Source organism: Abramis brama (assembly GCF_963993115.1).
Source record: "Abramis brama genome assembly, chromosome: 6".
In the NCBI taxonomy this organism is placed as follows: Eukaryota; Metazoa; Chordata; class Actinopteri; order Cypriniformes; family Leuciscidae; genus Abramis; species Abramis brama.
Window position 1 is genome coordinate 15,723,919 of NC_139968.1, and position 72,089 is coordinate 15,796,007.

The 72,089-nt window shown below is 36.7% G+C and overlaps 3 protein-coding genes and 1 long non-coding RNA gene across 4 annotated transcripts; 3 read left to right on the forward strand and 1 right to left on the reverse strand.

Annotated features, from left to right (window-relative positions):
- The first annotated feature begins 18,401 nt into the window (after positions 1 to 18,401).
- Positions 18,402 to 27,795, forward strand: cusr (Copper-only SOD repeat protein). The gene is made up of 10 exons (XM_084117565.1): positions 18,402 to 18,627; positions 19,940 to 22,007; positions 22,588 to 22,687; positions 23,750 to 23,827; positions 23,925 to 24,023; positions 24,118 to 24,250; positions 24,367 to 24,481; positions 25,013 to 25,137; positions 26,608 to 26,682; positions 26,768 to 27,795. Exons 1-10 carry the CDS (start codon positions 18,588 to 18,590, stop codon positions 26,857 to 26,859), a joined length of 2,925 nt encoding a protein of 974 aa, XP_083973691.1. The 5' UTR covers positions 18,402 to 18,587; the 3' UTR covers positions 26,860 to 27,795.
- A 709-nt stretch (positions 27,796 to 28,504) lies between these two features.
- On the forward strand, positions 28,505 to 39,580 carry xpnpep1 (X-prolyl aminopeptidase (aminopeptidase P) 1, soluble). The gene is made up of 20 exons (XM_084118114.1): positions 28,505 to 28,610; positions 30,153 to 30,274; positions 31,974 to 32,037; positions 33,232 to 33,336; positions 33,605 to 33,697; positions 34,831 to 34,974; positions 35,095 to 35,190; positions 35,455 to 35,536; positions 35,641 to 35,851; positions 36,213 to 36,302; positions 36,382 to 36,432; positions 36,543 to 36,601; positions 36,881 to 36,958; positions 37,063 to 37,134; positions 37,255 to 37,315; positions 37,411 to 37,480; positions 37,606 to 37,779; positions 37,975 to 38,051; positions 38,642 to 38,740; positions 39,290 to 39,580. The coding sequence occupies exons 2-20, from the start codon at positions 30,158 to 30,160 to the stop codon at positions 39,407 to 39,409; spliced, it is 1,863 nt and encodes a 620-aa protein (XP_083974240.1). The 5' UTR covers positions 28,505 to 28,610; positions 30,153 to 30,157; the 3' UTR covers positions 39,410 to 39,580.
- LOC311085585 (uncharacterized protein) lies at positions 38,929 to 43,692 on the reverse strand. Its single transcript, XM_084118115.1, has 4 exons — positions 43,625 to 43,692; positions 42,112 to 42,231; positions 41,870 to 41,966; positions 38,929 to 40,266 (listed from the first exon to the last, which is right to left on the reverse strand). Exons 2-4 carry the CDS (start codon positions 42,185 to 42,187, stop codon positions 39,969 to 39,971), a joined length of 471 nt encoding a protein of 156 aa, XP_083974241.1. The 5' UTR covers positions 42,188 to 42,231; positions 43,625 to 43,692; the 3' UTR covers positions 38,929 to 39,968.
- A 2,276-nt stretch (positions 43,693 to 45,968) lies between these two features.
- Positions 45,969 to 49,859, forward strand: LOC311085586. The gene is made up of 3 exons (XR_014606875.1): positions 45,969 to 46,201; positions 47,921 to 47,992; positions 49,412 to 49,859. It is a non-coding gene; the product is annotated as an uncharacterized lncRNA (long non-coding RNA).
- The last annotated feature ends 22,230 nt before the right edge of the window (positions 49,860 to 72,089 follow it).

The following is a 72,089-nucleotide window of genomic DNA, read 5'->3' on the forward strand; positions in this document are numbered from 1 at the left end:
GTTTTAAAACGCAGTGTAGCTGCACAGCACACACAGATGAGTGGCGAGCACGGTCATTGGCTGTGCTGCAGCAATTGCACAAACCTATGACGGGGCGGCTCAGACGCGTAGTCCAATCAGGGCAATTCGCGCCCTGACACGTCAGAGCCAGCCAAGATAGACTGTCAACTTCGCTGAACCTCTGGATCATTAAGCCTTCGCCGCCGTTGATGAGCATCCAGCGGAACCAGCCCCTGCTTCGCAGGCCCGAGGACGCCGGCTTCCTTCGCCGCCTTCAACCGCTGTTTCTGCTGAGCCAATCCGCTCTCTCACTTCCGCTCTCTCTCTACCTTTGCTTGAGCCGTTCACAAAGGATGCCTGAGCGGACAGATACCAGTGAAATAACGCCGGCCCAGTCCCCGCGGGCCTCACGCTCTCTGGATGATTCCCCCTCGCCAGTTCAGTTCACGCAAGCGGACCAGCGCCCCTCTATGCGAGCGGCAGGTCTCATCTCCTTTGGAGCGTCAGATGAGGACAAGGATGACAGCTTTTCTCTCGCTGCATCAGACGTTTGGACGGGCTCCACTTCCGGCCCGATACCATCTACCCAGGCCAGCACAAGGGCAAACTTGGACACTGAGATCGTACGTGTTCTCTCCAGGGCCGTCGAAGACCTCGGGATCGATTGGTCTTCCCTGGAAGAGCCTGCACGCAGCAGGTTAGACAAGTGGTTCCTGCAGGGGCGCCGGCAGGCCCCTCAGCAGAGACTGACCCGTTCTTCCCGGAAGTTCATGATGAGCTCACTAAGGCCCTGTTTACACGAGAACGCTCGCGGATGAAAACGTAAAAATATTTTATCAGATGTGCCTTTCGTTTAGACGGCGACAGCGTTTTTGGGGCTTAAAAACGCGAAAAAGTGAAACCACCCTCCAGAGTGGAAATCTTAAAAACGCTCCGTCGCGTTCCCGTCTAAAGGGTAAAAATGCAAAAGTCAGCTAGACAGTGAAGGTGTGCGGACTTGGTGGTGTTGTGTGGCAGTGCTTCACATTGCCACCTAGCCGCCTGGAGTGCATACTACATCGAATTTCACACACTTTTGCGTCACCATAAGCACGCAGATCCCCCCCCCCCATAACGCCCGTCTAAACGCAGAATAAAAAGTGATAACGCAACGCCACTTTTGCGTTTTCTCTTCAGATCGTTTCCGTGTAAACATAGTCGTGGAAGGAAGGCGCCACACTCAGCTCACCTGAAACATTCTTTTTCCTTGACGCTCTCCTCCGTGGACAGCGCGAAGGATAAAGGCTATGAGGCGATTCCTCCCCTCGAAGAGGCCGTGGCTGCTCACCTCTGCCCCCCACTGCTGCTGGATGGAAGGCCAAAGCCTCTCATCCGTCGAAGCCGTGCCGCACTACTTCAGCTCTCTGCATCGGCAATTCATACAATGGCTGTCCTCCAAGTGTTTCAGGCCAAGCTTCTCCATTCTATGGACGAGTCTGGACCTGACCCAGAGGCTTTTAAGGATCTACACAGCGCCACTGACCTGGCCCTGCGAGCCACGAAGTCGACAGCCCAGTCCATCGGCCGCAGGATGGCAAACCTGACTGTTCTCGAGCGGCACCTGTGGCTCACGCTGACAGACATAAAGGGCGCAGATAAGGCGGTGTTTCTTGACTCGCCTGTCTCCACGAGTGGGCTGTTTCGTCCAGCCGTCAAAGGGTTTGCCGAGCACTTCACCGAAGCTCAGAAGGTGTCGTAGACTATGCGCCAATTTCTACCGAAGCGCTCTAGCTCCGCGTTGAGCCGCCAGAAGAAGGCGCCACCGCCTCCACATGTGAAGGCAGCACCGATTGTCAATCAGCCCCGGCCAGCGACTGAAGTCCGTTCCCTGAGAGGCGGGGACCCCGACCCAAGATTGTATTGGACCCCGAGCCTCGCAAGACTTCCTAGCCACAGGAAGAAAAAGGAGCGCTGTACACATGGCAAGACAGCCTGATGGCCGGGTCCTTATCTCAGAGCGACCCGTCCCCAGCCTCTATTCAACCCCTAGCGGTACAGGCCAAAGTCTGGGAAGCTATCCCCGACATATCAAAATGGGTGTTGAACACAATAAAACATGGCTACTCGCTACAGTTTGCTCGCAGAGTCGCCGCGCTTTTCAGCCATGGTCGAGACGAAAGTGAGAAAAGACGTTTCACATGTTCTCCGCACCGAGGTGCTCAAACTGCTGGAGAAGGGTGCGGTCGAAACAGTTCCCCCCTCACAAAGCGAGTCGGGTTTCTACAGCCGCTATTTCCTTGTCCCGAAAAAGGATGGCGGTCTCCGACCCATCCTAGATCTCAGACACTTGAACAAAGCACTGACGAAGCGCTCGTTCAGAATGCTGACGACCAAACATATCCTTGCGCAAATTCGCCCGGGAGAAAGGCGCTTATTTTCATATCCCAATATCGCCTCATCACAGGCCATTTCTGAGATTCGCTTTCGAGGGACAGGCTTACCAGTACACAGTACTACCATTCGGCCTATCGTTGGCCCTAGGGGTGTCAAAATTTATTGTTTTTACAATGCATCGCGATGCAGACGAGGACGATTCGGTATCGGTTCAGTAATAGACCATAACCGATTATTATGTGTACTGTCACTTTTCTGACGTCAGCACTGTGTGCTTAGTCGCGGCATACAATGGCAGAGGGAGGCGAAACTCAAGTGCGAGCAATAATAAATGTGCCAACCACTTTAAAAGCCGACATCTGGGCACATTTTGGCTTTTATCAACAACATGGTAAGCCCGACCTGGAAAAGACACACGCTGTGTGCAAATCATGTCACATACAAATCAGATATGTTGGGGGTAATGCAACCAACTTGAGAAATCACGTCAGCCGTTTTCACCCCGAGCTGTTAACGCCTGACAGTGCCATTGTTGATCCAGCTCAGCCAAAAATAGATCAAATTATGTCAACTTTGCCGCCCAACTCTGTGAGAGGGCAGAGAATTCGTCCGACTGTTTGTACTGTACTGTACTGTATTTTATTTTTTTATTTTTTCTTAACTGTTTTAATTATTCTTATTTCTTTTTATTATTTTAATTTCTTTTATGTAAAGCACTTTGAATTGCCATTGTGTATGAAATGTGCTATATAAATAAACTTGCCTTGCCTTGCCTTGCCTTACCAGAGCAGTGGCATCTTTTATTGCAAAGGATATACGGCCCCTTTCTGTAGTGGAAAACCCCGGGTTTCGTCACCTGATAAAAACACTGGAGCCGCGATATAAGCTCCCCTCTCGCAGACACTTTTCAGAAAAGATTATCCCGGAACTCTTCCTCAAAACCAAAGCCCAGGTAATGGCGTCAATGAGCCAAGCTCATCGAGTTGCAATAACATGTGATTCCTGGACTTCGGTCGCGACAGAGTCGTATGTGACAATAACGGCACATTACATTAGCGATGACTGGAAGATTTTGTCTCATGTGCTGCAAACGAGAGCCGTTTATGAGTCTCACACGGGTGCTCATCTGGCAGAGCTACTCATGTCGTGGATGAATGGCAGCTATCACATAAGGATGTAGTGCTTGTAACAGATAATGCGACAAACATGATCGCTGCAGCTCAATTAGGAAAATTCCCTCAGGTAAAATGCTTCGCGCATACTCTGAATCTGGCGTCCCAGCGCACGCTTAAAGTGGCCGCGCTCTCCAGGCTTTTGGGCAGAATCCGACGAATATCAACATTCTTTCATCGCAGCACCACAGCGAGCCACTGTCTGAAAGTGAAACAGCAATGTCTTGGCCTGAAAAATCATAAGCTGATAACTGATGTTGCAACAAGGTGGAACAGCGCATACGACATGGTCGAGAGGTTCTTGGAACAACAACCTGCAATTTGTGCCACCTTGCTGTCACCAGAAGTCAGAAAAGGAGAGACAGATCTGTGCACTCTTACTGAAACATGTGACAAATGCAGAGGATGCTGTGAGGGCATTAAAGCCAATGAAGGATGCAACAACACTGATGTCAGAAGAGCGCAATCCAACAGTTTCTCTCATTGCTCCACTAAATGCGCAACTCCTCCAGAATATGACAGACACCAACGGAGACTCACACATGATCCATGAGATCAAGAATGCAATCAGAACAGGTCTCCTGAAGAGGTACAACAGTGATCCTTCATACAGCCTCTGCCCTGGATCCCAGATTTAAGGGAATGCCTTTTCTCACAGAAGAGGAGAGATTGGAGGTATACAGAGCACTGACAGAGGAGGCTGCATCCTTGGAGGTAATTCTGTTTCTTGTACAATAGGCTATATAAAATTAAAACAAACTTAAACAATCATAATATTAATAATAGGTAAAATTTGTTAAAATGTTATTAAGTAATTAAAATGTATTTATTATTATTATTATATTTTTTTTATTAAAACTGAAAAACAGTTATAATCCTAATTTATTATGTGAGCTGTTGTATTGACTGAGTGCACTGCCACTGTCCTAGTTTAATTGTATTTTCAATTATTTTGTTCAAACACAGAATGAGGGTACATCTAGAAGGACAGATGAAGCACCTGAGGGAACAGGAACTTTAGGAGAAGAAACATCCATGGAGGACAGGACCTCTGCTCCCAAACGAAAGGCCTCATCGCTGCTTGTGAGTTTGCTGGGACAGTCTTTCACTGACACTGAAGATACAGAAGAACCCAAGACCCCCTATGTCATTGCTAAGGAGGAAATGGAGGCATACTGTAAAGCTCCATCTCTGCCTCTCACTGAGGACCCTTTGAACTGGTGGCGTGTCCATGAGGTCACGTTTCCTCTGCTCTCTCGGCTGTCAAAGCGATACTTGTGTATCCCAGGCACAAGCGTGTCTGCAGAGCGAGTTTTCTCCACAGCAGGGGATGTGATCACAGCTAAAAGAAGCACTCTTAAACCAGAGCATGTGGACCAGTTAGTGTTCTTAAAGAAAAACTTACAAATTCCCACATGCTGAGCAGTTTGTGATGATTCAGGAAGTTCCTGTGCCCAGTGCTGTTATTTTATGTTTGCTTTTATTTTGTGCATTAAAAAACACAGCTGAAGTTTTTTGAATATTGAATATATTCAAGTAGGTTTGGCCTCTTTCCGTTTGTAATTTAATTTCATTTTACAAGAAAGTACAATGCACTATATAAGTATTTAAGTACAATCCCTGCATTATGCACTTTTAGTATTTACTTCTGCGTGTTCTAATCTAAATGCTGCTGTTGTCTTTTGTGCCCAGACTTGAGTTTGTTTGATGTTTGAAACATTCAAGAACTGTGTTTTCAGGTAAAATTAAAGGTTCAGTTCATATATCTGACTGCTTGTATTTATTGACAAAATTGTATACATGTGTAGTAAAATTGAAAATTAAGGATGCAGTGCATCGTCAATGCATCGTGATGCATCGAGATATCGAATTGAACTGAACTGATGACTTGATAATCGTAATCGAACCGAACCGTGAGACCAGTGTAGGTTCACACCCCTAGTTGGCCCCCCGTACATTCACGAAGTGTATGGATGCAGCACTTTCCGCCCTGAGACAGCGGGGAGTGCGAATACTGAACTACCTTGACGATTGGCTGGTTATAGCACAATCAGAGGCACAGATAATAACTCACAGATCTTGGATTATCAGCCATCTAGAATGCCTGTGTCTAAAGATCAACTTTTCCAAGAGCACACTATCTCCTTTCTAGGTATAGTAATAGACTCTATGTGAATGAAAGCGTGCCTCTCTTCAGAGCGCGCGCTCTCTATTTGGCGCCTAGCGGCATCTTTCAGATTCCAGAGGATCCTGGGTCTTTTGGCCTCAGCATCAGCGGTGCTCCAGCTCGGATTACTGCACATGCGCCCTCTCCAACGCTGGCTAAAGAGCCGTGTCCCAGCTCACGCGTGGCGCTCCGGCTACTTACTGATCAGAGTGAATCGCGGCTGCATCAAAGCTCTGACTCCCTGGAAAGCTATCGACTGGTACCAGTCTGGCTTGAGTTTGGGTGTGATTTCGAGGAGAAAGGTTATCACGACAGACGCCTCCAACCTAGGCTGGGGACCCCTCTATGAGGGCAGGCCCGTCTCTGGCCTTTGGTCAAGCCCAGAGAAGCGCCTACACATAAAGTGTCTGGAGATGAGAGTGGACGCTTTAGCGCTCAGAGCCCTGCTCCCATATCTAAAAGACGAACACGCCCTGGTCCGAACGGACAACATGGCGGTGGTGTCTTACATAAATCGCTAGGCCGGCCTCAGGTCGAACACCTTGCACGCCATGGCCAAGAGTCTCATTCTATGGGCTCAGCACAACCTGCGCTCGCTGAGGGTGATGCACATGCCAGGCATACTGAACCAGGGTGCGGATATGTTATACGGAAACAATGTTCCCCAAGGGGAATGGTCTCTCCACCCTCTGACGGATCAACTAATATGGAGCATCTTCGGCATGGCAGAGGTCGACCTCTTCGCCTCCGAAGACGACGCTCATTGCCGATTATTTTTCTCGAAGAACACGGACGCACTCGCCCAAGAATTGGCGAACCATCCGCTGTATGCTTTTCCCCCGATCACAATGCTACCTCAGGTCATCAAACGGATCAGGGAGAGAAAATGTGCAGTGCTTCTTATAGCCCCTCTCTGGAGGACCCAGCTCTGGTTCTCTGAGCTGACACAAATGCTGAAATCAGCCCCATGGCCAATTCTCCTCAGATATCTCCTCAGGCAGGCGAACGGGAGGATCTGGCATCCCCGTCCCGACTTATAGGCCCTTTACGTATGGCCCCTCAATGGGTACCCGGGTGCCTCCCGGATAGGGTGCTGAAAACCATCACTGAAGCAAGAGCGCCCTCGACCAGGTGCCTCTACGCTCAGAAATGGAGGGTGTTCTCTGGCTGGTGTGCCACTAAGAGCCTGAACCCCCTCTCTTGCGAGATACCGAGTGTATTCGCCTTTTTACAAGAGCTTTTGGACGCGGGTCACACCCCCTCCACGCTCAAAGTATATGTAGTGGCCATAACGGCATCGCACGCTCCTGTGGCGCTTCCTTAAAGGGGCTAGGAGGCTAAACCCTCCGAGACCCCCCTCTGTGCCTATCTGGGACCTCTCCACGGTCCTGGAAGCACTAAAGGGTGCCCCGTTTGAGCCACTTCAGTCTGCCGACCTGAAGCATCTCTCGCTAAAAACCGTTCTTTTACTGGCTGTGAGTGCGCATCACAGGATTTTCAGTCAACTCGCTCCGTGTCCAATAATAACAATCCACATACACCATTTTCTTCATGTAAAATCTTCCTTTAATCCACACTCATTAGAAATCAAACAAATAAAAGAAAATAAACAAAATATAATCTTAAATCCTAAATATCATTGATGCAGTAAAGAAAACTGTGCGTCTCCACTCTATTTCCTATAAAGGACGCACAACTGCTTCACTTACAGTCGCAATTATTAAAGAGCCAGTGCACAATTTTAACATAACATATTTCAATGCAAATATAGAGAGTATTTATCTAATTGGTACACACAAATAAAGAAAATTTACAATCAAACACAAATATTCAAATACTGAAATGCAACATATAATATGCAATAATTGTCACTGAACATAAGCAAAATTAGGCTCCTACACTGGCGCTCGCCTCCGTTAAGAGAGTGGGTGATTTACACGCACTGTCTTCGAGCACGTCCTGTCTTGAATTTGGACCTAACGACTGCAGAGCCGTCCTTAAGCCAAGACACGGGTATATTCCTAAAGTGCTCTCCACTCCCTTCAGAGCACAGGTTATTTCCCTAGCAGCTCTTTCCTCACCAGAGGACGAAAGAGACGCAAATTTACTCTGTCCCGTCAGGGCTCTCAGAGTGTATCTAGAGCATTCTGCCTCGTTCAGACAGTCAGAATAGCTTTTCATGTGCTTTGGCGGCCGCACCAAAGGTCTCGCTGTCTCAAAGCAGAGATTATCGCGCTGGATAGTTGATGCTATAGCGCTGGCTTATGAGTCTAAGGGCCTTCACTGCCCCTTAGGCATCAGAGCTCATTCCACAAGAGGCATGACCTTGTCTTGGGCTTGGTCAAGTGGAATACCCATCGAGGATATCTGTGCGGTGGCCGGCTGGGCCTCGCCGTCCACATTTATCAGGTTTTATAACCTACAAGTCCCTGCTCTGCATTCCAGGGTACTGTCAGTATGAAATGTGTAAGCACAAAACCCCCATAAAACATGGGCCCGATATTATCCGGTCCTGTTTTACACAAACTATAGTTCATATATATTATTATTTATATGTATACTATACATTATATATCATTTATTTAGGTTTGGCCCTCATTAGGCCCACTCCTCCTTTTTTCCCTTATGAAGCCCGTCACTGACCGGCTTATTGGGTTCATACTTTACTCTTAGGCTTCAGGCATCTTGCCTCAGGCTTTTATTAGAGCTAAGTTAAGCACACACAGTGTTTTGAATGGGGTTCCCATAACGTAAGCTACTTACGCAATAGGAGAGACCTCTCGAAAGGGAACGTCTCGGTTACTAACGTAACCTCGGTTCCCTGAGATGAGGGAACGAGTATTGCGTAACTTGTCGTGCTTGTGCTTTGGTCAAGGATCGCTTTAGTCGATTTAACCTAAAGACTTTGACAGACGATGGGCGCAATTTATAGCCACGCCCATCTTGGCGGGCTCTGACGTGTCAGGGCGCGAATTGCCCTGATTGGACTACGCATCTGAGCCGACCCATCATAGGTTTGTGCAGTTGCCGCAGCACAGCCAATGACCGTGCTGTGATTTGTGTGTGCTGTGCAGCTACACTGCGTTTTAAAAAAATGGCTTCAATATTCTCGAGAAAAGGAGTTTTCCCATAGTGTAAGCTAATTACGCAATACTCGTTCCCTCATCTCAGGGAACCGAGGTTACGTTAGTAACCAAGACGTTTGTTCACTCCACAGAATCAACCCTGATATTTTGTGTCACAGTAACAGATCCAGATCTGGAATCACAAGATTTAGTTGATGTTTCTCTGCAGTCACTCAGTTTAATCAAACACAAACATGTCACTTTAATATGTTTAACAATAACAAAGGTCTTATGAAAACAGTGGTTATTAAAGCACAAAAATAGTTTTGAGAAGTGATAATGGGGCATTAGATGTTGTGGTCAGAGTTTTTGTCTTCCTGTGTTTTCTTCAGAGTTGCAGTAGATTCATCTTAATGTTGTGTGGAGGGAAACAGAATCATTCTGAAGTGTTTTAATCTCGACAAGAACAACATGAAGATCATTCAGCTTCAGCTCTGTGAGTTTATAATATATTTACATATGCTTTGTCATTAATTGTTTTGTTATTGGTTTACAGTGATCTTAATTATAATGCTATTGTATTTTTTATCGTATAGATGTGTTAATCTGTTGTCGAGCTGCAGTCTCAGATCAACTCACTGATTTGGGATCAAATGTGACCATAAACTGTGATCTTGATGAAAATGAGGTTTATTGGATTTTACTGAAAACACCAGATCCTCCAACAGTGATTCTACGATCATTTCTACCACCAAAACCACTTTTTTACTTTAATACAACATTCAGAAAGAAATATTCAGTGCAATTTAAACACCATCTGTTTATTAATAATGTGACTGCTGATGAATTAGGAGTTTATTACTGTATGAGCACACGCACACCTCCAAAACTCAGCAACAGCACCAGACTGCACTTCACCGGTGAGTTCATTTACTCCTCTATTGATCATAATGATGATTAGTGCAGTTATTTACTTATTTATTCACTTCAGACTTTTTTACACATGAACAACATAATTATTTATTTTCATTGGTTGCTCCACACAGATATGAATATATTATAAGCTAGATATTATATTCAGATGTTTAAAACTGCAGTCGTTGTGCTCCAGACTGTTACTGTAATTATGAACACTTTCTTTCCAGAATCAACTCAACTAACTGAGTGTCACAATCAGACAGTGGTGGAGTTTATTGATCAGAATCAGACACAATGGCAGATTATTATCATCATATCTGCTCTGATGATCGGGCTTCTGCTCATTGTGCTGATCGGTGAGTGACTCTTCTTTAGTTTAGAAAATTAAATATAAACATGCCATTTATAAAAATAGGTGGCGATTTAGTTATTGTGTAAAAGTTATGTGTTTAGAATTGTTTATTTTGAATATTCAGCAATTCATTTGGCAGTTTTGCATATTCAAATATGACTTTATATTTTAAGAAAGAATAATACAACCTTTGGTAAATATTGAATCTGATTTTGCTGTTTTATTTTTAGGACTATTAAAAGTTTTTGTTGTTGGAAACAGAAGGTCTGAACAATCACAACTCAACACTGATCTACAGCAGACGCGAGTTATACAGCATCAGGAGGACTTACAGGTGAAATATTGCAAACCATCATTAGAACTCAAATTTATTTCTGTCTTGATAATTATTGAGATTTCTTGCTGACTGTATTTAAACTTATTGTTTAGATTATGAAATTCATTTTGGTTCAGCAACAACTGCAGCTGATCTACTAATACTGTCTTCCTCTTTGATCTTTCAGTATGCTGAGGTGGATTTTACCAAGATCCAGAGAAATATTCGCTCCAGCCAAATCAACAGCACATATGCAGCTCTAAACCTGCCGAAGTCATGAACACACGAGTATGACTGATCTATATCACAAGCTGAAAATGCAAGTTTTTGTTGTTTTTTTACAACTTAAAACAGTGTGTGCATTAATTCTAAGTGGTACTTTGGAAATCTATTGTTCTTTGTCGTTTACTCAAACATGTTCATGTTCATCTGGGTGAGATTTCATGCAATCTTTAGAATATTATTACTATTATAATTATTACTGAAATTTTTACTTAAATAACAAAAATCGTTCAAATGTAGTGACAAGAAAATGTTTTTAGTACATCAAGTTCTCAGAGAGATAATTGCTGGAAGATGAAGCAGATTCATGATTATTTATTCATCTGGGTTTTTTCTCTCTCTCTCTAATGTTTTGCATATCGTCATTATGATAAAAACAGGGTGAAAGAAGGTAACGTTCTTCAGCCTTGTGACATGAATGAACACTGCACACTTTTGCACGTATTGGTTTTTGTATACTGGTAACTTTTTTTTATTTTCAGTAAAATTGTTAAAATGATTTACTATATTTTAGTATATAATTTAAATTAGTGTATTTATATCTTGTTTTTTGAAACACCAAGAGCTTGCAAAGTCAACAGGATCATTGGTGTAAATCCAATTATTATTTTGTCTTGTGGAATATAATGTGAATATCTTATGTGAAAGAGTATTCAATAAAAAAAAAACATAATGCAAGATTTATCATCCTTCTTATTTTTTAAAATGATCATAATTATTGTCTAAATTGTTTTACATTCAAAGGCTAAACCGTGTGGTTAAACTGAAGTGCTAAACCGAAACCACTAAACGTGCTAAACGTGCTAAACGTACTAAACGTTCCACTGGTTTGGTCACTAAACAACCAATAACAAACAGAGTCTCTCACCTTTGTGTAGAGTTGAGGTTGTTTAATCATGAACCGAGTGCAGTGTTTCCCCAATACCTTTATGTGTTCATGTATCTCAGTTCTCACAGTTGTATACACCTCAAATGGAAACAACAGCACTGCACTACGTCTGCTGGGGTTTAAACACTCTGTCTGAATATCTAGATCAACCCATTTAATATCCAGAGCATCAGACAACTGTGTTGTAACATGAAAAGCACCTTCACACTTGAAAGTTTTCATTGCTGTGAATGGTAAGACTGCAGTCAGTCTGCACATGTCAAAGCAGTTTCACATGAATTCAGCAACATATAGCACACGAAGATAGGCCTATTGAATCATGAGCAACAGAGAGAGAGAGAGTACATTTTGAGGTGGCCCTTTCTCATAGCCATGCAACACTTTTACATAGCCGTATAGGCCTACTATGGCCAAATAAAAAGTGAAAAGAAATCATAAAATGAACATTCACACTACAGTCTTTGAGAAGTCAGAGCTGAACCCAGTCTCACTGCACTTATTTTGTGATAGATGAACATTGTAGATGTGCATACAAAAGTACTGAATGTAAGAACATTATGCCGTTCCTTTTCATTACAGATCGTACCGCATCTGTAACCAGTTAATGTGCTCTTTTTGAACATTTGCTGGTTAAGGCTTTTGAACTTGTATTATTCAGAGCTTCTCTGCAGGTCATTCAGTTCAGAGTGGCTCATCACTGTACAGAAAACTGTGGAAAATATATGATTTTATGTGCATTAACATACGCCATTTTATAATCTTGAGATATTTAAAATGGGGCAATATTTATGTCTATAAGGGAAGGTTTGTGGATTGTTTTAACTTCAGATTTAATTTGGTTGGTGTCCAAAAAAAAAAAAAAAAGTATAAAGACAGACAAAAAAATAAACTCGAGGAAGTGCAAAGAAAAATGTGTATCAGTAAAGAAGCACAACAAATGGAGAGCATATGGCTTGTCACCTTTATTCATGAATAATTTATTTAGCTATGAGTCATGATTTAATAAATTAATCACATCTGTCAGAAAAAAAAAGAAAAGAAAAACATTTGTCATTGACCCAAAACCTTACATCAAATTTACGTAATAAAACAACAAATTTAAATCAAAGACTACTGTCATGGAACAGAAGAATGCAGACAAAGATCAAATGCAAGAAGAGTTTATTGAAACACACACGGGATGTAAACAGGTGATTGACTGGAATCATTTAAAATGAAACTTTAAGGAGAATGACTGTTCTTATCTGAAGGCAGGCAGTGATTACAGATAACTGGAAGGATGGCTTGAAGAGGAGATGATCACTGAAGACTGAGGAAGACAGAAGACTTGACAGTTCTAGAAAGTGATTCACATGTATTTAGGTAGGTGTTCAGGGTTGATATCTGAATGAGAAACTGAACGAGTTACAGCAGATTTCACTTTCCATGCATGCTTTGCACACGGTTAAATTAGATCTAGTGTTTAATCTTATGTTGGGATTTTTGTTTTCTGTAGAGACTGTGGTTTGGTCTATTTCTGAGGATATGCCAAAGAACATTAAAACTATGTTGCATTATTTAAATGGAACATATTTACAGTCCAGTGTTAGTTAACTATGTGTGTGCTATTGCTATCTAGCTGTCAGTTTAAAGCTTCTGATGTTAGGAGATTGGTTTAATGAATAGAAACTGAAAATATTATGTTATCTTAACCACATTAATTATCTTTGTTGTATTAACTCAAATTTTTTATTTCAATGAACTCAAAATTTTAAGGCTACCAGGTAACTTACTTTTTTAAGTTAAACCAATGATTTTTTTTTAACATATTATTCTTTTTTGTGGCCTTAATTGGAATACGTTCACAGTACTCATAAATGTTAGTTTTTAAACTTAAATGTTTTACATATTACTACTTTACTAGTAGGCCTAATTCAAATTGGTTAATGTCTGAGAATTACAGTTTACTCAGACTTACATAAACTCCTCTTATTTTACTCCTTTATTAATCACCTTTCAAAAACCTGAAAGAGAAAGAGAAACAAAAGGATCAAATATGACTATAGTTTGTTTGTATATTGTTTGTCAATTAACAGATGTTTCCTATGTTTGTTACCATGGTTTTTCATTGACTATTTGAGTTGTTGCACCTGTTGTTCTTTTCATTAATTACTTTGCCTTGATATTTTAGCCCTGTGTGTTCAGGTCTTTTTCTGTTTATAGCAGTTGTTCTGTTTGTTTTGTTTTGTTTTGTTTTGTTTTGTTCTGTTTTGTTCTGTTCTGTTCTGTTCTGTTCTGTTTTGTTTTGTTAGTTTTGTTCTGTTTTGTTCTGTTCTGTTCTGTTTTGTTTTGTTTTGTTTTGTTCTGTTTTGTTCTGTTCTGTTCTGTTCTGTTCTGTTTGTTTTGTTTTGTTTTGTTCTGTTCTGTTCTGTTTGTTTTGTTTTGTTTTGTTCTGTTTTGTTCTGTTCTGTTCTGTTCTGTTCTGTTTTGTTTTGTTTTGTTTTGTTCTGTTTTGTTCTGTTCTGTTCTGTTCTGTTCTGTTTTGTTTTGTTTTGTTCTGTTCTGTTTTGTTTTGTTAGTTTTGTTAAATCTTTGCACTGCTGCATTTACATACATTCTTATCATTTTTTGCAACTATATGCTGAGATTTGTCAGGTATTTTAAAATTGTTGCAAGCTTGTTTTTTTCTGACCTTTTCAACTTGTCCATATATGATTTAATAAAAAATACTACAAAAGAAAGACTAACACAGATGTATGTGGCCAAACCAAACCAAAGTAAAAGATATGCTGTAGACGGACAAGAGGCTGCAAATGGAAGCTCTCTACTCAGTTCACCAAGGTCCACCCACTTACTCTTACTCTGACTGATGTGGGAAACATCTTTTTTGTTCCTATCTTTGATTCAGAGCTCTGCAAAAGAGTTTATCTTAAATGGTGTGTGGATGCAGTGTTTAATACTCAGCAACAACATGAGGATCTTTCAGCTTTTACTTTGTGAGTTTATTGCATTATGAATATATTTACATGCACTTCATCATAAATTGTTTTACGCTGTGGATTCACAGTGGGTTTATGTGAGTAATTATAATGCTATTGTATTTATTTATTTTATCTTAAAGATGTGTTAATCTGTTGTCGAGCTGCAGTGTCAGATCAACTCACTGATTTGGGATCAAATGTGACCATAAACTGTGATCTTGATGAAAATGAGGTTTATTGGATTTTACTGAAAACACCAGATCCTCCAACAGTGATTCTACGATCATTTCTACCACCAAAACCACTTTTTTACTTTAATACAACATTCAGAAAGAAATATTCAGTGCAATTTAAACACCATCTGTTTATTAATAATGTGACTGCTGATGAATTAGGAGTTTATTACTGTATGAACACACGCACACCTCCAAAACTCAGCAACAGCACCAGACTGCACTTCACCGGTGAGTTCATTTACTCCTCTATTGATCATAATGATGATTAGTGCAGTTATTTACTTATTTAAATTTACTTATTGTCCTGAGGAGGACAGACTCTGTAGACTGTGTGAGTTAGGAGAGATTGAAAATGAAACTCATTTTGTGTTATATTGCCCACGTTACGATGATTTTAGAAATGTATTATTTGGTGAATTGTTTGTTAAAAAGCCTGAAATTTTCTGGATTAGTGATGACAACAAGATGAAATGGTTGTTTAATTTTAATGTGTTTAAATTGGCTACTTTTTTTGTAAAGCCTGGATGCGGCGGCAGACTTGTTTATTTAAATAAGTTCATGTATGTTGTGCCTACTGTCTTACAACAGTTTTTTTTGTTGGTGGTATTGGTGTCTTACAATCCCATTAGGGCTGGGCATACAGTAGTATGCAAGACACAATAATAAAAACTATTCATTCATTCATTCATTCATTCATATTTATTCACTACTTCAGATTTGTTTACACATGAACAACATAATTATTTATTTTCATTGGTTGCTCCACACAGATATGGATATATTATAAGCTAGATATTATATTCAGATGTTTAAAACAGTTGCTGTGCTCCAGACTGTTACTGTAATTATGGACACTTTCTTTCCAGAATCAACTCAACTAACTGAGTGTCACAATCAGACAGTGGTGGAGTTTATTGATCAGAATCAGACACAATGGCAGATTATTATAATCATCATATCTGCTCTGATGATCGGGCTTCTGCTCATTGTGCTGATCGGTGAGTGACTCTTCTTTAAGAAAAAAATAATTTTAACAGCAAATGAAATGTAATTTAGTCAACAAATATATTCAGTTTAAATATAAATATGATGCTTTTCATATTCAGCTGATGTTGTCGTAATTGTGAACTTCCCATTATATAGTCTTTTGGCTATTATTTGTCTACAATTTAAGAAAGAATAATATAACCGTCAGTAAATATTGAATCTGAATTCACTGTCTTGTTCTTATAGTGTTTGCTGTTGAAAAAACAGACATGTTGGAAAAACACATTGATGATGCTGATCTACTGCAGACACGAGTTACATATCAGCTTCAAGACCCAAACAAAATGCCATCACAATAAAGTAAATTATGTGTAACCATCATTTAAGGATTTTATGAACAAAGACACAAATTAAGCATCATTATCACATTCATTGGTTAATGTTCTTTCAGTTATCAAGTCTAGAAGACCTAGTACTTTAGTTGCATTAAGCAAATTTAAAAATGTGTTTGTATTCTTCAATAAATTAACTAAAAGGATCTTTGGAAGTGCATGAGTCACACATTGTTTTTGTACAGTTTCTATTTTAATGTTGTTGACTTATACATTGGTGTTCTGTGGTATTTATTTTAAATTATTATTATTAAGGATTTTTATATAATTTTTATATGAAATATATTAATATGTATATGAATAATTATGTTACTATCATTGTGGATCACTACATATATATGTTCCGTATATAGATTTGAATTTTTAATCTACATGCTATGGTGTAGTTAAACTCAACTGAAGTGCTAAAGAAAACCCAGAAACATGTTCCACTAGTTGGTCACTTGTTTATTTGACACCCAATGACAAATATAATCTCTCACCTTTGTCTAAAGTGGAGGTTTAACCTTAAAACACATACCATTACCAATGCTTTTATGTATTATGTATTATCAGTTTCTCATAGTTTTCTTTGCCTCAAATGGAAACAGCAGCATGTATTTCTGCTGGGGTTTAAACAATTCACGGGATGATGTTCCTTGTTCGGTAAATTTAACGTAATTTAATTTTAAATTACTTTTTTTTTTTTTTTTTTTTTTTTTATAACTGCTTAGAAATGCTATGTTGATGCACATTTTGCACTGTTTTCTGTAGGGTGGTGACACACCACTGTGAACGATCATAAACGACCTGCAGATGGCAGCAGAGAACCTAAGATACACATAATGTCTAAAAAATTGAATTGAATTGAATTGAATTGAATTGAATTGAAATTGAATTGAAAATATAGCTTCAACTGTTATGAATGATTAAATTCACAGTTATTCTCATCAACGCTGCTATAGTGAACTGTGTTATGGAGTATACTGTATACAGAGTGTACTTTTCCTATTAAGAAAAATGACGAGTGTACTTTTCCTATTAAGAAAAACGTATTGTCAATATTGACATTGTTCAAACTGTCAATAATGACCTTTGAAATTTACTTTTTTTCTACTATCATAGACTTGCTGTATGTTCTACCTCATTTAGAGATACATTAGATGCAGAACCAGAAACATTCCCAATTATTTAATCTAATTAAAATTATTATATTTTAAAATATTTTTTTATCAAACATACACAGCCTGAAAAAAAAATCTATATATAAAATAACTCAATGAATGATTGAATACAATTATTAAATTAGCAAATCGGTTATTATTAATCAGTAAATCAGCAATTTATATCAATGAAAAACAGATTATTGTGACAGATTTGCATATTGACTGCTTGTCTGATCTTCTGGCGATGTTGTAGAATCATAATTTAAGCAAATTTGTATGCTGAAGCTTAAATCTTTCTTGGAAATAACAACTTCACCTACCTGAGAAGAGCATTAAGGTAATATAATCACATCATGTGACACCAGGTTAAACTTGAGCTGGACCTATACGTCATGTTCAAGAGAATAAGGAAGCAACGGTTTCTGAGGAAATAATCAGAACAAATGATCTATACAATATACGGTTCCATACAATATGTGCATAGCTCATTCTAATGATGAAGTGAAAGTGGAGATATGATCATAGGGGAACCAAAGATTAGAAGCCGCTTCTTTATTTGTGGACTGCTTGTTTAGTCACCATATTTCTTGTGTACGCCAGCTATAATTAACCATAATAATGTGAGTCTTTCCATAGCAAAAATGAGTCTGTCTTTAAATGGACTCTTGTCTGCATCACATCTCCTCATTGAGGCCTCAACAGTCATTATCAAAAATAGCACCAGTTGAAGAACCTCAAGAGCATCTTTGAGAAGCTCATGCCAAAAATAAATCCGACGGCTCCTATATTTATCAGGAAAATATGTTGTATTGGCCACTTTGAGGAGAAATCAAACAACAAGAAACAGAAAAGTAGAAAAAAATACCAATGATCGTATGGTTTTAATTGCTAAATTTGCTCCTTAATCTATGCCTAACACCAAAATGTTGAGATTTATTTTCCTTTAGTGTGTTCATCACTTCCATAAACCTTAATTCTGGGGAAAACCTGCAATATTTCCATGGTTTTAAGTGATGCTTTGTATATGTTGTGTCAGCTGTTATGTGTTTATGTCAAGAAAAGCATGAACGCAGGATGTTGAGAAGCCACTCCCTCTGCTGCCCTCCCTGGAGACTATAGAAGAGACAAGCCACAGTCTCATTCAATCCGGCTACACACTGAGACATTGAGGAGTTCACACATACACACACATGCACACATCAGTATAGCCTACTCTAGTACTGAAGGTTATAGACACACGCAGAGGGCTTCCCTTGTGAAACCACTCACACAACTGCCTATAACACTTTCTACCTCTTGCTTGCAAACTCACACATAAACAACAGCTGGTAACATGTTGCTGCCAAGAGCTTTGACCCTGTTCATCCTGTGGGGTAAGTGCCAACTCTCTCTCTTTTTTTCTTTTTTTTTTAACCCAAAAATATAGGGATTTGAATAACCAACACTGCATGTTCAAAGTGTGTGGTCTCTCAGCTTTGAGTTTCTGGAAAATTGTTGCAAAGTCAAGGGTAAAGTTAATGATTTGCATCATACCATGTCACTGTAAGATATTATAAATTCTTAGTTAGCGTATTAGCATTTGACAGTCTGTAATTGTTTAACAATTGTTAAATTATTCAGTGACCTTGTGATACCTGGTGATATCTAGTGTTTGTATGTGATACCTACAGTATAGTGTTTCATAAGGTATAATGTGATGCTAAATGCATAACAGGCACTACTTACTCCACTTACAAATATTTTTCATTTCTAAGCCCTCTTTTTTAAGTTAACATAGTTAAACTGTATCCTTAGTTACGGTGTATGAGTTAAAATTTGAATTTAACCTTCACACCTATTACACAGGGGAAAGTGCTGAAAAAGTCAAATCATGCTTCACTCTCAGAAAAAAAGGTACAAAAGCTGTCACTGGGGCTGTACCTTTTCAAAAGGTACACTTTTGTTCCTTTTAGGTACCGATTTGTTCCTTTTAGGTACTAATATGTACCATTAAGGTACCAATTTGCACCCTTTAGGTACAAAAATGTACCTTTTGAAAAGGTACAGCCCCAGTGACAGCTTTTGTACCTTTTTTTCTGAGAGTGTTTCATGTCTTTGATATTTTGTATGAATGGTAGTCTTGCATAGCTGAAAACCTTTTGTGTTGATCACTGTTGTTCAGTATGACTCAGCTCAACTGTGACCTTATTTATTTATGTGTTAAACCACACAATTCCCAGAATTCAGCCGGACACTCCCGAAGTTCTTCTAGAATCTCTTAGAAATGTGACACCTGAACCCACCTGTCACCTGAGCACATCCTAACCTAAGCTAATAATATTGTCCTTTAATCAGCGTTATTGGTGTCTAACAAAAGTATAACACAGAGGTCTTCAACCCTGTGGTTTTTAAGTGATCCCGAAGAGCTTGATTAGCTGGTCCAGGTGTGTTTGAGTAGGGTTGGAGTTAAACTCTGCAGGACAGCGTGCTGAAGGGTTGAAGACCTCTGGTATAACAGATGAGGTGTTGACATGAGTAACATGTCTAATCTTACACTGGAATCTGACTGATCTGTTTGATATATCTGCATGTGATCTTCTAAAATTAAACGCTTGAAGTCATAAATGGTTTGTAGACTTCCTGAAAAGAATGAATGTGCTTAATTTGAACTCCTGACATTTTGATTATTCCATTGACTGTGTTTAGGTTGTGCCAATTGTGTGCGGTATCGGGCTGAATTCAACATGGTGGGGATCACTGGTTGGATCAACTTTGACTCCGCAGAGCTGAAGTCAGCTGTTAATCTCACAGGAACCGGAGCGTGTCAATCATTCAATATCTCCCTCACTACGTTCCCTGTTATGTACGGCCATTTTGCTTCACCCTGTCAAAAGTCATACATAGGAGACAGTGTTTTCACCTTTTCTGTAAGTACGCCCCAGGCTGTGGTGAATGTGTCCGCTCTATTTGAACAGCACCTTAGTCTGGAAGCCCTCTCAGTGCTGGTGGAGACATGTAACGGCACAAGGATTTGTGCCGGACTCATGTCGGAGTCCCCGGTCAGAACGTGGCAGGCACGGTTTTTCAGTCCCGTGGGTGGGAATATCTTCATCCGGCAAGTGACAGGAGAAACAGGGGCGAGGGTTCTCTCAGATCTAAGAACTATCAATCAAACCAGGACTTTTACAAATGTCACAATTTTAGTATCACAAAGCCCTGTCACCAGCTGCACTACGCTTCTTGGTAGTCTGGATCCCAAGAGTCTTACAAAGCTGGGCCTTCTGAGTGTGGGATCACCTCTAGAACCTGTGAAGTCTCGGTTGGAAATCTCCGCTCTCAGTTCTGGTGTCCGCTTCGCTGTTCTCAACTTGACCTCAAGCTACGCGTGTGCAGAGATCCGAAGCGTTGAACTGAAGGTTGTCAGAGCTGTCCTGCACATGCAAGGGATTAAAGGCTACTTCGCCTTCTCTCAACCATCTCCGTTCGATCTCACCACCATCACTGTTAACCTGACAAACCTGGACAGAAGAGTTGGGCCGTACCACGTTCATCAGTTTCCCTTACCCCAGATGAGATCTCCCTCGGATAGCAGCTGCAGCAACAACAATGTTGGGGGTCACTGGAACCCCTTCAATGTGTATGTTCAGGCACCAGCGTATCCGCCACCAAGAGGGTCCACGCATGATCTCTTTGAGGTCGGAGATCTGAGTGCCAGGCATGGCTCTCTGGAGAATGCGAGTAACTTTCAGGCCATTTTAACGGACTGGAACCTACCTCTGTTTGGGCGGAATAGCATTGTGGGTCGATCTGTCGTGATACACTTGCCCAATACGACCAGATTTGCCTGTGCAAGTATAGGCTACCCCGGCGAAGTGACTGTCGCCAAGGCGGCCTTTCGTGGACCGGTTGTGGGGACGGTCCTGTTCACCCAGCTCAGTGGTGACCCATATTCTGATGTCTCTGTGTTCATGGACCTATCTTACGCACAACTCTCTGCACCTTCTACACTAAATCACAACTGGCACGTCCACAACTATCCCATCAGCACAGAGACAGACAGTGACCAGGCATGTTGTCTGTCCACTGGAGGACACTGGAACCCATTCTACGTAGACACAACGGTGAGTGCATACACTGTCAACTGTGGTCCTGACAGCCCTTTTGCCTGTGAAGTTGGGGATATCGCTGGCAAGCAAAAGACTCTGGACCTACAGTCTGAGATGGGTACGGTGGCTACCAAGAACTTTTTTACTGACACAACCTCTTGGGTGTCTGGAATGATTGGTCGTTCCTTGGTGGTACATGGTCCAAACCAAACAGCTCCACGGATCGCTTGCGCAAACCTCACCTTGTTCCGCTTTCCCTCTGCTCGCTCAAGTTCTTGGTATGGGCCTGAATCTTCTGAAGGTCAAGTCCGATTCTCCCAAGTCTCTCCTCAAGGGCCAACAATCCTAAATATCTCCTTCACCGGGCTTAACAGCAGAGCCGGTGGCTACCACGTCCATATTCTTCCAATCAAGAGCGTACCGGAACCCTGCTCCGACAGTAACATCATGGGGCACTTCAACCCGTTTTCTGTGAACATAACCTCATCTCCAGCTCCAGGGATTGGCACAGTCGACCAGTATGAGATTGGAGACATCAGTGGGAAGTTTGGATCACTGACGGGTCAGAACAACTTTCAGAACCAGTACATGGATGGTAATATGCCACTTTCAGGTCCGAACAGCATCATTGGCCGGTCCCTGGTCATACATTATAACAACGGCTCAAGGTTAGTTCTTTTATGAATCATACATCCTCAAAACAGTCATCTGGCATTTGGCCTTTCACGACATTTTGAACTTTAAAATAAATATAAGGGATAAGTTTGCTTCTTCTTAAGCTATTTATAAGCAGAACCATACATATGAAAACAACTGCAGGTGCAGTTTGTGATACAATTCCCAATTCTGCATTTTGTCTCGGTTCCTCATTAAGTGTGTCAAAGTCAATGTCAAAGTCTGGCACATTTGCCACATTGAGACAGCAGTGAGACTGTCAACTTTTAACATTTTTTTTGTAAAAACTGAATATTCCGGAAAAAAAAAAACCTCATGTCAGTTTTCTATAAAGCTATTTAGAATAATTATGGAGTCAGATATCTGAAATACCTAATAGCCATCCTGTCATGAAAAGCATGCGTGGGAAGATTCACACAGCTCATTCCTCTACAAACATCATTCATAATGTTTATTTATACAAGCAATACACCAGATTTATTTGACTCACCTACTGTAGGAATGTGGGAAGAATCCTGTGCAATTTACTCACATGGATAACTTAAAATGGTTTCTGTCTTTCCCTATTTACAGAATGAGGTGTGCAGATATCTCAGCAGAGAACGCCCCAGATGGAAATTTGGTGATCGCTGAGGCCATGTTCAGTCGGGAAGTAACTGGGACAGTGATGATGGTAAAAACAATAGCAAATCTAATATAGGTGTTTTTAAGAATAAATCATATAAGTAGATTTTTATAGTTTAGGTGTTTGCCTGTTCAAAACTCATTCGTCATGAATGATGGTAGGGTTTTCTGGGTGGTTGCCAGGTAAGGTGTTGCTACAAATTTGTCTATTTTGAATTGCTTCAACTGTTTCCATTGTAACTAAATTAGAGGGAACTGTAAAAAATAAGTGTCGTCCTCATCTCTCTCTCTCTCACCATAAAGTGGCTTGAAATCTACCGTCACTTTAAATCTGCCACAAAAAGATGACACTGCTAATAATTCTGGATGGAGGAGGAAGGGGTGGTGAGGGGTAACTGGGTGAGGCTGTGGTTGTGCAGGGGTACAGCTCTTGTCCTGCTGGGACGGTATGACGCTCATCTCTACCACAGGCAGATGGATCTGTCACATGCCGCACAACAGACCTGCAGCTGTCTTGTGGTCTTGGTGTTGCGTGCAGAAGAACGATTCACATGATTTACAACAACAACAAAAAAATTATAATTTTATATGTATAACACATTTTTGTCTAGAGCATCTAGTGCATTGAAGCATTTGTCATAAAAAATGGTTAAAAATCTTTGCTTCCATCCATTTCACCTGTCGAGTAATTTGTTAGTTCTACTTGATTTTTTCAAGTTCTTCATTCGTTTTTGAATCCAAAGTGGTCGAACAAGGCAACAATTTAACTTTACTTAACCCTTTAATGGGCAGCAATGTAAAATAAAAAAAATACCCCAGGATATTTATTGTTGTTTTCCAGCACATGAAAAACGGATAGCTGCATAATACAATACATAATATAATAATAATAATACAATTTAATGTTATTTTTTCCCAAAAAATATTGTTTATATAGTAATCATTACATATATTATTGTATCATTTTTACAAATGTATATTTATAATAATTTATTTTAAAAAAATATAATTTTTTTTATATATATAGCCTATAGTTTTTAAAAATTAGATATTGTATTTATTATTTATTTTAATATATTAATGCTAAGTGATACACTGTACATGTTTTTAGTACCAACAGACCTTCCCAGATGGCAGCTACGGTGACGTTAGGTTAGAGGTGGATCTACAGACATCGCAACCATTAAAAGTAAGTTCGATTTTATCCGATTTTTCATTAGTCATGTTAGCTGTCGTAATAAAATTTTATTTAATTGAATGTGACCACTTTTATTATTGGTTTCTAGTTTGCAGAGGCTTCCTGGTACATTGCAGATGACCCGGTGGCGCCAGATGGTTCATGTCCGGGGGAAGACGAAATGTTTAATCCATTCAACATTACAAATGTGAGAGAAGATTAACTATTTTCTCATCAAATGCTACATATACATTTTGGAATACATCATGCAAAATAATTAAGACAGAATTATTGTCTCTCAGATGAACAACTGTTCTCAGATGAGGACTCTGTCCTGTTTGGCTGGAGATCTGACGGGCAGACATGGATCCATAAGTCTCACAAAGAGACAACTGTACAATGACATTCTGTTGCAGTTGGCCGGAGACTTCACAGGTAGCAAATATGAATAACTTTCGCACTTGCATTACATGCACATTGTATCTTCATGCGTTGGAATACAATTCTGCATAACGATTAACATAGAAATTGTCTCATTGTTGTACCCCCAGTTGTCCAGAGGTCACTAGTTCTCAGACTCAATAGCACCACAACTACATGTGCAGATATTCACCCAGAATCCCCTTCTGCCATGCAGATCTTCCCCAACAAGGCGTCCTTCAGCAGGTGCGTTCAAAAATACAGAAATGTCCTTCATACAATTAACTTGCTTTTTATGTTCAAAATATTAACTAAAATCTAGTTTTTAAGGATTAGATTAGGTAGAAGTACTGTAGATCCTTAAGGTTAAAATTGCATGTTTCACTGTTTTAAATAGGCCTAACTACTTGAGTTTGTCATGTCATGGCCCATGTAATGATGCATCATGATGTAAATTGGTGTTTATATATCAATAAATGTACTAAGAATATCAGGACATTTCACAGAGAAAAACAAAAAAATCAACAAGGAAGAACAAGACTTAGATAATCAGAAAACATCATGGATGGGAAATGTTTATTATAATTCAAAAATAAACACACTCATTTACAGATGACAATGACTCTTGAAATTACACAATGACTCCTGGTTTTCTTTAACACATGATATGTCACCTTTCTATAAAAGTTTTTAGTACATTTAGATCCATTATATCACATAACAATAATCAAAAGTCATCCATTAGATTTATTATAGCACGTTGACTGTTGTGTGCAGGTATGATTTCCGTAAGAGAGTGGCAGATGCGCTAAACCTCCCCATATCCAGAGTTTCCATCTTACCTGGTTCTCCTTCACAAAGGTCTGACGGGAAATGCCAGGCGGTCAATTATCTGGTGTCAGGTAAACAAATGAATATTAAGGTTTTACTTTTGCAAATGTTATTGTTTTCAGCTTCACAGGACATGTGGCGCTCATAGCGTGAGATGCTGAAAAAAAACAAAAAAACAGTGAGATCTGACGCGTGTTTTCATAGACTTACGATTAAAAATAGCTCAGTGTTTAATGATGTGGAAATAATGCTAACAATAAATATTGTTATACAATAATAATAATCATATATTCAAGCACAAGAGCTGACAGAACAGAGCCACACTTGTATTAGATCTTTTGAGGGTCTGGGGGTGTCTCTTCATATATTGTTATTGCTGCTGAACTTCTTTTTCTGTCAAAACAATGAACAATCCAGTCCATTCAAAAGACACAAAAAAGGGAAATTGCGCGGTAATCTGATGCGCAGGTGGAGCATAGAGACATGGTGAAACAGGAGAGCGGTATATGACAGAGGTCTATACCACAGGACAGCAAGGACATTATAGAAACTAAAGTGTTCTTTTTTTTTATTTGTATTTTTAGATGGTGTGTTTTATAAGAAACTTTTTGAACTGTACTTAATTTTTTTAAGGAAATGTGATGGGTGAATGTTGTGATTGAGTTGTGGGGGGTTGCTATGTGTTTGCATACTAAATATAGTAGAAATGGCATTGTAGTTCTCTACAGGGCGTAGTTGAAAAGATCATTATCATATTTTAAGCTGACTGGTAAAAAAAAAAAACTGCAAGACACTAGGAAAAACAGGTTTTTTTCATGCACTGGTCAATTTTGAGATTTTGGCCTATTTGGCTTTTCATAACATGTTTGAAACTAGTGCAAAGAAAACATCCAAATACATTTTAAGTGTTTATTTTATTTTATTGCACTTTATCTATTTGCATCTGTAGATTTCAGTTGCAATAGGCCTACATGTATTTTAAAAGACTGTTTAAGTTTTAGAACTTAAATGCACCAAACTTTACAGTTTTATTTCTATCTATATTCTGAATGTTTTTAGTGAGGGGTTTGTTCATATATCATTTGCTTAATTTTATACAACATTTTATTCCTAGTGCAATTGTAGTTTTTCTGGCTGTTGACAGTATTTTCTGATTTATGGAGATATAAATAGATATCAAAAATCCCTTCTGTACTCTTGACTCTAATATGTCAACAAAATAAAACAAGAATTTTGATCCTGGCTTTATCCAATGTTACGATTTTTGTTCTGTTTAAATAATTCTATTTAATTATTTAAACATATCTTTTTAGGAAACTGGTTATACAAAAATACTTGCAATTCTTACTTAAAGCAATCAACTGGTGAAGTATGATGATATAAGTTACTTCTTTTTTTACTGAGGTGTCTTGCCTTGAAATTTTAAAAATCCAATTTAAGTCATAAAAACTTTAATAGGTTAAAACTGTGGGGAAAATCATTAGAAATGACTAAAAGTTAAATGGATAGAAACAATGATGTTGTAACAACCTGTTTTCCAGGTGAAGTGAGCCAAGAGAAGCTGAGCTCAGTTAAGACCAGTGGCAAGATGGGTGTGTTCAAAGAATCAAAGACGTGTAAGCCTGAACTCTGTGTTTATCCACATTTACGTCATGGAAAAGTGTTTTACACTTTTAAAACTGGAAAATCTTCCTTTTTCAGGTGGAAAGGCAGGACTGATGCTGGTCCCCTGCAGGATGGTCCTGTCCTTCATGATGGCTGCAGTCTTTCTGCTCGGGTTACTGAGGCGCTAGATGGACCCTGCAATGATCTCACTGCACTGCTTTCACTTCAATACTTTAATAAACCAGGACAGATTCACCCCAACGTTAGGAAGCCGTCAAATTGTGGTTAGACACCATATCGAAACGTCTTTCCAAAAAAAACTTTCAGTTGACAAAACACAGACAGCAACAAAGTGTCGGCCCAGATCCGGGCCACATCTGGTACATGTGGATTCATGGACACTACGTTGTTGTCTGGGTTTTTGATAAACGTTTCGTCAGCTGAACAATCGGCATGTTGTTAAACAACAGTACAATCCATTAAACTCATACTTCTATCTCTTACAGACAACTTTTCATTCTTGTCAGTAAATTAAATACAGCGCTACCCTGTATACTGTAAAGAACATTTCTCATTTCGTCATGTGCATTTTACACACCCATATTCATTTAAGACGTTTACATGATCATGTTTCACAAATGTCTTGAACTTGCTGCTCTGCTCTTAATGGTTTTTCAGAGTAAATTCCATTGTAAATTGGTTGTAAATTCACTGTAAATTCATCAAAAGCCTAACTTAATACTGTATTATGCTCCTTTATTACCATGTATCTCAGATTTCTATTATGTGTATGTTTTATGATGCAATCCGTTTGAAAACAACACAGCCCTTGTTTTCATGCAACATGACTATAATTGGTTATTTGAGCCTGTGTCTTAGGCCTTACTAACTGTTTGTTTTGTTTTGGGTTTTGTTTTGGGTTTTGTGTGTGTTTTTTGTGGATGTCTGGCTGGTGACTTACTAAGAATAATTACAAATATATAAAGCTACCATTCAAAAGTTGGGGGGAGGGGGTGTAAAAAATTAATACTTTTATTGAGCAAATTAGTCAAAAGTGACAGTAACGACTTTTACATTGTTTAAATAAAATGTATTTCAAATAAATGCTATTCTTCAGAACTTTCTATTCTTTAAAGAATCCTGGAAAAAAGTATCATGGTTTTCAGAAAAATATTAAGCAGCACAACAATTTCCAACATTGATAATAATAAGTAATGTTTCTTGAGCAGCAAATCCACATAGAATGAAGGATCATGTGACTGAAGACTGGAGTAATGATGCTGAAAATTCAGCTTTGATCACAGGAATAAATTACATATTCAATTAGAATATGTTATTATATATAATAATATTTCACAATATTACAGTTTTTACTGTACTGATTAAATAAATAGGCCCATAGTCATTGTGAGCATAAGAGATTTCTTTCAAAAACACAATATATATAGCACTTTATCTGTGGAGATCGTTCTTTATCTCGTGTTATCTGGGGTACCACAAGGCTCAATTCTGGGTCCAGTTTTATTGTTTATTGTTCATTTTCTTCAGCTAAATGACGCACAGACAGAAATCATAATTTTTGGCCCCTCTGCTTTCACAGAGACATTGTCAGTAAATTAGGACTTTTGTCTGGTAATTTACATACGTAGATGTTATTTTTATTCAGTTATGACTTTTGACAAACAAATCAGTGCTGTAGTCAGAAGCCGTTTCTATCAACTCAATATATAGTTTAAAAAATAGAGTTTTCATTTGGTCTTCATAGCAATACATGTCCACCAGACTGTGGGAGATTCCCATGTGCGCCGCCGTGTGACTGGAAGAGGCATCATGTCACGTGCTCTCACACGTCATCACTGTAATGGCAGCTTCCTTCGCACACTAACACAAGGAACAGAGTTTTGCCAATAGTTTACATTTCAGGACTCGCTTCTCCAAGGTAAATGGTGAATTGTTTGATGTCACTTATTCACTTTATGTGCTGCATGCTCAGAAAGCGGCAGTGGATTGTGCAGCGTGAGACCAGGACGAGTGTTATTGTTGTCGCTTGCATAACATGCGCTTGTTTTGATAATCGAGGAAGCGTCTGGACGCACCACATAATCTCTCATTTGATAAGATAGAAAAAAATGTATCAATGAGCGTGCGAAATAAATAAAACCAAGTATGTTTGCAGACTAATACCATTTCTCTAATCGAACAAATTGTATTTGGTACAATTACGGGGTACTGCCACACCTACCACGGATAAAATATAAGACAGATAAATTCTAACTATAGTATTGGTTTGGTTTGGTTTAATTTAAGTTTACTGATGCGTTGTTAATTCATCGTACACTGCAGATCTTTCGTCTAAATGAATGCTCGCTAATTGACTGTTTAAATGTACATTGTTTATATTGTCGAACTGTGGAGCCCGTCCAGCCAATCAGCTGTCGATATGATAATTCCGTTGCAGTGATTGGAAGATGGAACAGTTACCTCTCGATGATGTAGCTTTTTGGCAACAGCGCACGTTATCTGTGAATGAATAGAGCACGGCTAAAATATATATCCACAAAAATAAAGTGTAATATAGGCCTATTTAAAATATCAGTGACTTCAGTTTCCTGGAAGCCCTACAAAAAAGCATTAAAGTAACCATACTTTACTAAAAAAGGCATAGTAAGCTATACTGGTTTATTAATACTGTAAAATCATATGAATTACAATGTATAGTCTCTCATAGAAAATCAGAATCTTTATTAATTCAATCGTTTGAATCCTCCATTCTTTGACAACAATGACAGAATCTTTTATCTTTGAAAAATTAGTTTTTAGTGTTAGTCTTTTGCGAAAGGAACCAATAAAGCGCTTCAGTTTCGCATTTGGTAAATGGTTGCGTAATGACAAAATAAGAAGACGTAGACAGTAAATCTTTAACTATGGGATGGACGCATTGTGCCACCTGAGAGACAGTCTGCAAGGTAAAGGTTAACAATCTCATATCTTTCCAACTTTGAGCGCCACGTTAACAGTAAGACCTCAGGTTCACAGAGGGAAAATGGCTACAGGTAATTCACAGAAGCCTTTTTTACACTTATATGCAATCTTGCACAGCCAGAAACCATTTAACTTCTGTCGACACTATAATAACTTGTTGATTTCACATCGATAGACTTGGAAATTGATCTGATGTAAACTGAAGTATTAAAAAGTAGTCTAGCAGTGGTTTTAATTTATTACAATCTTATATCAAAGTTGAAAAATTCACTCCTGTGAACAGATTTACTAAATTAATTGTTTGGTTCGCATATACATTTTTATTTCTTTCACACAGGGATCATTCGACTGAGATTATAGTTGATTAGCATAGGCCTGAAAGTGAAAAGTTCACGTCTATTAGAATTAGATATCGACTAAAATATTACACTGGCAAATTACTGATTGTTTTTTCACTCTGTAGTCATCGTGTAAATTTTGGCACTTTCTCTCTGAACAGACGCTATGTCCCCAAAGATCACGGTGGAGTTGCTCCGGCAGCTCCGACAGGCCATGAGGAATGGCAAGTGCATTGCAGAGCCCATCCAAGCTTACATCATCCCTTCAGGAGATGCACATCAGGTGAACCTGCTCTAAAACACATGAGCTGTGCTCCACTAATGTGAAACCTGTGATTTATAAACATACAGACTGTGATTTACAAATATACAGTTTTTGATTTATAAACATACAGACTGTGATTTACAAATATACAGTTTTTGATTTATAAACATACAGACTGTGATTTACAAATATACAGTTTTTGATTTATAAACATATAGACTGTGATTTATAAACATACAGACTGTGATTTACAAATATACAGTTTTTGATTTATAAACACTCGACCTTATAAACATGCGGCCTGTGATTTATTAAAATTCGGCCTTATAAACATTGAAATTGTGATTTATAAACATACAGTCTGATTTATGACACATTGCCTGGGATTTATAAAAATTCAGCCTAATAAATATTCAACCTGTGATTTGTAAACATACAGCCTGAGATTTAAATATACAACCTGTGATTTCCAAATGTACAGACTGTGATTAAAAAAAAACAAAAAAACATTTGATTCCACCATGAAAACATTCAAACTGTTATTTAAATATACAACCAGTGTATTCTAAATATACAGACTGTGATATATAAAAATACTGCATGTGATTTATAATAATTCTGCCTTATAAACATTTAACCTGTGATTTATATACAGCCTATGATTTTTAAACACACTGCATGTGATTTATGTGCATTACAAGTGTGTGTGGTGTGGTGTAGAGTGTCGTTTAATTTCTGTGATTTATTAACATAGAAGCTTTGTCCCAAATGACACACTATGCACTATGTAGTTTAGTATAAGTATAAGTTTAATACAAGTACGCAATTTGGGACGCATCAGTCTTTGATTTATAAACATAATAGTCTGTAATTTGTAAACATACTGCATGTGATTTATAAACATATAGTCTGTAATTTATAAACATATGTGATTTATAAACAATAGTCTGTAATTTATAAACATATGTGATTTATAAACATAATAGTCTGTAATTTATAAACATATGTGATTTATAAACATAATAGTCTGTAATTTATAAACATGTGATTTATAAACATAATAGTCTGTAATTTATAAACATGTGATTTATAAATATAATAGTCTGTAATTTATAAACATATGTGATTTATAAACATAATAGTCTGTAATTTATAAACATATGTGATTTATAAACATAATAGTCTGTAATTTATAAACATACTGCATGTGATTTATAAACATATAGTCTGTGATTTATAAACATTCCAGCTTATAAACATTCAACCTGTGATTTATAAGCATACAGCATGTGACTTTTTTTGAACATTCCACTTTATAAACATTTAACCGGTGATTTAAATGTACAACCAGTGAATTCTAAATGTACTGCATGTGATATATAAAAATGCTGCCTTAAAAACTTTCAATGTGTGTGTGTGTATAGTGTGTAGTGTCTCAGTCGTGTTGAGTCGTTTAATTTCTATTGTGTGAGTGATGGGCTTCCCTCACCCCCTCCTTTCTAGCTGTGTAATTATGAAATCTCCTCTGATTGTGTGTGTGTGTGTGTGTGTGTGTGCATGTGTGCATGCGTGTGTGTGTGTGTCCTCCTGCTGAGTGTTTTCTTTCATTCTGCTGGATGGTTAAATTAGCAGTAATTAGGACTGATTGCTGACAGAGCTGATCTCACCTTTTCCCTTCGTCTCTCTCTTTCCCCCGCTGCATCTGTCCATCCTGCAGAGTGAATACATCGCTCCCTGTGACTGCCGTCGGGAATTCATCTGCGGATTCAACGGCTCTGCAGGTGCGTGCAGATGTTGCTCTAAGTTTATTGAATTTGGGGATCTAAAGGATTCACTGTTACAAAATTGCAATATGAAAATACCCTCTTTAACTGGGTCACAGTGGAGATTTATCAACTATACAAACATCATAGTTGAACACACATATTGGAACAATTATGTTTATTACAAGATATAGATTACTTGCATAAATAGAGATAAATCACAATCAGACAATATAATCCCAGATAAACACACACACACACAATTATCGACACTGCAACTACAAGAAGTGCCGTTCACTCCACCTCAATCTCAGTCACCCACAGAATGGGGAAGTAAAACTGGTAAAAAATGACTATGAGAGACCGCTTGTCATGCATGATTTTTAGTGGTGTGACCAGATTTTGTTTTTAGGCACAGACTCATTCAGGAATGGCATGAAGCATAACCCAACATCCCTCATATACTACTACTAATAATAATTATTGGTAAATAATTTAAAAGTAATAATTTAATAAGAATAATCTAACATTTAACTAACTAACTAATATTATTATTATAAATTATTATTATTATAAATTAACAACAATAAATTAGAAGTAATAATCTAGTAAGAATGACTTTAATCTATTTTTTAATTAGTTTTATATAATAATATATTATTATTATTATATATTAACAATATAATTTTATTGTTGTTTATTATTATTAATTAATATTTTATAATCATAATATTTTAATTTAATAATAACTGTATGTATTATATTCTTACTTTTAATAAAATTAATATGATTATTATTTATTAATATGTATAATAACAATTATTATGTAGATGATAAATTATTATAATAAATTAAGAAAAATTATTTAAAAGTAATAATTTAATAAGTATAAGTCATCTCAAATGTAATTTAAATTTTTAATAATAACAACAATAAAAATAATTGTATTTAATATTTTGTATTGTTTATTTTTAATTGTAGATCTAATTATTATTATTATTAGTTAATAATATTTTGATAATTATTATTATTATTATTTTAATTTAATACTAATTAGATTTTTTTTGAACAATCTCAAAATAACAGAACAAAAACAGAAAATATATATTTTTTATAATAATAACAAGTGCTTCTGGTTTTTGGTTATATTTCTAATAAACATGTTTGCAGGCTGTGGTTAACATTAATTAATGCTGTGTGTGCTTGTTTCAGGGACTGCTATAGTCACAGAACAGCATGCAGCTTTATGGACTGATGGGCGGTACTTCCTGCAGGCCAGCCAACAGATGGACAATAACTGGACTCTGATGAAAATGGGTACAGGGCATGTTTGCATAATTTTATGACATGCAGTTGCTAGGTCATTACATTTGTTATCAGATCGCTGCTATTGGAAGCAAGTTGGCCAAGCTGCTGCTTTTCATGCGCCATTACAAAAAAATCAGTAGAATATTTTCTTGAATTTAATACTGAGCCACATTCCACTGACTTCACATAGATCAATCTTGAGGTCTATGTCGATTAGTCTATATACAGCATTGTTCAAAAGTGCAATATGAATATGATTGTCATTTTGTATGGCCAGGACTGAAGGAAACACTGTCCCAGGAGGACTGGCTCATCAGCGTTCTCCCAGAAAACTCCAAAGTGGGAGTTGATCCTTGGATCATTGCTGCCGGTGAGGATTCAACAATAACACCTTTGAATATAAATATAGTTATGCACACAAATATTTTCATCCATATTAGTAGGGGCATCATGCAACTTTTTCTTTTAGGGGAACATATTATTTACATATGGGTACGAATATATTTTAGTGAATTAAAGTAAATTCATATTAATAATTGTATTTTAACTGTACATAACTGTATTTATATATTATTTAAATAATTAATTGTTTAAATGGCTTGACGCTTCTGCATATTAGTTAGACTATTAGACTATTAAAATAATAGATATAGTTATCCATACAGATATTTTTATTATATATGTGTATATATATATATAATTTTTTTAACTAATGATTTTGATTACCATTTTATTAAAATTATTAATGGTTTGTAAGGGCATGACGCTTCTACATATTCTAGAATATTTTATTTAAATAATTGTTTTAATATTTTGAATTTGAAAGGATTTTAATAATTAAATAAATATAGAAAATTATTATTAATTGTTTAAATAGGCATAACGCTTCTGCATATTAGTCTGAGCTTTTGAAAATAATGAATATGGTTATCCATACAGATATTTTTATCCATATTTGTAGGGGTGTCATGCAACATTTATGAAATTATCTAAATTTAATTTTACTGTTAAAATTCATTGTATTCATATTTAAGTAATTTTTTTAATAATTTACAACTATTTTTTAATTATAAAAATTTTTTTAAATGGGCTTGTTGCTTCTGCATAGTAGTCTGCTTTTAACTGGGTGAAAAAAAGAGTTTTAGTTTTACTTATTCATTATCACTGAAGCATATTTTGATGGACTGTGATAGATTAAACTGTTAGAATATTTTCTGTTGTGAAACTGTGATAGATTGAACTCTGTGAACTATATTTTTCAGTTGACTCTTATGAAAATATTTTAAATGAAGTAAGGCCAGATCTAGTTTTAGAATTTTCATCTAAGATAAAAAATATAAAAAATGTAATCTCTTTTTCGCCATGAATGGTGTTAAACTATAAACAAACAAAGAAACTTAGTTTTACTTTACTTTTACTGTGGTTGCAGTCGGAGAAATCGTAATTATTTGACTTGTAAGACGTCATGTGGTGCATCAGCTGTCTGTGATTGTGTTTGTTCAGACCAGTGGAAGAACATGTCGAAGGCTCTGAGCAGTGCGGGTCACTCTTTAGTCGCGGTGCAGGCCAATCTCATTGACGCCATCTGGGAGGATCGGCCGGCTCGGCCCAGCACCAAACTCATCGCCCTGGGGCTCAAATACACCGGTCAGCACTTCTCAATGGAGGATAATAATTACACACTATATACATTTGATCTTAAAGGTCAGTCATGAAATTTGTGCTGCTGAACATTGAGACATTTTTGTGTTGCTGTTTCCCTTGTAGGCCTAACCTGGCAAGATAAAATTACAGCTCTGAGAGGAAAAATGGCAGAAAGGAAGATTTCCTGGTTTGTGGTCACGGCTCTAGATGAGATTGCGTGTACGTATCAGCGTGGTTAGTGGTCAGATCACGACCCAGCCCTCGTTCTCCTCTCCACTTTCCTATTAACCCCAGTCAGAGAGCTCTCGAGTCAGATTAGCTTGTGCTGATGTTGATAATTATAGACTTGATTGCGACATTTGGTAAGGTGAAAGTCCTGGAAATGTCTTCACAAACATAGTAAAATTACTTGTGAGATCATTGAAATGATTACTGAAGGATCATGTGACATTCAAAACGTGAAATCTCACTTTCTCTCTCCAGGGCTTTTTAACCTGCGCGGGTCAGATATCGAATACAACCCTGTGTTCTTCGCCTACGCCATCATCGGCATTAGCAGCATAAAGTAAAACTCACATTCCTGATTCTTCACTTTATACTGACAATTCCCCAGGTTTCAGAAACATGACCCGTGCTCATTGCTGTCATCTGGTCCATGTGTTATGTTAGATTGTTTGTGGACAGCAAGCGTTTGTTGGACGCTGCGGTCCAGCAGCATTTGGAACTGGACAGCCCGAGTAAACCGGATCTGACCGTACAGTGCTTTCCGTACGAGTCCGTGTTCTCAGAGCTGAATGCGGTTTGTGCGGCGCTGGCGCCCAAAGATAAGATGTGGATTTGCGACAAAGCCAGCTGCGCTCTTACACAAGTCATACCTAAGGTGAGTCAAGATACTTCCGAAAAATCCAAGTCAAAGGAAGCATATACAGGGAAAATTAAAGTGGTCCCAAAATTGTCCCCTGAGGGACGCCACATACAAAAAGGGGCCTATTGGGAGGAAATATTCCCTATATTCACAGCAAATGTATTATCCTTTTGGATAGGAAGTAAACCACTGTCATTATACAAAATTTGTCATATTTTTAATGCTGTTTTATGCCTTTTTTTATCGTTGCAATTTGACTAGGTTGCTGTGCTCAAAACTTGGAAAGTCTAGATATAAAGTCTAGACATTTAAGTGTTTAAATATGATTAAATATAATTAACTAAAATTAAAATTGATTACAATTGTAATTGTCCAGGCCCACAGAGCTGCAATCCCATACACACCCTTATGTCTGGCAAAAGCCGTCAAGAACCCCACAGAGATCCAGGGCATGAAAATGGCACATGTAAGTCCACGTGGCTAGAGATATTCCAGAAATCTTCAACTTTTTTGCCTAATTAATCACAATATTTTTATCATCACAGATCAAAGACGCCGTGGCGCTGTGCGAACTTTTTGCCTGGCTGGAGAAAGAGGTATCGTTATCCGCTGGAAATTTATTCAGGAAGACTTTTCTACGTTTTTCTACCTTACTGATTGAATGATGAATACATAACGAAAATATAATTATTTGTCATTTATATAGATTCCCAAAGGTACGGTCACAGAGATATCAGCAGCAGATAAAGCAGAAGAATTACGCAGGTGAGTCGAACATGCTGCATTTGACCTGCAAAAAGAACCAAACAATGAATTTTTCCACACACATTGACTTAATTATATTTTTATATAATTTTATAAATCAAAGCAGTATCATAATACTTATGCCATCGTTACCAGTGCGTTTAAAAAGCTGCATTACTTGCTGTTTTTCTGTTGTATGAGATTATGGCGCCACCATCTGGTGATCTGTGGAACTGCAGACACTGAAGCAGCGAGAAAATCTGCTTTCAATTAAAAATCTTTTCTTTTTTGTCTGTCTAGTCAACAGAAAGACTTTGTTGGGCTGAGTTTTCCTACCATCTCTAGTGTCGGTCCAAATGGGGCCATAATACATTACAGGTGGGCTGCTGTGATAATACAGTATTTAACCATGCATTTAAAGTTGTTTTTTTCTAAATTGTTTTTTTTTTAAACTGTCTCTTTCTGATCTGTCATTTAATTAGTCCTCTCCCAGAAACCAACAGAACTCTTTCTCTTAATGAAGTTTATCTTATTGACTCCGGCGCTCAGTACAGGTACGTACACAAACACTGCAGGACAATTAGTGCTTCATTTATTTTTTTATTTATTTAAATATTAAAGAATTAAAGGAATTTGTTATATATAAAATGAAAATTTTTGTCTTTGAAATCCAGAGATGGAACTACAGATGTGACTCGTACAGTGCATTTTGGGACCCCGTCTGATTATGAGAAGGTAAAACGTGTTTTTTTTTTATTTCCTTCAAGATCAAACTCTCTCCTTACTTAATAGCCTGAAAACTATCAGAACAAAATATTTGATCTCTACAGGAATGCTTTACATACGTCCTAAAGGGACACATCGCCGTCAGTGCTGCGGTTTTTCCCAATGGTACCAAAGGTACGTCCTTAAAATCAGAAACTTGAAGTTCGGTTTGTTTTGGAGCAGTCTGAAGTGCTCTAATGCTGTGTAGAGTGAGGTAAAGAGACGCGTTTGGTCTCAGTGGACTGTGCTCTTTTCTACAGGTCACCTGTTGGACTCGTTTGCTCGTGCTGCTCTCTGGGACTCTGGGTTGGACTATCTTCATGGTACCGGCCACGGCGTCGGATGTTTCCTTAACGTGCACGAGGGTCCGTGTGGCATCAGCTATAAAACCTTTGCAGACGAACCTCTGGAGGCCGGAATGATCGTCAGCGATGGTACAGAAACACTTACTTTCATTCTGGATTTATTCATTGCAGTTTTTAAGGATCTGAAAGTGTTTTAATGCTCCTTTTTTAACCTGTTTCTGTACTATTGTAAGGCGGCATTATTGCAACTCTGCCTCAAATGTAGTTAAAGTTTACTGTGAGGTTGGTTCAATATATTTGAGTCTTGTGCTTGTTTTATTCCAGAGCCTGGGTACTATGAAGATGGATCTTTTGGCATTAGGCTGGAAAACGTTGTCCTGGTCGTTCCCGCAAAAACCAAAGTAAATACTGCATCAAACCACTCCATAATCAGTTCATATTTATGCTGAGAAAATACATCGATTTAATGATACAGATCATTATAGGTGCACAAGGTCAAATATTCTGACACATTTACGTGGTGCTTTCTCCACACCAGTAGGTGTCAGTATTGAGTCTAAGACGTAACAGCACAAACTAAACCGGAAATAATTGAATGCACCTTTGAGAGGTCTGAAGTATTTCAGCTTTCAACATCCTTTTTTTTCAGTATAACTTCAAGAACAGAGGTAGTCTGTTCAAACATTTGCGTTTACGTGATGCCCTCTCCACACAAATAGGTGTCAGTATTGAGTATAAGATGTAACGGCACAAATTAAACCAAAAATTATTTAATTCACTTTTGAGAGGTTTGAAAAACGACATTTATAATGTCAGTATAACAACAGGAACTGAGGTATTCTGTCCAAATATTTGTGTTTACGTGATGTTTCCTCCACACCAATAGGTGTCAGTATTGAGTCCAAGACAACAAACTAAACCCAAAATTATTTAATGCACGTTTGAGAGGTCTGAGGTTCGATATTTCATCTTTCAACATCATTTTTTTCAGTATAACTACAGGAACAGAGGTAGTCTGACGTTTGAACCCCTCACCCTAGTCCCCATCCAGATGAAGATGATCAACACAGACATACTCACACAGAAAGAGGTAAGAGCAGACCGATAGATACTACCATTGCAATGGCCGACTACTTTATCTAGAGGTTTTTTTTTTTTTTTACATAAATATAGTTATTTTTTTATATTATTAGTGGTGGTGCTTTAATTAGCATGCTAACAGTTTGCTGTGTTTTAGCAACAAGGCAGTTTGTACAATAACTATGAAAAACTCTTGCAAACATTTTTTGTAAGTGTTTATTTAAAAAATAAAATCTAATAACAACAACTGAAAAGAAAATGATTAGAGATGCCTAAAGCCCAAAGCTTACTTCAGTTTTTTAATGCGTACGCCATTTGATAACGTGCCCGACACATTAGAGCGCACTAGAAAGTTTAATTATTGTCCAGTGTCTGCACTATTTCGCATACATTAGCATAAAAACTTGTAAAAATCCAAGTATACGTTAGGGCTTTATGCTTGAGACAGCTATCTTGTGATAATTCACAACATTTGAATGCATGAATCCTGTAAACCTCTATGAAAATGCTTTCGTTAAAGCATGGATTGCTGTAATAATACATACTTGTCATCCTGCAGCGTGATTGGGTGAACGACTACCACAGGAAATGCTTGGAGACGATTGGAGCAGAGATGGAGCGGCAAGGCAGGAAGGAGGCTCTGGATTGGCTGATCCGGGAAACTCAGCCGATTGTCTAAAAATGTTGTTTACAGTTTTTCTTTTTTTTGTCATCATTGTAACGATCGCTCCTTCTCTTTCAGTCTTCGCCTCTATCTGCTTTTCTGGTGGATATATTTCACTTTCTGCATCTTTTGTAACGTACACTTTCAGCTGTTTTATGCGCTAATTAAAAACTCTGTGGAAAAAGACACACTGCCTTTTACTTTTGCTCATCCCAAGGAAAAATTCATCCAAAAAAATGATTTACTCAAGTTCATGTTCTTCCAAACCTGTGTGACTTTCTCAGCTGTGAAATGCAAAATTATAAATTTTGATAAACATCCGAGCTTCTTTTTTTCCGTCTAAAAGCATATGTTAACCAGATCTAAATCCATACTCTAACTTTGTGTGAGGAACAGATGTAGTTCGGCTAGAATATAGCGCAGAAGTCATGAACCACATTCATGGTGATTTTTGGTCACCATTCACTTTCATTGTAAGGAAAAGAGCAGCGTGAACATTCTGCTAAACGTCTCTTTTTGTGTTCCACATGACGGTGATCAAAGTTTTCCTTAAAAACTAACTGCCCAGGACTACCTACAGCTGCATGTAAAAAATGGGCGGGACCAGGGTGATGCCGCTCTTGGGGTCGCGGGCGTAGTCCTGCAGCGTGAGTGGAGTGTGAGGGGGGATCCTGTCCTCCTCGTGTCCCACCGGCAGAGGGTTGGTGTAGATGTAGTGGATCCGTGAGTTGTCCTTCGGCCCCTCCTGTCGTCTGAAAAGGGCGAGCGGGTTACGGAAACTATGGGTTTTCTTCACACCTGTAACACCCACTGGCTCTTCGGGAACCTCGCAGGCCACGGCACTCTCATAGATGCGAGCCCTTTTATGCTTCCTGTGACACAAAAATATGTACCATGACACAATTTAAGATCCAATAAGAAGGTCTTGACCAAATATGCCAGCAATATGGAACCCTTAAAAGGAAATGATGATTGGGGGGGGGGGATGGTAGGAAAAACTAAATTTTAATGCTTTTGCGCGCTCTTGCTTTGGAAACGTTGAAAATCCCAGCTAAGAAACTTTGGATTTGCTCGCATGTTTGCGTCCAGGAGGCAAAACTATATTTCAGTTCTTTTTGCAAGTGAACGCAACATTTTTGCAAGCTCAAAGGCATTGAAATAAATTATATTTCAAAGATTTTGAAAACTTTTGTGATCGAAATAATATTGGAGAATAAACTATATTTCAATGCATTTGGAAGCAATTGCAAAGTTTTCTCAGGGGAACGCAATATTTTTGAAAGAGAATGCAAAAATTTTTTATATGGTATTTCAATGATTTCTCGTCCCCTGAGAAACTTTGAATTCGCTCGCAACACGTTTATGATTAAAAAAAAATATATAAGGTACAAGGAAAAACTATATTTCAGTGTTTTTACAAGCCAATGCAAAATTTCTCTGGGAAATGCAATACTTTTGCGAGAGAAGGCAAAAGCTTTGCGGGCAAACTTAAAAGCAATGAAATAAATCATATTTCAATCAATCATATTACTCTCAAAAATGTTTCTCTGGGAAATGCAATACTTCTGCAAACAAACTCAAAAAGCATTTAAGTAAATTATATTTATTATATAACTTTGTGTTGGCTTGCAAACCCCTTATGGAAATATGGCAAAGTGCAAATATTTTGATGCTTTGCGAAACTTGTGTGATGGAAATAGTATCCGTTCCCCTGAGAAACTTTGCATTTGTTTGCCAAACTTTTAGTTTTAACCCTTCGAAATAAATATATTTTTAATTTCAGTGAAATGTAATGTACTATATTTTAGTTTGATTAATTTTATTTTATTTTAGTTTGAGTTTTATTTTCTTTATTTGATATTTTGTATTTTTAGGGGATTTTATGGTACTAAATTATATTTATGCAATAGTTATAAGTATATAGTATTTATAAATCTAATATATAGACCTGTCATAAATCTTAAATGCTTTTGTGCAGACTTAAGTTTTTTTTTTTTTAAGACATGGCAGATTACTGCTGAATTAAAAAAAAAAAAAAAAAATTGCACAAATACACAAAAATACTATTTTCAATATTTTTATGAAAGATATATTTTCCAAAACGTTTTACTCTAAAACTGTGAGAAAATCAAAGCTTTAAGTACAATTTTGTTTTGTTGCAGCACCAAACGTTTCCACTAGAATTAGTCTCCCATTAATTTCCAATGCGACCATTTCTGACCGCGAACAAACGTGTGATTATTTTATTCAGGACCATTTAACCTTTTTTAAATCATGTCCATGATTTTGTGTGTGTGTTCACACAGCAAGTGTGAAAACCTTTACTAAGTTTCGCACCATTCTGATGAAGTAAAAATTTCAATTGCTCTGCCAAATTCTGAGATTTAATTTAATGCACGGACAAACATTATTTCTTAAGTGTGGCTTAAGTGTCCAAATATGTTTTAGGCCTATTGCACATGTCTGTTTACTCACCTTCTGTGTCTTTGATATGAGATACAGGTGATGATTCCTGTCACTATCAGGATACACAGAGCTACTGACGAAAGCACGATGTTGAACACTTTGACTTCTGTGCGAGGAAAGAGAGACGATTGTTTTCATGGATACAAAATTAAGCATTTACACTTTTAAGGAACATTTAGCACATATTTTGAGACAGAAAGCTAAAGCACATTTTTGATAAAACTACATGAGTTAAAGCACGGTTTACTCACCATAGAGAGTGGCTGTCTCGTCTGGTTCCAATGAGGCCGTCCCGTTAAGAGACAGAGCGATCCCCGTTAGGCTCATGTTGCTGATAGCATAAGCCAAAAGTGACCAACAAACTGTTTGGTCTGGAAAGAAGTGGTCAGAATATTCATTAGTATGAAGCCATGTGACTCAAGTGGATTTGGTTCCATGGAAACGGCACAATCTCATCACCCCACAGTGGCCCCCTAAATTCATTCAACCAGTTTGGTGTCCTTAAAGATCCAGGCCACATCCCAGAAACCCAGAGCAAAACATTGAATTCTTTGGATTGTGCACAAAAAAACGTTCCGAGGATCAAATTCATTTGGAAACTTGTGGTTGCGCAAAATAAAAGGGAAAATGTCATAACGTATGCATCTCCTTTAGCAGGGCCTGTTGCAGTATGAACAGATAATAAACACAAAGCCTGCATTCATTAGCGTTCATGCTTCATTTCATCGGGGACTTTACAAACAAAAATACGCAATTAACTCTGGCACTAGACATGAGAATGCCGGGAAATAATCCCATGATGCTCACACGTTTCCCACATTGTTTACAACGCACCGCATATTCTTGATTTGCCTTGATTTGCCAAATTTCTTTTCTGGAATAGTTTTGGTTTATTATTAGAAAATCCCACTGGACATTCTATTTACAAGATAAACAAATATCGGTACCGCATTTCCTAAAGGACATTCCTCAGACAAATATACACAGAATTTGGCCTCAAGACATGGCTCATTAAATCATAGTGCAAATTAAATAAATGTTCAGTGTCTTCAGTTCACACATAACTAATGTTTCGTGCCAATAATAATAAATAGGCTGTAGCTTTATATGCTCTCTGGTAATATTGGTTTTGGACAGATCATGGAAGATCACGACAGATTTATTTCAAACAGCATATCTGTGCACGATACGATACATAAGCGTATGTAGGCCTACACAGCATTAACATTTATATGTATGCTAGGACTTCATGCTCGTGCAGTGCTCACATCAACCACTAGATGTCAGTGTTGGCGCTCAAATCATGACGCTTCTGACGCGCAACCTATTTTTATTTAAATATCATTAATGTCAAGGTAATATAGTACAAAGTATAGACACATAAAATGTAGAGGCACGTATATATGAATAATATCTGAGCCTTACAAAAATAAAATAAAAACCGAAACAAACTGCAGTTTTGAAGTTTTGCTTGGACATACAGCTCTGTGTTCAAAAACAATACATTCTAATTGCTAAATTTTCTAAGGTGGATATACAAACTAGCAAGTAACCGTAGCCTAAATGTTTAGAAAACGAGAACACTGCCTTTTGTTTAAATCAATGATGATTTTACCGCGTTGGAGAGCTGACGAGATGTAACGTTACAGGTGGTGATGAACTTATCGCTAACACAAGTCTACAGGATTTTACACATTAAGCCAATAACTGACTCCTTTAAATATATCTGCATTGTATTAGCTAGTAAATAAACATCGCTCTTACCGTGTAGACATCCAAAGTACTCGCATAAAGAGCTGCTAACATGCACGTAAATGTCAGCAATAAAGTGATTCACATTTCAAATTACTAGGCTACACATAAACAGCTGAGAAGATTTGCAATGAGTCATGAATCATTGACCTCTGAGCTGCAGATTGGCTCCTTTTTCAATCATATTTATCTTTGTAAAGCTAGTTGTTCTGATGGAAATTAGGCTTTTGTCTAATATTTGTATGGCTATAACTATCAAATATGTTAAGTTTCAAGACACATGCTCAATCATCATAAAACACTGTATTTCAAGCTTGATACCAGCAACATGTGGAATAAATTACCATCTTGTATGGTCTCCAGCCCGAACAAGGGTTGTAAATGGATGCTGGGTTTAATTATTTGTATAAACGTGTTCCTCTTCAAGTTGTGCCAATGTCAATTGATTTGATGCATATAACCGTGAATTCATGGGATCACTGACACCTCGTGCCCTTGCTGAGAATGTTTGCTGGACAGCCTGGTGGGTAAAACACAGTTATATTGGGCTCAGACATGGGTCAATGAGAGGCTTCAATGCTGATTTATGACAAATGCCAGTTATAATAACACAAGGAAAGTCTTCAATGCTGATTTATGACAAATGCCAGTTATAACAACACAGAAAGATCTTTCTCACCATACGCCAAAGGCTGCCACACAAATACCAAGCAATTATTGTGGGTTGTTCTCAGCGAACTCCCTGAAATTTTTCATTTTTTTCCCCCAGATAATTTAAAAAATCAGACTAATTGCATTCCAAACAGTGTGATGAGGCCAATACAGGTGTAAACTAAATAAAATATTGATAATGTAAGAGAAATTCAGTTTGAACCATGTTGTGAAAAAAAGTGATTATTTAGGCTAATATTTTTGTGACCAACTTAAACCCGTTGCGAAATCTGTGCAAAGTTCCCAATAGCATGGATTTCTATTCAAATGCCTATAGATTTCGCCAGTGAAAATTCGCAGAACAACGGTAAACAACCGCACATTAACAGGTGAGTGATGAATTCGGCGTTGTCTCATAAAATGCATAAATTGCTGAACTACTTGCGGTGTTCAATTTTTATTTACGTTATATCGCCAACTACTGACTTGGCATGGATAATACAGCATGATATTTTAATTACAATAAAAGCTAGATTTTCTGTAGAATTAATGTAGAACGGTTCCATTTTCTGTAACCATTTATTTGGGTTTAACACTAAAGCAAAGTGGCTGATAGTCTAAAAAAGGTTCTAAATAAAATGGTTCAGTATCCTGTTAATAATTTCCATATTAAGTCATAAGAACGCATAAATGCCACTACAAATAACTAATTTATTAATCACTTACAATGCATTTAGTGTCTGATATCTGTATCTTTACACATCAAAAATATATTTTTTTCATGTTCCAATGAACATGGATTTCATGTTTTCAAATTCCATGTTTCACAGCTGTAAATGGCATACAGTATTTCACTGAAAAACAAGCACAAACTGCATCTAAACTGGGAAGAGATGTACGGATCTCTTCTTTCGCCGCTGTTCTGTTTTGTTCTGCACACTGTGATATATCAGGGCAATTTTACATGGACCGTGTCACGCATTAAACAGACTAATAGGGGCTTTGTGACCCTGGTTAACCCTACATATTTAAAATTGCATAAAATCATAAATGCATATACAGACAAAAACACATAGACATGCAGCACAGAGCTGACAGAGTCATAGACATTATGAAAGTTGGCCTATATATTTAGTCAAAAACCCTAATAAAACCATTTGTAGATATTATGAAGCTAGAGCCATTTGTTTTCTTGAGAAAGTAATGATATGATATTGTTTTTCATTAATGTTGTGCATCCCAGCCTTATCTATACAGCATCAGAACATGTTCATTCATCTGCTTCAGAACCAGCATGACTTCATCAAGCAGAAATGTAAATCATACACAATTCTTCACAAAGATGCTTTTATTTTCTTTTGCCTTGCTTTTTTGTTAAATTACGCTATAATCAAACTTTAGTTCAAATTTTTTTATTAGATTAGACCTTTGGGGGACATTTTTAGGCAATATTTGTCCTTAAAAGTACAGCTCAGCATTACTTTAGTATTTCAGTTTTCATTTTAATATCAGTTACGTTTTTAGCATTTCATGTGATTTTGTCATTTATATATATATATATATATATATATATATATATATATATTTTAAATATTACTACTTTTTTAGTTCAGTTTTAGCTTTTAATTTATTTCCAGTTAGAAATGTTAGTGCTTTAGCTCAAACTTATTTCATTTTTATTTAAAGTTTTTTGTTTCTCCTTCAGGGGTCTTTGTATGTCCCACCTATAGACACAGACTCGTATATGGTGCTGGTGGGGCGTTTATGGCTGAACTGACCTTTATGCAGAATCTCAGCATGAGACGTGTGTTTCGGCTGGACCGATCTCACACCCTGTTGGGCCAGACTGAACCCGTCCTGCTATTTCTGCTCCAGGACTGCTTACAGTTTGGCAAGTGACCCGTCGCACAATGTGGGAACCGGTGGAGAGTTCATTCAGTAAGTGAGGCAGAGACAGAGCCAAATGACAGTGAATGGAAGCAGCACTCAGACATTGTAAACTACTCAAACAAAGACGTCAAACTCCAGCTTAGCAACAGCTTCAGTGACAATGTGCAGGATAAAGATGCCGTGCCGTGAATCATTTCCAAATGTGACGGGGCAAGCCTAATTAAGCTTGATTTGGTTACTTAAATAATTGTGTCCTTTTGTGAGATTTTCAGCTTTGAGAAAGAACACAACATGGCATTGTGTTCATTTGCATAGTCAAAGTCAAACTTTGATTCGCCAAAAATCACACACACACAAAAAAAAGTTATTTGGTCACTGCAAAACTCCTTTTTGACCAAAACTAGTTTTGGCAAGAGACACAACATTTTGTTTTCTGTTTTGTGTTTTTTCCTGTAGCCTCTTGACTGGTAACCCCGCCCACAGCCAAACCTCATTGGTCCAAAATCCCACTCCTCATGAATATTAAACAGACAGGAAAATACTGATCATGTAGTTAAGAAACAGAGCTCAACAGTAAAGATTTCATGTCTGTCATTTTTCATTTTAACTGGCGCCGCCACAAAAATGATCAAATTTTATGTTTCGCAATATAATTGTATAATTGCTAAAAATCTTTTTTTATATATTTTTCATTCAATGTTAATCAAGAGAATATTAGGTTAATATTATGTGTGTGTGTGTGTGTGTGTGTGTGTGTGTGTGTGTGTGTGTGTGTTATTCTGAACTTTTATATTTATTAATATATTTTGGTAATATAGGCTATATTATAAAAAAATGCAATACATCATAAATATATTAATTCATATATTGATAATATTTATAATACAATATTATATTTTATCATACTTTATATATTTTACTTTTATTAAATGTAACCATTTTTTCCCTCTGTAAATTTGGAGAATTCTTTTTTTTTTGTTACACACATTACAAAATAATGTAGGAAATATAAGTTTTGAAAGATTAAACATCAACATTTTCTACAAACCAACTTGGCATGATCAAACAATACATTAACTTCCCACCAAAACACTATGACTTCATAAATGTAATAAACCTACTTTTGTTAGAAAACAATGCAAAACTAAAACCCAACCCGTAAAGTTTCTACACATTCTGCATCTGTCATTTTTGCAAGAGAAAACTGTTTTGATTGGCTGTTATTTTTGTAGCGTCACACACACCGCATTATTGGCTTCTGAATGAAATTACTGCTTCTTGTGTTGCTCTTTCATAGTGTGTATATATAATCAATATCAGTACAATCTAGTGTTTGTTGCGTGGTTTGTTTGCAGTTTAGAGTAAAGCTGACCTGAATCCTCAGCACTGCCTGTGTGTGGCTTTGATTATTTGATTGTTTGTATGAAGTGAAGTGGACCGACTACTATCGGCACTTTGGTGATTGTGTTCGCTGAGCTGTGCCGTCTTTTACAAAAGATCAAAACAGAAGACCACCCAAAAACACACAGGGGTGCCATGCTGAATCAAGTGACGTGAGAAAGTGTGAATATAAATAGACATAAATATAAATCAGACATTAATACGTAGCATGTCTATGAATTGTAGGCGGTTATAAAATATGCTGTGCCGTCAGCATGAATCTTTAAAGAGTTCTGTGCTCTATATGTCTGACATATTTTAGGCTGAATTCTGTATCATAGATTCATCTCTGTCTGTTCTATATCTCCGTTTCACCCTGTTTTACAGATCCTGGATGGGGGAGCCTGACAGCCCACACAAACACCCCAGTCGGGACGTCCCGCCGGTTCATTAGTGATGGCAAGTCCTGTCTGAGGCTTTCTCTTGTGTAAACACAGATTCTGTCCATGTGATGAACTTCAGAGTAGAGCGAATGAATGAGAGAAGGGGAAGAGGGGATGTTGTGATAAGTATCTATTTCAGTAAGAGGACAACATCTGATCACACTGTTCCACCTCACTCACAATATTAACATTTATTAACATATTCATATTTTTCCCTCATATGCTGCTTGGTGAGGGAATTGTACAGAAACCTTGAAGGTCAAGGTCATTTTTTTTTTTATCTGCAGCACATTGTAATAAAATTGAGCAAAAAAGAATTTTAAATATATATAAATAAAAAAAAAATGCATATGAAAACAATTCACAGAAAATGTGAAATATATATATACATTTTTATATAATATATATTTTGATAACAATGTATATTATAAAATATATACAATATATAATAAACATAATGATAAATATATAGATAATATTTATAGTACAATATTTTCTTTAATCATAATATATAGGCTACTTTATTTTTTTAAAATATTTTGTGTGATACATTTTTATAACATTGTATATTATAAATAAATATGATACATTTATAGATAATGTTTAAAATTCTATATTTTCTTTAATTATATTTAATATATTATAAATATTTTGTGTAATAAATTTTTTGATAATATTATTCTAGTGTCTATTAATATATATATATACATTTTATAATACAATATTATATTTAATATACAATAGTATATTTAATTATACTATATATATTTTAGTTTTTTACTTATTTTTATAGAATACATAATTTCAAAATACTGTACATTATAAAATATTTGCAATATGTAATAACTATAATAAGAAATATATAGATAATATTTTATAATACAATACTATATTTACATATAATACTTAATACTTTATATATTTTAAATTTTTTTATTTAAAAATGTTTTTTATTTTAATTTTTAATTTTAATATTTTTTATTCAGTTTGTAACTGAATTCTATATAATATAATACTGTACAGTATATTATAAAATATATATAATAAATAATAAATATATACAGTAAATAATGTTTATAATACGGTGTTATTTTTAATTATAACATATACTTATATTTTATTATAATTATATAAAATTATAATTTTTTCTCCCTGCAAATAAAAAAATCACTTTTTTATTTATCCATTTATCGTTACACTGAGAAGCAATGTATAATATGCATTCAGTAAGACACTTAATAATAAATAATAAATAAACCCTGCAGTTGTCTGATGTGGAAGATTTCACACATCAAGATTTTCTCTAAACCAAATTTGACATTATCAGATCATCCATCAACTTTCCTCCAAAGCAGAAGATCTACTTCAACAGACCTGCCTAAATAACCATGACATCAATAAGATATGTTTTTTTTTTTTTTTTTAATCATTATAGCTTTTCTTGGATTCAAGGGCTTTCAGTGGAGAATGAGCCGCATCCACAGTGAAACACCACAAATGCTGCCAAACAAGATCTTCAGTGCAGCCACAGCGATCAGCTTTAGCCGGATCCTTCACTACAGGAAGTGTGGATTGGATCAAACTCATCCCTGGAGCAGAAAGCGTTTTGAACTGGACTACATGTCAACACGGCCTCTGAAAAACCGCCAGGCTGCGGCAGTAACTCAGTCTCATGTACATGAGAGACGGACGCGCGTGATGATTCATTACGGGAGTGTGAACGCAGACACTAGCCATGCCAGAACTGAGACATTCCTCTCTGTCTGTCGGCTGATAACAACCTCCAGCAGAATCCGTCAGGACAACGGTGGCAGACGATTCCCGTGCCAAACGCAGAACTGCCTCAATGTTTTATTGAAGAAATTAAATCTTTTACACCTGCCAAAAGCAAAAACAAGATTTTTATATTTTCTGGGAAAACTGCCTTTGCTAAATTTGCCGCTGTAAAACGACTGTGTTTGACAAGGTCCTGCTAAGATGTTCTGAGCGGTTATTAGACCATTGACAAGTGCAGAGATATAATATAATATAATACAATACACTTCCATTGAAAAGATTGAAGTTTTTAAATATTTTTTAAAGAAATTTTAAAGATATTAATACTTTTATTCAACAAGGATCCATTCAATTGATTAAAAGTGACCGTAAAGACATTTGTAATGTTACAAAAAATATATTTCAAATAAATGCTGTTCTTTTAAACGTTATATTCATAAGAGACTTCTTTCACAAACATTAAAAACAATAATATAATGATATATAATATAACATAACATAAAAAATAACATAATATATTATAATAATATACTTCCATTCAAAAGATTGGGGTTAGTAATGTTAGGAAACTAAAGAAATTTTAAAGAAATTAATACTTTTATACAGCAAAGACACGTTACATTGATCAAAAGTGACAGTTTTAAAAATGTATAAAATTACAAAAAAAATCTATTTCAAATAAATAACTTTATACTCCTTTAATAAACATTAAAACAGTATATAATATAATATACACTTACATTCAAAAGTTTGGGATTAGTAATTTTAAGGAAATGTAAAAAAAAAAAAAGAAAAATGAAATTAATACTTTCATTCAGCAAAGATACATTAAATTGACCAAAAGTGACAGTAAAGACATTTATAATGTTACAAAAATATATTTCAAATAAATGTTGTTCTTTGAAACATAATATAATATAATATAATATAATATAATATAATATAATATAATATAATTTTAATTTATAAATAATAAACATTTTAACGACTGAATGAATACATTTCCTTCTTAGCACCGCCAAGTGGAAACCATGAAGTGGATGCCAACACATCTGTGTTTGTAGATAAAGACACAGCATGCTAATGAATGTTGAAATATTAGGAGCACATCCAATACATCTGCAAGCCCTGAAAATTAGGTTCTAAGGGACCCGATGGAGAGCCGGGTGCTCGAAACCTTCTGAGAGTAAAACTCAAGATCAGTCAGATTCAAGCACTGTTTCCGGCACGGTAATAACCATCCATTATGAGCTCATTAATCTTCGAGTCTGACAGCGATTCTCTCTCACACTCCACGCTCTTATTGGTACAGCTTTATGGAAGAGATTTTATTCCTGCGGTTTTGCAGCAGGGCAGCAGCTCAGATCCATCAGGTGGGTCTGGCACTATAGGAACAATGTCAGAACAATGTGTTTCTGTAAAACGTCAGACTTCTGAGAGTGTGCATGATACTGCACAGCTAGCGCTCGAATCAGTGGATACTTCTAAACACATTCCAGCGGTGAAGTTTATGCAAAGGAGCCGGTTTGCTACATTACATATCCGATGCTATCAGCAGATCTCTCCTGAAGCGGGAACAGAATGAGACTTATGGAATGAAACTGCAGTTGACGTAATTGTAATTGTATTTGTACTGCAACAATGCAGACAAATGGGAAACAGAAAAATGAAAATAGGTCCAAAAAGCTACTTTTTTCAGTTACTAATGGGGTGAAGGGAAGGTTTGTGATTATATACAAGCACTTTTTGTAGTGGGAGTAATTTTCTCCTTTTTGCGATGAAAATTTGAGATGCTCAATGCTAAGGAATGTTTTATCATCTGCCAGATGATACTTAGAAACTAAATAGTACAAGCTGCATGGTTTACAGTATCATTCATGTAGCACAAATGGTTTGGGGAAAATTACATGCCAAAATTGGTTAAAATCCTTAACGCAACAGTACACGATGCTAGCCTTCAAAAACACTACTAATGAGGGGTGTAATACGCTGTATTTAATCATGAGTTTCATAGAAAACACTGTTTCGGACTAGCATACCTAAATGAATGAACTCACCTTGGAGACGCTCCAGAACAGATGTAGTCTTGGAGTCCGTCCATGTTTCGTCTCCTTTGAGAAAACGCAGAGCCGAATCGTTTGATTAGCACAAATCGGAGTGATTAATCATGACATATTTACGCTGCAGTTGTGGAAACAAAACCTTAAGCACAAAAAGATGCAGCTCTCATTTCTACATTTCTATCATAAAATATCTCACCACCTTTGAGAGAATTTCACGTTGGCTCTGAGTCAACGGAGATTTGATACAACTCACAATACAACTATAAAACTGGCAGAAATCTTTATTCTGAAGGCTTAATTTTAGCATTTTCAGCAAACCAGACGTTACAGGGCCGGTAAATCTCTTTAAACCCTTAAGTGGCTGTGATTAACCCACCGTTCAAACGTTCAACTCTTACATATATCAGATGCAACGTCTGATGGATGCACTTGTTCGCATTTATGGGAATGCTCATAAGATGGTGTTTTTCCATGGGCACGTACTCATCAAGAAATATATTCTTGCAAAACGCACTCTCGGTTTCTCTGGGAAAGCGGCTCAGACACTCTGGGGAGAGATGGATGTGAGGAGGCAGCAGGAGGCCCAAAAATAGGCTGACATCTCTCACATGGAGCACATAGGAAAAATGTGCCCTCGAAGAACAGTTTTCACTGGAGACAGAGGACCACAAACTGCCAGGACATCTCCAGAACACCATGAACTATGTATAGACTCCTTTAGAAGTTATATTTGCTTTCTGAGGTTAACTGCAAGTCCAAGAACAGCAGGGTTGAGGGATTAACATTGTACAGGTAACAGGTTCAAACTGCAGGTGATTTCACCAAGTACAACATGTTCCTGGATCAACATCTTTGTTGATCCTGGAACAACATTCCAATCAACCAATCAGATTTGAGGGACAAGTTTAGTTTATGCCAAGTTTAGGCTTACAACCAGGGTTAAGTGCTTCTACATCAGTAATTCACCAATCATTTCCCTTGATTTTAGGGATAAATTATGGATAAGATTAGGTTTAGGGGTAAGGATAGGGTTGGGATTAAATTTTCAGACGGGAATGTTGTTCCAGGATCAACAAAACATGTTGACCCAGGAACATGTCTTACTTGGAAAAATCACGGTGACCCAAACTGCAATCTTCTAAACTCAAGAAAAAAGTTAAGAATAGTTTGTATTCATAAGAATGTTTTTTTTCTTTTTTCTTGGGACTGTTCTCAAGAAGAAAAAAATAAAAATAATTATTAAAAACGTTATAATCATCGTAAAAAACTCTTTCAACAATAAATGTAGTCATCACTGCGTTGCAATCTGAAGGGAGCTTCCAAGGGATGAAGGGTGTAGGGGACGAAAAGTGTTACTTTGGAACGCACTTCTGCGTCAATTTGCCGAGCCAACAAAGGAGGTGCAAAGAATCATGGGAGCTAAATGTCCATCACTTTGAAATCCTTCATTCAAAAGGGCCCTTTGAAATGGCCAGTTTTGATCACTTCGGTTTGGAACGACCCTTCAATATGGTGGCCATGATTGACACAGAAGTGTTCTCGACACAGAAGTGCTCTTTGGAGGCGGATTTATCGCGTTTGGAACACATCCAGTGTTGCATTTGTTGTATTAATTTGTGGTCACATTTACCATTGTTCTGCAAATTTCAATAGGAATCCCGTCGATCAGGAATTTTGGCGTGAGAGCGAAAGATTTCCCCACACAGATTTCGCAATGTATTCAAGTTGGTCACGGAATTCGCCACGTTGACCATTCAGACGATGGAGCTTTTTTACCTACGAAATTGACCTGAAATTGAGCTAATGTGACATTACTATAGAAGCTTGTTTCAGCCACAGAATAAAAAATTAAAAAGGTAACTGCAACTTTTTATCTCACAATTCTGACTTTTTATCTCAAAATTGCGTGATATAAAGTCAGAATTGCGAGAGATAAAGTTGCAACTGCGTGTTATAAAGTCAGAATTGCATGATATAAAGTCGCAATTTTGTTATAAAGTCGCAATTTTGTTATAAAGTCAGAATTGTGTGATATAAAGTTGCAATTGTGTGTTATAAAGTCATAATTGTGTGTTATGAAGTCATAATTGTGTGATATAAAGTCGCAATTGCATGATATAAAGTCAGAATTGTGTGATATAAAGTCGCAACTGCGTGTTATAAAGTCAGAATTGCATGATATAAAGTCGCAATTTTGTTATAAAGTCAGAATTGTGTGATATAAAGTTGCAATTGTGTGTTATAAAGTCGGAATTGCGTGTTATAAAGTCAGAATTGTGTGTTATAAAGTCAGAATTGTGTGATATAAAGTTGCAATTGCATGTTATAAAGTCAGAATTGTGTGTTATAAAGTCAGAATTGCATGAGATAAAGTCGCAATTGCATGTTATAAAGTCAGAATTGTGTGATATAAAGTTGCAATTGCGTGTTATAAAGTCAGAATTGCATGATATAAAGTCGCAATTGCATGTTATAAAGTCATAAATGTGATAAATAAACTTGCAAAATGCATGTTTATATCTCGCAATTCTGACTTTATAACTCGCAACTGCAACTTTATATCACGCAATTGCGACTTTATATCATGCAATTGCGACATATCTCGTAATTCTGACTTCTGAATTCAGAATTGTGAGATGTTAACTTGCAACTGTGAGATAAAAAGTCATAATTTATCTTTTAAAATGTTTTATTCTGTGGTGGAAACAAGCCTCCATACTTCTCAGAACTCATTACAATCCTTTTATTCTTGAGAAACAAAAAGAGATGTTCTTCTTTTGAAAATATGCAAGAACTTTCTATTATGCAGTTCTAGCGCAATGTTAACTGTAGCAATAACACATATTCTTTAAGCCTTGTTAGCATAAAATGAGATGTGTTTGTGCTGAAAATAATGACTTAAAAATAAAAATGCTCGGAAATAATTACTTGCTTACTAAACCAGTGCATATATCGCCGCTCTTACACTCATATGCGGCAGGTGTAAGAGGCGTGAAACAGGTGTCACCGGTGACCGTGTCAAGCTAGACTAGCTCAAAACCAGCAGGTCTAAGCTGGTTTTGATCACAGGGTGGTCTGTGAAATATTTCCTCCATTTCAGGAGTTTCTCAAAATGCTGTTTTGCGCGGATGCTTCTCTTTTTTCATCAACTATTAGGTGGGCTTTCCTGAGGGAGACAGCAGGCAGGTTTCATCCACGCTGCCAACTTAAACACTGAAACTACATACAGTGTAGTTTACGCAACAGTGCACACAGTCATCCAAGCGTGGAGGACCGGAGAGGGGAACAGAGCCGAACTGTGTCCCAGGAGAGGGGGTTTAGTGTGATACCACTGCTGCCAGCTGCAGCTCGCAGAAAACCTCTGCCCGTCCACTGTGGAGAACTTCTCACGTCTCCGCTGTCAACATTTAATCCCTTTGTACAGGTTTGTCGGATCCTGCTGTTTTAACTGGCATCACTCAGAGACGGACCAAAAACACTGTTCAGACACGTATGTCAACTGGGACGCACAGCATAAGAAATGCAGCATGATTAGACTCTCATATGTGTGACTTACTGTAAATGAGAGTCGGATGGTGAGCTGAATGTCAGGCGGTGAATGTTTACTTTTCCAATGCGTCGTGAGCAGGAAGAACCGCATGTGCTCAAACAAGCAAGAGTGTATTCGTGATGATGGTCAGTTGGTTGTGAGCGATACCTACAAAGTCCTCTGAGAGGTTCAGCTGGAGAACAGTGTTTCAGCGAACTCATGAAAGATACTTATAAAAACAAATATTCCAGGGTGGTTTATTTTCTGGTTTGGTGTTGACGGATCAGCACAGTCCTGCTGCTTAGCGTTAAAACTTCTGATCAATGTTTAATCTATTCAAATATACATCAAAAAAGCAAGTTATGCATGCAATGACTTGAATGCACTTCTGTTATGAATGATACGTATGAATTACATTAATTTTTTATTTTTGTGGGGCATAATGGCAAAAATGTCAGGGTGATACAACTGCCCTGATAACAATGAAGAAAAATAACTCATAAAAGAATGAAATTCTAATTAAAAATATTGACCTATAATTTCTTTCAAAACATATTATAATTATTTTTAAAACTTGTCTGACAAATCAAAGGCATGTGGTGCAACCAAAACATGCAGGTTAAAAAAGGGTCACAAATTCTCCTAAAATATCAGATAAGTTGTCCTTTTCATGACGAGACAAGATTAGGTCTTGAAGATTATGTCATATGGTACAACCATATATATATATATATATATATACACAAACTTTTATGTTAGATGTGATTATTTTTAGATGCGCAATTAATCGATTGACACTAATAATTTATCATATTTGTAAAAATAATAATTACAATGTGTTTAATCATGTTTTCAAGGTGTAAGGAAGATATGTTGTTACTTTTTCATGATGGTTAGGCCACATTACATTTTTAGACCCATTAAATCATTTTTGGAAAAAGAGAAAATCACTAAAAACTTGCCCCCATTGTCATAGACATGCAATTGTCACTGAAGAATTTAGAGTTCAGTTCGCCACACCCCAATTGGTCGATGTTCTCACAAAGAGAAAAGTCAAGAGGTTGAATGAGCACTGAACTTGAGTCAGAGCCATGAATCCTTGTGTCTGTGAGCCAGACCCTTGACAATCATTCCTGGATAGCTCTCAAATCTGTCAGATGATCTAACTGACAAAAACCATACAGAGAGAAATCCACAATAAGACAGTTATTCCCAAGACTTCTGTGAAAATATTCAAAGCTCAAAGGCGTAAATGCGAACAGACTGTAAGAGTTTTGTAGGCTTCTGGTTTCCAATTTAATCAACTTCTGAAGGAGTGTTTTCCTGATCGAACACATATGTCTACCAGTACCTCAAAGTACATGTTATTTTACTAATCTGCAACACTGAAGATGTCTACTGAAAAATGACATCAAGTTATTCTGGGGAAGATCATCTATAGGTGTTTCCTGAGTCCTGTTTACATTTCACAGAACATCTTTTGGCATAAACAGCAACTCTCCAGACTATATAGAGGAAACCACTAGAGATACTGTCAGTATGCATTGTCTTTGATGGACAATAAGGAAGCTGTGTCTGTGTGTGTGTGCGTGCGTGTGTGTGTGTTGGGTTACGACATGATATACTGTCAAAACTAGCCACAAATCACATATTGATATGTCAAACTGTACTAAAATATGATTTAGACCAGGAGTTTTCAAACTTGATGCCAAGGACACAGTATATTATATAAAGAACTTTATACTGCATTGAGAAAAAGCATGATAATATGAGAAATGAAATAACTAGCTTGTGTGCTAAAAACCACAATTAAATTCAGAACACTTTAGTAACCGCATAGAAATATCCTGGTGGCTACCTAGAAAACACAAACATGCTAAAATCGGATAAGCACAATTTAGCAACCACCCAGAGCACCCTTGCAACCAAACATGTGAAAAATCACTCAGACCACCTGAGCAACCACTTAACAATGCCTTGGCAACCATCCAGCACACCTTAGCAACTACCCAGAGCACCCTAATAACCAAATGTTTCAAACCATCCTAAACACTTCAGCAACTGCATACCAACCACTCAAAACATCCTAGCAACTACACAGCAACATGATGAAAATTCAGGTAGCAACACCCTGGCAACCATCCAGCACACCTTAGCAAAAATCACTCAGCTGGCAAAAAAAAATATTAAAAATGCATTTTTTGGGTGTGTAGTTTCAGTTTATAAAACTTGAAAAACAAAAGTAGGAATCTGCACACCAAACAAAAATCACTCACATTAGCAACTGCATAGCAACATCCTGGCAACCACCTAGCAACATGCTAAAATAGACTTAGAAAACCTTAGCAACCACCTAGAACACCCACAATGTGCTTAAAAAAAACACTCAACACATCTTACCAATCACATTGCAACCACTCGGAGAAACCTTGCAACCAAACATGTAAAACCATTAGCAACCACATAGTAACATCCTGCAAACTACCCAGCACACCTAAACTGCATAAACATAACAGCCAGGTAACCACCTCCTAAATTCTGACAGACAGTTTTGCACTGGCAAACATGTCTTGCATTTCAGAGAATGTAAATATTAGCGCTGGATAAAAAAAAATATATATATATTGATTGTCGATTTTAATCGATTCTCGTTTTTATTAAACAATGATTCTTAATTCCCAAGAATTATCTTTCTATGCTGTTTTCAGTTGATTAATGAACAGAACAGAACAGAACAGAACGACCCTCCAAATAAATCCCAAAAGCCTAAGTTTTCTGCTTCCTTACATTTGATATGAAAGGTCATAGATTTCTAGTTCAGTTTTATTACGAAATTCAAACAATAAATAGCCTACCGTTTTGGCGCTCTTTAATGTGTCTTGACAGATCTGTTCCCGCCTCAGTTCAAGCAGCGGCGGCGCGAAGCGCTCGTGACCTGATCATATCTTCCTCTTTCCTATCTTTACAGCACGAAATGAAAACGAATGGATATCAGAAGGTATGTTAAAATATGCAGTATAACTTACCAAAATTGGTATCATGTCTGATGTAATCACTCAATCTGTGTTTCATTAGTGAAAAGGCCTCAATAAACAGCTTGTAAACAATGTCCTCACGTCGCCTTTACCTCAGGAAAGCCATTCAGTGACTTGTTAGTCAGGTAAAAAAATGGATTTTGCTAAATATATGATCCATATTACATATTCATTATATATATATATATATATATATATATATATATATATATATATATATATATATTTTTTTTTTTTTTTTACAGTTCTAAGGTATTTAATGTTTGAATAAATCCGTTTTTATGACACCATTTGAATGTTTAACATAATTATAAAGTTAGTATTATAACTTTATTACTCTATGTAATTTAAGTGTTTGTAGACAAACCAGTTAATATTAATATTATAGTAATTTAACTGGCTCCCTGTAGCCTAACTTAGTTTACAGCATTAGTTGAGTTTTTTCCTTAAGAAAATTTGCCAAAGATAATCGATATCAAATCAAAATCAAATCGAATCATGAAATTTGTCAATATCCAGTCCTAGTAAATATAGCCTAGTTTAAAAATAATTGTTCAGAGCAATCATTATGTAATTGCATCAGCTGCATGAATTCCCCTCAGTTGATATGTTTACGTGTTAGCAAGAGCGTTAACAGTCAGCAGAGCAATGCCTTCAGAGATGTACAGATGTGGTGGACAGAAGCCGTATTGTGTGTGCTGCGTATGCAGTTGTGTAAAACAGATCGTTGCCTGCTCACCCTCATCTCATACCACCCAGATCACTGCATACGAACACGCCTGAGTGACCGCCAGCACTCCCATAATCCTCTCTGTTCCTTGATACTGAACAGAGAACAAGAAAGCACATTTTGCGGCAGTTACCTCAAATTTACCATGGTAACAGTTACACTTCAAAGGTCCTTAGCAGTTTTCCTCCAGGTAGGTTTGCCAGAGCTACTGTAGAGTTCGCACACAGAATTTCCACCATCTCTTTCTCAGTGCTAAGAGGCTAGCCAACATCAACAAACCTTTATCCCATAATTAAACATAAGAGTAAGTTGGAAAACATCAATTCATTTGTTTCAGCTGCTTATACACCCACAATTCCATTGGGTTCACCCCACCCTGAAAAAAAGAAAGGTTAGCAAGATTTTAAAAGCACAATTAGACATCTGCTTTGACGCTAATTGCTAGCGAAGCTGGAACATGTCGACATGCTAGTGCACTACATGACGTACTGGGAGATATCTGCTCTATGAGAGCTAACTGGAGGCCAAAATCACTCCAGAGTTGATTTGCAAATCCCAAATAAACTGAATCATCAAGGCCCGAGTGGGCGGCATTGACAACTATTTCACTAAGATATATAGCTTTGTTGAGAAGAGGAAACGAGTGGGGCCATAAAGCAGCTCCTAATGCAGTCTGGGAGTATTAGCTTTAAACATCGGTTCTATTTTCCTCATTAAACACCATGATGTGATGTCAGAGTAATCGAAAGCATCTGAACTCTCTGCTGCGTTCACACTTGGGAAACCTACTTGAACTTACAACCCTCAGAGCCAAACAGCAAAAGGAGACACTCCACCGAAAGGGTTTAACGTCAATATCAGGTGTAGATCTTCAGCAGCTATTATAATCAGAGACTGATCGATCGTAATTGTGTAAAGCGATTTGAGAAATCAGACAAACAGTGAATGCTTGAAGGCCAAGAAATCACAATTCTGAATCCAGGTCTTATGATGTGAAAGTACTTTAAAAGATGAATCAACGCCAAAGATTAATTGGATGATAAATACGGCTCCAAGCTAAATCAACGCAATCAATCTTTTGAAGGTTAGATGCTTAGGTTAGACATTTGAAGTTTATTCATTTAAGTATACTTTCATTTAAATTAAATAAAAAGTACATTTAATATATTCAATAACAATGGAAGATGCACCTAATTAACTCACAATGCTCAGACATAAAATTGCAAAACAAATCAAAATGATCTGTATGCATGTGCAACAATAAATAAAATAAAGCTATACTTAACTCAAATGCGATCCAATATAAAATGAACATGCATTAAAAAAATACAATTTAAAACTATTTAACTCAAATACATAAAATGTATGCATTAAAATAAAATAAAATATATTTGGATAAAAGCACCAACTAAATGCATTAATGTCAATATAAAAAAAATAAAAATATATTTTTGGCTTTTTGACAAATTGCTTTTGTTCCTCTTTTGTAAGTCGCTTTGAATCAAAGCATCTGCTGAATGCATAAATGTACAAATAAACAAACAAATGTAAATTTACAGAAATGAAATAAACTAAAATAAATTAAAATATAGTTGGCTATTTGACAAAATATTGGATCAAAGCATCAGCTGAATGCATAAATTAACAAATAAATAAAAAAATTAAATATTTTTTTTAAATAAAATAAAATAATTAAATTTAATGAAATAAATAGATGTACAAATTAATAAATAAAAATAAAAAAACGAAAAAACAAAATAAAGCTACACCTAACTTAAATGCTTAGATATAAAAAGAACATTAATAATAAAAAAAATATATAAGATGAACAAGCTACAACTAATTAACTCAAATATACAAAATAAAGTAAAAAGGAATGGATGCCACACCTAATTCACACATAATGCACACACCTGCACACAAAAAGAAAAAAGGTCACTGCAGTGTGTCAGAGATGAGAGGATGCGTGTGCGTGTGTGTGTGTGTGTGTGTGTGTGTGTGTGTGTGTGTGTGTGTGTGTGTGTGTGTGTCTGAAAACGTAAAATATGAGGGTCAGAAATGTAATGAGTGGTCATTAATTTTTATAGCCCGAGATCATGTGGCAGGTCCTGGAGGCAGACGGAGATCAGGAGTGGTGACCTCTTGAGTTGAATCTGCAGCGGTGACCTTCAGAGTGTCTGGACAGAAGAGGTCAGAGACGGACCATAAAAAAAACATTAGCTGCCAATACTGCTTTCTCCAGTAATTCAATACACTTGGGTGGATAAATTGTGTAACTTGAATTTCAACACCTTTTAAAAGAATTTGGGAGTAAAGTCACATGTATTAAACTGCAGGTTTGGGACGAATGGAGCGTGAAATTAAATTTCTCCTCTGCGAGCTCTTGCATTTAAAAATGTTATGCATCTATCCTCTTGATAAAACTTGTAACAAACCAGGAATTCAGAACCTTGTTTTCTTTCATAACTCACCAACTGCGACTTTAATTTCACGGTTTATTGTTTCTAAAGTGCTCGAAAAAAGTGCTTTAGTTATAATTTAAGAGGGAAATGATGACATCTGCCAACTAAAACTTTAAGCTAATTAATTTTCCCTTTTTTATGACAGATCTCGAGCCGGAGCTGGACACGAAACACATTTTCTGCTTGCTTAAAGGTGCTAATGAGAGGGAAATGACCGCGGGCCATGAGATTCAGGTCAGTTCAGTGAAAGACTCTTTTCAAATAAACCACTTCCCTCTTATCGCACCATCTAACAAACCACTTCGCAGTGAGTGAGGGGATAAAACGTGTAATTTTACACAGCGTACGACCTGACTGTCAGTTAACAGCTGAAAGTGCACGGCTATCAGTAAACCTGCCTTCCGTACAGTCGTGGTCTCTTACTGTATGTCGACGGCCAAAAGAAATAAACAAAGCCGAGGCGGCAGATTGTGTGAAAGCCACTCACCACCAGTCAGAGAAAACACACATCACTCAGTCAGCTCACAAAACCACAACACAATCTCAGCCACATGAATGAGTGACGAGGAGACGAGCGTCAAACTCTCACCCACACTGATCAAATAGAGGCGCTTGCTATAAATAGATGCGAGAAAGAGATATGAGGTTCAAATAAAATATGCTGTGAACGCACAACGTGTGAGATTTTTCTCATCGGCTGTTTTTTCTTTCTCAGTGCTTGTAAAGATTTGGATTTTTGCTTTGTTAAAATAACTATGTCAATACAATATTATGGCTTAAATAATATTTTCTAAAATATTAGGGTTATCAAAAGATTACAATAATTTAAAACAATATGGTTGTTTTTGTTTTTATTATAATAAAAGCTTGACACTCCATTAGTTTTTAAGAAAAGAAAACCCAAGTAAAATAAAAGTGAACATTTTGTAAACCTGTTTGACTGATCGGTCTCATTTTTAATCCACAATATTGTTGGTAAATTAAAATTAGACAAATTAAATTCATCAAGACACTAATTTTATTCAACCCGATAAGAAAAGAAGATGCATCTAGTTAACTCACAATGCCCAACCAAAAAAAAAAAAAAAAAAAAAAAAAAAAACGCATACACGTGCATAAAAACAAAAAGCAAAGCAAAGAAAAAATAAAGCAAAACCAGATGAAAACGGAAGCTACACAACTTAAACCCTCAGACATAAACATATGCATTAAATAGACACCGAATTAACTCAAATATTTAGACAAAAAAACACCAAAACAAAAACAAAAACCTGAAAAGATAAGCTACAACTAACTCAAATTCTCAAACATTAAAATGCCAAACAAAACATACATGAAAACAAAAGCTACACCTAATTAACTCAGATCTTCAGACATAAAAACAGCAAACAAAACAAAACAAAAAACAAAACCTGAAAAGAGAAGCTACAATGAACTCAATTTTGCAAACATTAAAATGCCAAACAAAATAAAACTAAAAACAAAAGCTACACCTAATTAACCGAGATCTTCAGACATAAAAACACAAAACAAAAAAAACCCTGAAAAGATAAGCTAAAACTAACTAAAATTCTCAAACATTAAAACGCCAAACAAAACAAAACTAAAAACAAAAGCTACACCTGTCACGGTCACTAGTTGCAGCACAAAGGAAAGTTGGCAGGACAAAAACAAACTCAAATCTTGACAAAACACTGAAAAGACTCTGAAACAAAACAACCAACATGGCACGGATGAGAACAGACCAAGAATTGAAGAAAACGCAGGACTAAATAAAACAAAATGATCTAATGAGATAATTAACAAGACACCTGAACAGAAACTCAAATCAAATCAGCAACCATAGTAACAAACAGGTATGGAATGGAAGAGAACTGAACAAACTGTACATACAAACTGACAGCAAAAACTAGAACTGAAATACAAACATGAATCAAAACACACTAAACAAGTGACAACAAATTGAAAACAAAAGCTATACCTAATTAACTTATATTAAAACCATACAAAAACCAACAAAAAACTGAAAACAGAAGCTACACCTAATTAATTCAAATCCTTTTAAAAAATGCCAAACAAAATAAAACAAAGCAAAACAAAAACATTTCAATTAAATTGAATTTGAATTTAAAAATGGCCATTAAGGACGGTGCTAATTGGTATCCAGTAGCACATCTGATGTTGATGAAGTACTTGAATCTTACTGATGGACCTGGTGTGGTACATATGACAAAAGCAGTTGGAAATGCTGCTGTAGAGCGTGTGATGAAGTCCTGACGCGCGAGTGGACTCTGTCAGGTCAAGGACTGTGGCTCTAGACACTGGACAGCGTTTCTGTCTGCAACAGTAAACACAGAGCGAGAACTAATTGCCTGTTTTGGCAGTTTTTCCAATGGAATTGTTAACAGGTTTGTCATAAAATAACATTTTGTAATTTGTCATTTTTGTTATTGTGACTATAAATACTGCAACATATATACATTTGTAAATGTTTGTCTTGAAAGAATATCAAAATAGCTCACAAACGTTTGCTTCGGTTACAGCAGCTGAGAAAATGTCTATAAAACATTTGAAGTTTGTTTATTTTACAACATTTAAAACATTTGACCATTATTCTTTCATACATTTTCCAGGTCAATCATTTCAGTTCAGGGTTGAAAAACCAATGACATGGGAAAAACTTGTAAGAGAGCATGTGAAAACTATAATATTTACCAATACTTATTTCAGGAAGAAATGATTTAATATATTGAAGAAGAGGAACACCACAGATAAATGTGCAATATGTTTGTAGAATCCCAAAAAAAATAGTTTTAAAAGTTCTCATGACTTGAGATCTAAGATTTAATTTAAGGTTTTATTTTATTTAAGAAACAACTGAAATAATAAATAAATAATTTGTGATTTTAATAAACAACAGCATTTAAAAAAAACCAAGTGCATTAATGTTTCAAACAGTTCAAAAGTTCTTTCTGATTATTAAAGAACCTTTAAAAAAAATTAAAAAAAATAATATATATATATATATATATATATATATATATAAATGTAAGGATTTATAAATTAAATAACTAAACAGTAATTAAATAACATGTTTTTTGGGGGGGTCTTTTGGCCAAGTTATGAATACATATATTTTTAAATTGATATTAATATCAGATTATAAAAGATTTTTACATTTTAGTAAATTATCAACACATCTTCATTAATATTTTAAGAGGAGTACAGAAAATACATAAGTTCTACTCAAATTGTTAAATAACGACAACACAATATGATTTACTTAACGTTTCTTATCCTAGACGTGCTATAGATCTCTTATGAAAACTTTTGAATTTTTCTCAGGCCAAAACTTGACACCCATCAGAGTATCCGTCATAATTAACAGAAATGCATCTCTATAAAGGAGGACAGTTTCTCTCTACAGCCCGATGATCACACACAGGTTTTGAAGGTCCGTCTTGATGTTTCTGGCTGAACTCCAGACCTGCAGCTTTTCATCCTGTTTGTGACGCATGGCACTTACTTGAAGATAAACACCTTTAACTAATGGCTATCAGGATTTTCTCTTTAACCACAAGACAAATACTTCCTTCCCACACAGAGGAGGACTCATCAGCTTCATTAGTCATTTGAAGTAAGTGTATATTAACAGATGTGTGAAGTTTGCCCGCCTGTAAATCACACAAGCGAACGCCTCCGAGCTCTAAATCGTGAAGCGGGTGACAGACATTCAGGAACAAACTCACTCAGTATCACATAAGCAAGATGTCAGACACTGAGAGCCTCCGTACAGGAATTATTATGTGAGCTGAAGAAATGAGCAGAGGAGGGCAGCGTGTGTGAGCGTTTGAAGCTGGCGGTTTGCAGCTCCATCAAACACCGCCTTTACATTAACATACTAATACTATTGCTGAAGTGTGTAGTATACGTGTTTTTTGCTCACCAGCCACTGTGGCTAGTGGTTTTCCTAAGTTACTAGCCACACAGCATTTTCACTGGCCACAATTTTGACATCAATACCATGGAAAAAAAATTGCTATATAGATAGTTTTAATATTATCTCATAATTTGACTGCAGGTTTATTACGCTGCTGTCACTTTAAGACCTGACGCACAGATCCATTATACTGTTACACATGCATTTTCTTTCTCAACTGTTTACTTTCACTTAAAACATAACTACTCGCCAAGAATATAACATTATTTTATGTGTATTTGACTGTTTACAAGCAATAAGCAGTGAAAAAGATCTCATTTTAGTGCTGAGAGGCGGCTTTAAGTGCGCGCAGTTTGAGTGTAAGGCGAAAATCTGTGGGAATGATTAAGATTATGAGCAATACGTGCAATCCCATGGCGAAATTCAAGCCCTGTAACAGCAACAATATTCATCCGGAGCAAATGAAACGAGTGAGTGAATGGAGGCGGGTTTGCGTGTAACTCACTGTCGGAGAGAAAGCACAGCCGGTATCGTGTATCTATTTGATATGTATCGAAAAATCGATATTTTTGACAACCCACATTGCACTTTTGACAACACTACATTGCACTTGTGCAGTATACAACAGAGCAAACCACGAGGAATACTGTCTCCCACAATGCAATGCGCTACAGTAGTAGAGGCCCCTGTTATCATGATTATCACTTATTTAATCACAAAAGTTTTATGCAAATTTATATGAATGCAAAATAACATTTTATTTCCAAATGTAAATGGAACCCAACCTGATCTCATGAGAAAACATAGCTATTGTTGCCCATTTTCATCTGAATTCGTATGATGTAATTTGTACCGAAAATGTAAGATTTTTTGAAAAAAACCGCGACGGCGTAAGCAAATCGAGGAAAACGTACAGTATGAATGAGATTGCACAAAATCAATCGAATTAGCCACAAATGCGCTAAAATTGCAAATTGCCATGAGTGTGTTGAGACCAAACATGCCTAAATTAAAGGCAATGGAACAAAGTAATGTGACATTAACATACTACTCATACTATTTCTGCAGTATATAGTGTACACAGAATGCAAATTCTTTAGAATAAACAGATAAACTAACATTTTCAAAACATGCAGTCTTCACAATAAAACAGATACAAAGCTGTCTCCTATAATGCAATGTGCCACAGTAATAGAGACCACGATTAGCACTTTTTTCAGTCATTATTTAAGCACAAAAGTTTTACGCAAATTTGTATTAAATGCCAAATTACTACATTTAATTAGCATGTATATGGAATCCAACCTAATCTCATGAGAAAACTATTACAAGTTGGCAATTTCATATAAAAAAAAGCATGAAGGTCCAGCCCTAAACCTAACCCCGAAAATATAAAAAGAGAATTAAATTAAAATAGTTACGAATTGCCATGAGAGTGTGTTGTAACAAAACATTCGAAATTAAACGCAACATCATAAAGTGATTACTAGTATAATTCTATGTGAAAAATGTTTCACATTCTGAGTACTTGGCCAACAATGCACTTGGTTGAATGATTCCCTGTGGATCATAAACAACTTCTTACTAGTTTGAAAATGCGTAATATTGTTTTAGATTAAATCAACTATTAAATTAGATTTGGATTTCAATCAATCAATCGGTCTTATTGTTGCAGCTGTCAGCACGTGTGTAAAACCAAATTAAGAATACAAACAATAAAAACCAAAACAGACCCACTAAATTATATATTAATTGAATACATGACCTGTACTTTCACTAGAAACCCCTCACCGTCTCTACGGCAAACCTCTTGTGATAAGAGGTGATGACATCATCATGTCTGGAGTATTCCAGAACTTTAAATCGCACTGTGAGTTTTAATGGAAGGGTCATTAGATCTGATTGACGGCCCAAGGGATCTCCCTCCATTTAGTTACAGCAGTAGACTGATCCCTCAAGTAGGAAACATCACGTAAAAAGTCTCCGCTGGGTGGCAGACCAATCAAAAGCCTCAAGCTAGCTCTCCATCCAGCCATAGAAGTGGAAATTAGACGATAAAAAAAACAAAAAAACATTCCCATTTAAACCTAAAATGTTTAATTTGAATGACAGGAGAATGATGATCCATCACTAATAAGGATCAAATGTTCAAATTGTTAAAATGTTGCCGTTACACATGAACTGGCCAATAAAGTTCTTATAAGACACCAAAAACTTTAGTTTTCTATTTTAATATCATTTTTAAATGTAATTGATTCCTTTGATCAAAGCTGAATTTTCAGCATCATTACTCCAGTCTTCAGTGTCACATGATCCTTCAGAAATCATTCTAATATGATGATTTATTATCAATGTTGGAAACAGTTGTGCTACTTTAATAGATTTTTTTATTACCTACGATACTTTTTTTTCAGGATTCAAATAAAAAGTTAAAAATAGAACAGCATTTATTTAAAATAGAATTAAACGTTTGGGGTCAGTCATTTTTTATACTTTTATTGAGCAAGGATGTGTTAAATTGATTTTAAAAAAAGTAAAAGATTTCTATTTTGAATAAATATACAGTATACACGTACACTTTATATTTACAAAATGTTATATTAATCGTGATTAATCGGTTTGACAGCACTAGTTTCAACACTTTAGTTTCAACTTAAGTAAATCTCTGAAGCTGGATGCAAATCCCTTAAATTAAGAAAACATTCAGTGATAATACCTTTACAATTTTCCCTAAGGGATTTTCTTAACTTTTTTTATGCAAATGGGAACTGAAACTCTAAACCTACAGGATGAGATTTCCAGAACTCTGACTGAGCTCATTATACAATGCCTAATCTACACTTTGATGCATTAACTGACAGTTGATGTCATTGGTGTTACCTACTTTTGTAACATCAGTGAACAGAGATGTATTCAAATGGCATTTTTTAGTAAACTGCATTCAACAGAAGCATCGTCTTTCATTTACGCGTGTTAACTCAACAATGCTGTCTAGGTGTGCAGTGACTGGGTTTTGAGGTTATTGTGTCCCACAGGGAAACCATGGCGTCCCAAACTACATTAAACATAAATTGACAGCAGTGCTTACACATACATACATCATTTACTTAGGCTGAAGAATGTGTATTCTTCTGTGAACCCTCATGTAACAGTCAAACAAAAAGCGAGGGCTCTTCTTACGGTTTCTATTATATCTGATGCATCAACACTGTTTCAATATGACCCTAAAGATTGATGAACGAGGGTAAAAACACACAGACATACTCCCTGCCTGCACAATATCGGACAAATTATCAAGATAAAATCACCATTAAGCTCCTGCTGATGACATACTCCCTGTTTTCCAGTCCTGCAACAAGGAAAATTCCCTCTCGCTATTTAGCTTTTAAAATCAAACATAGTACTGGATGTCTAACTATATAGTATAAACATCTGAAGACATGCACTCATGTTCGATCTGACACTAAAAGCAAAGGGAAAGTGAGAAAGTTGGACGGGCTCCATGGCTTCATGTTTTTGACATTCCCAAATTATCTCAAGAATAAGAACACTTTTCAGGAATATTATGCGTTTACGGTTTGTAGCATATTGTTAAATTTTGCTGAACACAAAATAAGATATTTTTTAAGAATATGGTTAACCAAACAGTTGTTGGACTCAATGGACTTCCATAGTATGGAGAGAAAAACAAATACTATGGAAGTCAATGGGGTCCATAAACTTTTTGGTTTCTGACATTCTTCAAAATATCTTCTTTTGTGTTCCTCAAAAGAAAGAATCTCATACAGGTTTGGAACAACTTGAGGGTGAGTAAATGGTGACTGAATTTTCATTTTGGGGTGAACTATCCCTTTAACTTGTACTAAACCCAGAATATTCCTTTAATCCGTTCACATTCAATGCCAGCCGTATCACAAACATTTATCTGGGAAAGCCAAACTGCATCTAATGGCCTCTGATTCAGCCAAGCAAGACCAGACACTGACAAACACACAAAGTAGACCAACAATGCGTGGAGGTAAACAATCTGAGCCAGTTGACGTTGTCTTCAAGCGCACATGCGGCACAAACTCTCTCTCTCTCTCCCAGTTATGGATCAGTGGAGGCTAACATACCGCTAGGATAAACAGGAATGGAATCCATGAGACAGCTTAAAGCCTGGTTTTCAAGAATGAGGGCGGGGGGTTGTAAAGCTGTCTTACTGATAGGTGTCTTCTTACCTTCAGGTCGAGCGGAGAGGAGGGAAAAAAACACACGCTGACCCACTCCTTGCATTCCTAAGGGATCTAAATGACATTTTATGAGGAACGCACAGGCCCAAAGATCATCAAGAGTTTATAGCCAACAATAAACAACAATAAAGCTAAGCGGAGCTACGGAAGCCCGTGACACACGTCCTGTCTCTAAAGATTAGGGTTTTGCCCTTTTAAACTCACTCTCTGGCTTTTCCTCTCAACATCCCTCAGTCGCTTTTATGACCGAAGCTCTGGATTAAGGCTGGTTGATGGTGGTCGTTTCACACTCCATTGGTGTTATAAATCAAGTACCTCTAATTCTGACTATAGAAGGCTCGTTAAAAAACTGATTTTTTGAGGACCTTTATTTGACATAAATAGTGCTTACCTTAAATCAAATTGCTTGCGAAACAATTGGATTTATGATTAAAAGCCTGTAGACTTACAGGACTGGATCTAGAAACCAGGATATCATAGAAACTTGGAATTGAGCTCTTTTGACTTCGTTTGAGTAAGTAATAAGTAATTCCCAAGTATATTAACTTACTAACAACCCCTCAGAACACCTTAAAAACTACATAACATCTTAAAAACCACTCATAACACCTTACCAACTACATAGCAACACCCTAACAACCACTCAGAACACCTTAGTTACCATTGCAGTGGTTCCTTACCCTGGTACGGAACCACATAACTAACAACTCACCAGCAACAACAGTTCAGAGAATCTTAGTAACAGCATAGCAACACCATAGCAATAACCTAGAAGAGGGGTTTTCAAACTTTTTGTGTGTGTGGACCACTATTTGTAATCAAGAATTTTCGCGGACCACCTCATAATATACATAATAAAATATGTCTACACATACCTGAATTAATCCGCACCTCTAAATAGGCTTACTAGCACTAAAACTATAACTGGTCATCACATCAGTATACGGCTTGTTAAAAGAAAGTTTACTGCTCACAGCGGTTGCCACATATTTTATTTATTTATTTACTCAAGCGCCCGAGGGCATAATCAGGTTCATTTGAACAACAGGCTCATTTCCATAGCAATGGAGTATGAAATCTGTAATAAGAACACTTGGATATAGTCAACATTTCAAAACCTTTGGCGATTTTAGGGGATTATTAATCTTCAGAGTTTTACAAGTCCTCAAAAAGTAACGTTAGGCTTGAGTTTGTTCACTTAACAAGCACATCCGCAAAACATTTCAGAAACACGAGGTCAAGAAACTAACTGGAAATTAAAATAATAACAGGCCTTATTCATTCAATTTATAAACATTTCGTTTCATAAAACTGCCTATAAACTAAAGGCTATGCGTGTGATGTGATAATGAGAACATATCTGCCTCTGCCACTTTTCTCTTCAGAGAACCTGTTGTTATCCACCGATCCATGTTGTGGTTCTAACGGCACTGAACTTGAACGTCATGGCCGAGCGCCACTAGCCTATTTTAGTAATCACACAATAACTTGACAATTTAATTTAAATTGTATATCAATATAGGCCTACATATTCTTTTTACTTTTTTATGGGAATTTCCTGGTAAAATGAAGGTAAAAAAATATTATTTTATATTTTATTTTGCCTTTCCACGGACCACCTGCAGTACCCTCACGGACCACTAGTGGTCCGCGGACCACAGTTTGGGAATGGCCGACCTAGAACACCATAACACAGCAAAGCAAAACACTAATAACCACTCAAAAAACAATCAACTGCATAACAACACCCTGACAACATACAGATCACCCTACCAACACACTACAGTTGCTTCTGTGTGGTTGGTTGCCCAGATGTTGTTAGTTTGTTGCTATGTGGTTGCTAGGGTGTTTCTGGGTGATTGCCAAATTTATTAACAGCATCTAAGAGCACATTAGTAACCACATAGGAACACCTTGACAATGACCTAAATACCCTCGCAATCACATATAGTTACATTTTAAAGAACACCTTAATTACCACATGGTAACACCCTAGCAACCACATAACAACACACCAGCAGCAACACTTCAGAAAATTTTAGTAATGGTATAGCAATGCAATAGAAAACACCTAGAACACCATAGCAACCACATAGATACATGTTAAAAAACACTTAGAACATCTTAATTCACACATGACAACACCCTAGCTACCACATAACAACACACCAGCAGCAACACTTCAGAAAATCGTAGTAATGGTATAGCAACGCCATATCAATCACCTAAAACACCCTAACAACTGCATAGCTGCATGTAAAAAAAATAATAAAAAAAAACACATTTAGAACACCTTAATTACCACATGGCAACACCCTAGCAACCACATAACCACACACCACCAGC

Bases quoted from the DNA above. Each gene is read 5' to 3' on its own strand.
- LOC311085585 (XM_084118115.1), bottom strand. From the start codon at position 42,187: ATGAGCCTAACGGGGATCGCTCTGTCTCTTAACGGGACGGCCTCATTG. The intron at 41,967-42,111 runs GTGAGTAAACCG...TTCCTCGCACAG, and splicing joins CGAGACAGCCACTCTCTATG to AAGTCAAAGTGTTCAACATC. The intron at 40,267-41,869 runs GTGAGTAAACAG...TTTGTGTCACAG, and splicing joins TCATATCAAAGACACAGAAG to GAAGCATAAAAGGGCTCGCA.
- xpnpep1 (XM_084118114.1), top strand. From the start codon at position 30,158: ATGTCCCCAAAGATCACGGTGGAGTTGCTCCGGCAGCTCCGACAGGCC. The intron at 34,975-35,094 runs GTCAGCACTTCT...TTTCCCTTGTAG, and splicing joins CCTGGGGCTCAAATACACCG to GCCTAACCTGGCAAGATAAA. The intron at 36,602-36,880 runs GTGAGTCGAACA...TTGTCTGTCTAG, and splicing joins AAAGCAGAAGAATTACGCAG to TCAACAGAAAGACTTTGTTG.
- cusr (XM_084117565.1), top strand. From the start codon at position 18,588: ATGTTGCTGCCAAGAGCTTTGACCCTGTTCATCCTGTGGG. The intron at 24,024-24,117 runs GTGAGAGAAGAT...ATTGTCTCTCAG, and splicing joins ATCCATTCAACATTACAAAT to ATGAACAACTGTTCTCAGAT. The intron at 24,482-25,012 runs GTGCGTTCAAAA...TGTTGTGTGCAG, and splicing joins AACAAGGCGTCCTTCAGCAG to GTATGATTTCCGTAAGAGAG.